Below are 72,089 nucleotides of genomic sequence, written 5' to 3' on the forward strand. Positions count from 1 at the left end.
TATTCCAATGACATTCATGAGTATTATTTGGCTTAGAGATAGTAGAATTCCATGACAATGTTGAGACACTTCTAGGAATGATTGTGTGCCAATTTTTAACCATCAATGTTTCGGATCATACTCCATGATCCATCATCAGGATGAAAGAGTGTACAAGGATGCAAAAGATCATGGATCATGATGATCCATCTACACTATTTTGCTTTGCTTGGAAAATTTACCATTTTTTCTATTAGTTTTCCTAAAGTTTGTGTACATTAGAAAATAATGCACAATCTTAGGCTGCTGATGACAATACTCATGGGGGGTGGGTTTCATGATCAATTACCATGCCCTTTTGTCCATGAAATATTGGTCTCATAGATTTCTTTGTTTTTCCCAATATTGTTGATTCTCCTTTTGTTTCTATATGTTTCAACTATGGTTACTTAGACTTTAAGGTAGTGACCACTCCTTTGCAGATGGTTTGCATGCTTCTTGACAAACTGCCTAGATAGTGTCATCTTTTTATAGTTACCTCATTTCAAAATATGAATCTAAATAGTCCATAAGTATCTCAAGTAACAAATCATGCCAAACATAATTTTATTAACCTAAGCATTGACCTAAAAGAACAACAATACTTGCTCACCTTCAAGAGTACAAACTCCAAATACCCTTCAGGTAGTTTGTCAAACAATATTAATGATTTTACATTTTCTTAATATTCACAAGTACCCTTTGGCTTAGAGATAGTAGATTATGTTGGAATATTGAAATATGGAAAGAGTACTTATGAGAGGGGGGGGGGTGAATCATAAGTATCATACTTTAGCCAATAAAACTTTTAACTGAAAGTAAATTGCATGCATGTAAGTATATCAAATAATCATGAAACCAGACACATGCATCAATAATACTTAACACTGGAATTTGGTAACCCAGAAACCCTCCAGGAATAAGAAGGTAAAATTGGGGTGGGGATGATACCCACAAAAATTACTGCAGCAATATTGTTCAACCACTTCTGATGGATTGCCCTGTTAAAGGCTTTACACTGTGTCAATAGTGACCTGGTTAGAGGCTTTCAAACACTTAACATGAAGTGTTACCCCGTTAAAGGATTTTATCACCTAGTTAAAGGATTTATTGAAATAGCTGTTAAGCTAACCTATCATCATAGGATTTTTGTTCTAATACAATTGCTAGAAAGTATTAGGTACAATAAACCTGACTGATTACAATCCTTGATTGTTGATTGTAGGCACTTGTTCTGCTTTCTCAGATCTAGATCCTTTTGTGATCTGATAATCCTCACTTTTGAAAATAGACTTCCTTGCGAACCCTTGTATATCTTCTCATACCTCTTATCTCTCTTACATTTTACAATGAAGTTTTGTCTTCCTATATAGAAGCCTGATTTTCCTTTACCGCTCAATTCTCCCTCTTCAATTTTAGGGTTTCAAAATTGATTAAGTAGGATACAATGTATCTACCCCATATCTTGTTTTCTTCTTGAAACTTTGCCAGTTGTATCTTAAAAATGTTCTACATGGTGTTCTATGCCACCAACTCATCATTCTTATCTTCCTTTTGATTCACAAATTTTTAGATAACAACCTTGTCGGCTTAGATCTGGCGAATCTTTGATTTCCTAAATAATGTAGCAACTCAGCATTATTGAGTTACTGGTGCTCGGCACCTCTGTGTTACTTGGCACCTATACCAGCTTGGCACTTGAACTTACTCGACACTTGAACTTACTCGGTATCTGAACTTACTTGGCACTTGAAGTTTACTCGGTATCTGAAATTCACTCGGCATCTGAACTTCACTCGGCATGCATGATGTACTCGGCATCCAATGTGGAATATGATTAAGTGTGTTGGCACTCAAGTGTCAAAAACATTATGATGTTAACAATCTCCCCCTTTGACATGAGTGACAAAAACACTTAATTGACCTTTTAAGTACATTTACTAGTCTGATTGTTATGTACATATTGAAAACTTTGATCAAAATTTATGTCTTACAATCTTACAATATATACCTCAAAAATTTTGTAACTCCCCCTGAGTTGATTGTGCCTTATCTGCATATTATTTGTATATCAATGCCCCCTTTGTATCTGTTCTCCCCTTATTAATCTATATAACTCCCTTATTAATCTGTATAACTCCCCCTTTACAATCTATATCTCCCCCTTTTTGACACTTATGTCAAAGAGTGTTTAAGGGTTAAGACCATATTTGGCCAAGAATGTGCTATTTACCTCCATAATCATTCTAAGAGTTGCATCCCAATTATTCAAAGCAATTTCTAGTGACTTATGCTGGATGGCAGTCTCGGCAGCAAGATGAACAAGTCCATCTAATGTAGAAAGATTTGGATCTTTCTTGAGTACATTTTCAGCATATACTTGCTCTTTATGGAGTATCTCTAAATGTGGGGTAATGGAGGACTGGAGTTGTATTACTTTGGCCTTGATATTGGCCTCATCTGCTGTTAATACAGCTATTTCTTTGTTTGTGCGAAGCGATTGGGCAAAATGCTTCTCACTTTGAGCTGGATCACTTGGTAGTTGCATGCTTGAAATGTTTAAGTTTCTTTCCAAGCTCAGTATCTTTTGGCTTGTTTCTTGTGTGAAATATGAAAAATCACACAAATTTTTGTATAGTGAGAATATATTCTCAAGTACCTTCTTCACCTTATCAATGAGCTTTGCCAATTCTACTTGTGAAAGTGCGATTTGTCTTGATATTTTCTCGTTCACTTTCCCTTGAAATTTCTTTTCTAACCATTCCATAAGTTTTGCACTGGTTTCTAGGTCTTCATTTATCACCTGGTCAACAATATATGTTAATTGCTCTGTGATATGCTTTGACTCATCTGGTGAGTGCAAACTGAAGGCATCCATAAAGATGTCCTTGATCTCATAAAGTGTTTGCTTATTTTTATACTCTTTCCTGAGTATTTCCTATCTTTTCCTTCTATTTAGTGCATCCTGCACTTCATTGATTTGATCAATGGTTATTGATTTTGAGTCATAACTTGGTATGACTATCTCTTCATCTAATTCAGGGTCTCCATAATGAAGTACCCTTGCAATTCTGGTAGTGCTGGATGATGGTACTGAAATTTGTAATGGCTTGCGTGAAGGAGTCCCCGAGGTAGGCAAATTTATTAGTGTTTGTATTGCCACCTGTTCTTTAGGGGTTTTTACTATTTCCTCCTCTTTCTGTTTATCATGATCAATTATTGTTATCTGTGGAAGTGCACCTTGTATTTGTGTTGTATGATCAGATGTAATGGTCTGTCCTGTTTGTTCTTTTCCTTGTTCTACAACTGCACTTTGCTTTTGTCTTGCAGCATTAATTATACTAGTTGGTATTTCAAATTGACTACTAGTAGTTGTGATAGAAGGTGGCTCTTATGTATTCACCTTATCTTTAACTATACTTTCTACTAGTTTCTGTAACTCATCTATACTTACCAATACTGGTTCTGTACATAATATTGCTTGTTGTGATGACTGGTCAAGAATTCTTTTCAGATCTTCTGCAGTTAATGGATTGACATTCTGACCAGAAGTATCAGGAACATCAGTAATTGTTATAGTATTTGCAGGTGGAATGGATTCTTGTGGAGGGCTAGGGGGTGGCAATTGTGTGTCTTGCACACTCTAATCTAGTTGCTCCTCTTGTTCAGTTGTTGCCATTGTATCCTGTTTTTGTGTCTTTTCCTCCTTTCCATCTATCTTTTCTTCTTCTCTCTTCTCTTCTTCTCTTCTCTTTTCTTCTTCTTCTTTCCTCTCTTTCCTCTCTTCTATTGGTATGGCTGCTTCTTCCTTGTATTCTTCCTCAAGAAAATCTTCAATCTTTTTATACAAATTCTTCCACGATTTTATTGTTCTTTGAACAATCTCTTCCATTCTATTTTGAAGTATAAAGAATGCCCTGTATTTGGGTGTGAACCTGTTATTATGCCTTTTGACTACTTTGCTAATTTGTTCTCTATTCAAATCCGGCAATACACTGGCTAGGGTTGATTCCCTCATCTCCTTCTCCATTTTTAAGCAAAAATGCCATCTGTCTTCTATAATTTTTAAGAGCTCCTTTGGCAATTGACCATCTAGTTCAAGTAGGGTGTACTTGAACTGTGCCATCATTCCATACACTGTTTCTTCTATCTTATTTTGTTCTTCTTTATTAAATTTACTAAGATCAACTTTATTTAAATTATTCAAGTCGCCACTTGCAATCCTTTTACATAGGGTATCAACTGATGAATTGCTTACCTCTTCTGGTTGTTCTTCGTCATCAGTGTCAGGTTGAGCCACATACTTTCTTCTTTTCCTCAGCTCTTCTTGAGATTCCTTGACTTGTTTTTTCTTGGCAACTTCCTCTTTAGCCTTTTGAGTAGAGGCTCTTGTTGATGCTCGTGTTGTTGGCTTTTGAGGTGATGGAGTGGCAACTTTCTTCGTTCTGGGCTTTGTTGAAGTCTGTTTTGTTGCCTTTCTCTTCTTTGGCTCAGCTTCAGTTGGTGCTTCCTTGGCTTCTTCTTCCTCTGCACCTTCCTCCTTGTCTTCTCCAAGACCTTGGGTTAGTTCTATTGGCCCTCGTTCCTACTCATCTTCATCCTCACTGTCATCTTCTTCTTCTTCTGCCTCAGCCTCAATTTCTTTGCCAAACTTCTTCTTGATCTTCTTGACTAATTTATCTTTCTTCTTCAATGTAGAAGGAATTTTTAATTCCATGTTTATTTTTGATCTTACCACATCATAAGTGCCAAAATGTGGTGCATTTTTATCTGCTTCCTCTGCCAATAATGCAATTATTGCTGTTGATGCCTCATCAATATTGATTTCATATCCAAATGGCCTTAGCCATCTTACCCTTGGAATTACTGCTTGGATGTAAGTAAAATCTATGTCAACTAAGAAACATATGTCATTTGTATGCTTTTCTACTAATGAAGCTGGTATCCTTGACCTTTGCTTCATGGATTTCTTGAAATCCTCAAAATAACCTGTCATTTGGGCATCAAAACTTTCACCCATTTGTTCAATGTATCCATTAATTTTTTCAACAATTGTTTTATCTGGATTCCATTTTACTTTCCCTATAAAAGGAAATTCTTTCATCAGATAGAAGAACATACACATCAAAACTGATCCAAATTTGCATTGAGCTCCTTGCTTTTCCTTATGGCTCCCAGATTTTCATTAATCTGTTGAAACATGAGCTCTGCCAGATCATAAGTGTGATCTCTTTTGATTATCTTGTATGCAACATCAACTGCTATACAAGGTACACTGTTCAACCTGCTTGATTGATAGAATTTGTGTGAAATAATTCTCACAGCAAAATCTAGTAGGGGATCTGTGACTGTGTCAATAGTCATTCCTTTATTGTTCCATTTGGCACCTGTATTTTTCTCTATTATTTCCCTTTTGTCACTTCGTAGGGTCTTTGGCTGATCTAGGGTTGGAATACCAGTAACCCTATGAACAGTTTTCTTGGTAAATTTTATTGGCCCTGACTCTAACCAAAAAGCTCCATCATGTATTCGGCTCAAAATTATCCGCACCCATTATGTTTTAAAAACGGTCGAAAATGCTAGGGTTTTGGTCAATCCTTTTCTTTCTACTATTGAAAACTCATTTTTCAGTACTTTGTTTTCACACAGTTTATCATATGCATTATGAATTTCTAAGTCTCCTATGGCACCAATTTTGCAATTGTAACATTTCCTCACATCTTGAACCATTACAACTTTTGGGGGAATGTAGGAGAGAGCTCCGGCTGGGTCGTTTTTGTAGGCAACTTCAGGAATAGGGCGGAAATCAGGTTGCTTCACTTCATTTGAAACTAACTGGACTTCAAATGACTCTTTTTCTTAGGTTTTCTTTGAACTTGATGCCATTATTGCGAACTAGGGTTTATACAACAAATGGGTATAAAACTGCATAGCTCGACACAAACGAAAATACCTTTAGATCGATGAAAAATGTGTTGAATGAGTTTGCAATCTATTTGAAATACTGGATTCTTGCTATGAAGTCGCTCAGCTCTCTTTCTTCTCCTTTGCTTCTTGATCACGATGCGAAAAAATGATTGAAATCGCGATAATATACCCTAATTTTATCGCATTGAATGCTCAACTGCCAACTCGGCTTCTAAAGAAATTTTGACCTATCTCGGCTTCCATTATTTCCAATTTACTCAGCTTCTATTGGAGTTATCCAACTCGGTATCAATTTTCAGCTCGGTCACTGTTGGGAGCTCGGCATCCAAAGGCAGTTCGGCATCAACATTTAGTTTTATCTTAACATCTTGTTTCATGTGGATTTATACTTTGCTTAACTTCCTTTTCTTGGGACTAATGTATGATATGGCTTTGTATATCAGTCCTGTGTACTTTTTGTGCTTAGTTTGATGAAGTATGATCACTTAACCCATTGGGTGAGGTGATCCCTCCACTTGATGTGTTGCACCCTTCTTTCTTTTTCCAAGTCTTATTCATTTGCCCTCTTATCTTTTCAACATCAATTATTTGTTTCCCTTTGCAATCTTTAGTCTTGGGTGCCTTTGATCTTGTAGGACGGTTTCTGCTGATATGACCAATTTCAAACAACTGAAACATGTAGTTTGATTCAACCATCTTTTGTAGTTTCCTCTGAAATGTGTTCTTATACAGTTTTGTGGTATATGTCCATATTCTTGACAATAATGACAACTGTACCTGGTGTTGTAATCCCAATGATAATGACTTTCATTTCTTTCTATTTTTGCTGGTTCATTTAATGTCCACATAGGTTTTGATCTGCATTCAAATGCCCTATGTCCATACTTTTTTCAATTATAACAATGTCCATCAAATCTTTGAGTCCTTGTGACATTGGATCTGCAATTTTGTGTCATATGTCCTTGCATGTTGCACTTGTGACATAAACTTTTGGGTATGTTTGATTGATTAAATCTTCTACTCTTGCACACATTAGCTGTATGTCCCTTCTTATTACAGAAATGACAAGTGGGTTTTGAATTCTTACCTTTATCACTTCTTTGTTCAGCACTCTTTGATGATTCTCCAACTTCAGTGCTGTTGTATCCTAGTCCTGATGTATCATGGGCAGATTTTGGTGATTTCAGCAACTGTTCAAAATATTTGATTGCTTCACTTGATTTGTTGAGATTCTCTGCTACCTCTTTTTCTCTGTTCAATTCATTTTGCATTTGTTCATTTTGCATCTTCAAGGTAGAGATCTCAATATCCTTTACATTGAGTTCATGATGAAGATTCATCATTTGGGAAAGTGTATCCATCTACATGTTTGAGATCCTTGTTAGTTCAGTACATTTTTCTTCAAGTCTGTTTGCAAGATTCCTTTTGTCATTTTCCATCATGACCTTATCATCAACTGCTCTTTTCTTTTGTTCAGTAATTTCACATATCATTATAGCCTGTGATTCATGTTCCATCTTGAGAGTTCTTATCTCTTTTGCTTGAATTTTATTTTTCTCCATCAGTTCTGCTATTGCTGCATCAAACTCTTTAGTGTCTCCACTGGAAAATATGTTGGTGGTATCAATCTCCTCGTAGTGTATATCATTTTCAGCTATGGCTAGATCCTTCCTCTTTTTTAATGAGTTTCTCAACTTGTTTCTGAATTCCTCCAAGCTATGCAAAGCAAGTTGCACATCTATCACCTGATTTTCAATGATCTTTCCAAGTTTGAAGGCTTCCATCTTTAGATCTTTTCTTCCAAGCTGTTAGGCTTTTCCTTAAGAGAACCTAGACTAAGCTCTAATACCAATTGTTGGAATATTCAAATATGGAAAGAGTACTTATGAGAGGGGGGGGTGAATCATAAGTATCATACTTTAGCCAATAAAACTTTTAACTGAAAGTAAATTGCATGCATGTAAGTATATCAAATAATCATGAAACCAGACACATGCATCAATAACACTTAACACTGGAATTTGGTAACCCAGAAACCCTCCAGGAATAAGAAGGTAAAACTAGGGTGGGGATGATACCCACAAAAATTACTGCAGCAATATTGTTCAACCACTTCTGATGGATTGCCCTGTTAAAGGCTTTACACTGTGTCAATAGTGACTTGGTTAGAGGCTTTCAAACACTTAACATGAAGTGTTACCCTGTTAAAGGATTTTATCACCTAGTTAAAGGATTTATCGAAATAGCTGTTAAGCTAACCTATCATCATAGGATTTTTGTTCTAATACAATTGCTAGAAAGTATTAGGTACAATAAACCTGACTGATTACAATCCTTGATTGCTGATTGTAGGCACTTGTTCTGCTTTCTCCAATCTGGATCCTTTTGTGATCTGATAATCCTCACTTCTGAAAATAGACTTCCTTGCGAACTCTTGTATATCTTCTCATACCTCTTATCTCTCTTACATTTTACAATGAAGTTTTGTCTTCCTATATAGAAGTCTGATTTGCCTTTACCGCTCAATTCTCCCTCTTCAATTTTAGGGTTTCAAAATTGATTAGGTAGGATACAATGTATCTACCCCATATCTTGTTTTCTTCTTGAAACTTCACCAGTTGTATCTTAAAAACATTCTACATGGTGTTCTGTGCCACCAACTCATCATTCTTATCTTCCTTTTGATTCACAGATTTTTAGATAACAACCTTGTCGGCTTAGATCTGGCGAATCTTTGATTTCCTAAATAATGCAGCAACTCGGCATTATTGAGTTACTAGTGCTCGACACCTTTTTGTTACTCAACACCTATACTAGCTCGGCACTTGAACTTACTCGGCACTTGAACTTACTCGGCACTTGAACTTACTCGGTATCTGAACTTACTCGGCACTTGAAGTTTACTCGGTATTTGAAATTCACTCGGCATCTGAACTTCGCTCGGCATGCATGATATACTCGGCATCCAATGTGGAATATGATTAAGTGTGTTGGCACTCAAGTGTCAAAAACATTATGATGTTAACAGATTACACAACCCATGACAATGTAGAGAACTTTATTTCTCATTATATGGAATACAAAGTAAAAAATGAGATTTGCACTAGAAATTACTTGTAGTCTTCTTTGTACTTTGGCATCCCCATTAGCTTTAATTCCATCTACCTTTACCAATTGTCTCATGAGGAGCTTAGTAAGTCCTATTATATCATTTTCTACTACTTTCTTTCCATTGTTCACTACTCCTTTGAGGACAGACACCTGCAAATCTCCTCAATGAAAAGTATCATGCAATCATAATCTATCAATAAAGCATTAGAATGGGTAATGATCTTTCAATTACTCTTTGTTAAGGTCTCAGAAGCCGACAATGCTTGGTCATAATTCTTCTTCCTAACTAGATCTAGGTTAGCTACGTAGATAAAATGTTTTATTGGGAATATTATATCCACCTTTATACATATGGAGAGCTTTCCTCGCATGAAGGGTTCCATTATAGATTTACCAACCTAAGTTTGTATAATGGGTTAGCTTCAACTTCCAACTTAAAAGTGTATTGGATAATGTTCCAATTATAATCCTAGAGCTCCATGTATGATGCAAGAGCACCATAGGCCTACAAACTGAATTGCATCAAACAAAATATTGAAATTTTTTTATTATGAGATTTGGCAATTCTTAGTTGTTTTGCAATTATTTTGGCTTGTCAAAATTGAATTATCTTGGAGCAATTATTTTGGCTCACACATGAAACAATCATTGAATTATTTAGGCTGTACAAGGAGGGAAAATTTATTCGAGCATAGTTTGCAAACTTTGCGAGTACTCTAATTTTTTTGCTAGGCAATTTTTCACAAATTTAACTCTTGAATTTTTATATATGCAAAAAATAGTGGGTAAAAATGTCAACACAAATAATTCTGGTTAAAATACAATTGTCACATGTTGATTTTGCTATAGAGTAAGCCTTTTCTCTTTCAAAATGTCATTTATTTATTTTACACATTCAGTAATTGAACTTTACAAAAAAAATTGTTACTTTTAGAGATTTTAATTTTTAGTATTTTGAATTTTCTAAATTGTAGAGCTTTTGTTGAGTGTTTGCCAAGCTAAAAATTTTGGGCTCTTTGAGAAGCCTCCAAGTCTGAGTCTACAAACTATACACTTGAGGAAGAATAGAGTAGGGCAAAAAAGGATTTGAAGACTCAATTTCAACAGCTCAGAGTAGAGGCTACGATTGCAAGATCAGCCCCAAGAAACCAGTGTTTGGAGCCACACATAAGTAAAGTGCTTGATTTGTGTTTTAATCAAATATTGGTGCCTATTCTGATAGTAAGCCTTAATGAAAAAATCTCTAATCTCTTGATGAATTCCTCTTGTGGAGGATTAATATATTAATTTTCAGTCAATCGTCATCTAATTGTATTGATAGTTGAGTTCCATTCTGCATTCATGGTGCCTGAATGTGTCTAGGCTGCATGCTTGGATATTGCTTCATTAGACCATTCATGACGACTAGTCTCACACCTGAGACAATCTGATCCCATCCTCCATTGTACAACTAATAGCCTAGGGTTCGCTTCGATAACAACTCCTAAAGATGTTCTTTCAAAATGGTCCTTAGCAAAATGGAAGTCCATGTATTTCATCAATGGTGTAAGAACATTCTTGTAAGTTGATGTCCCACTTGTTCACCTAGTTGTTTTGCTTCATCCAAGTTTTCTTCCTATGGTCTAGAGCCTCATCCACAACCATTTTGGGCTAATGATGGTTATCCATGTTATGAATCTTTTTTAAACATCTTACCACCGGGTCCAACACCTATAATGGGAAAGTCATAGCTTTAGCCAAAAGAATTGCATATGGAATTGCTTCAAAAGAACACTTTAAGGAAATGAGGTTGTTAAACAAGGATCGAGATGAACACCAGGTATAAAAAGTACCTGAAAATCTCCTAGAGTAGAAAAAGGCAGAAAATTGTTCTTCTCAAGGAGCCTATTACTAACACTCAAAGAATGTACATAACTTGGTATGGTTCCCCATGATATTCTCAAGTGGCAGGCATGAAATATGTATAGAATATAGAAAAGAACTTAAGAATTACAGTTAGTAGATGCAATAATATAGAGTTGTAGTAATGGTAAACAAAAATGACTTTATTCGGCAATTTTTGGATATAAAATAGTAGGTAGTAATATGTCAGATTTAAGTGGAAGCAAATAGAATACAATAAGCAATTGATCATAAGCAGTATCCAAGTTAAAGTCTCGGTCTATATGAAATGTTACAAGTTGAAGTAGGAAAATTCCCTTTGGAGACAAGGGTCAGATTCTAATAACATATTATCTATATAAAAAGGTTAAAATAGAGACATTTTGATGCCCTCAGATGATGTTAGGGAAAGAAAAATAAGAAAAAATAAGAAATAATGGAACAAAACAATTAATGAAAGATTAAAAAACTATTAAGAAATAATGAGATTTGAGAGGTAAAAACTCAAACAAGCAATGTGGACAATTCAGCTTAGACGAAAGATAAAAAGTACAATATCCATAGGCTCAACCTAATATTTGAGAAGGCGGGAAGAAATAAAATGGTATGCTTAAGACCAAAAGATATAGGTAAAAAAATAAGTCTTTCCTCCTAGTATAATATTCTAGAGAAGGTAGAGGAAACAAACCTCATTGTCATCGTGAGGGGAGAGAGTTCCTACTAAGAAAGTTGTGGTCTGTGAATCCGTAGTGACATTGGCAATGCACTTGCCTGCACCCCAGTGTATCACAATATTCATTGTAAAGTAACAGTCAAAATAGCTACCCATTGATACCAACCAATGGCCATACTTGATACTTGAGACCATACGCCAAGCCGTAAGAAAGCTAGGGTAGAACCAGGGCATCGAGTCTTTTTTTTGGTGATGGCACATCAAGTTTCCAACTCCGACAAAATGCAAAGGATCCTGTGCACGTGAAAAACAACAAACAAAAATGTTTTTTATTTTTTACATCTAAGCCCTGTGTTGGTCAAAATTTCAACCAACACATTTTTACCTACATGTGTTGGTCAAAATTTCGACCAACACGGGGCTTAGATGTAAAAAAAATAAATTTTTGCCTTCTACATTCCGACCAACCTAAACTTTTTTAGTTGATGGTCAAAAATTTTGGTGGAAAAATGAGGTCAAATGTAGTAGTGAATTCTACAATTTCCTCAACTCCATTTTATAGTACATAATTCCTCTTCAAGGTCCCTATTAGACCCATTAATTTGCACCCACCTTTCTAATACATTAAGTTTTCTCTAAAGCTCATCTTCAGCTTTACATCTATCCTTGGCCTTATTTTCTCCAACTGATTGGAACATTTTCCTCCACATTTTAGTCGAGGAATTTCATTGTTCTCTTGGACCTCAACCCTTATTACAAAATCTGGAAAGACCACTAGCCATTATGATGGCACCAAGAGTATCATTATCTTGGAGGAGGATGGTCTTAAGCACAAACATTTATTTTTTATTTTTTGTTCTATGAATGCTAGACATATCCATTTCAATTTTGATGGATGTTGAGATAGGGGTGTTAGAAAGTAAGTCCCACCAATACAACTGGAGGGGGATGGGTGAATCAATTGTGCACTTAAAAAACTTAAATAAACTCTATCAAATATGAAACATATAACTAATAGATGCAACAAGCACAAGATAACAACCATGCACAATAACACAATATTTGTTAACTAGGGATACCCTTGATCAGAGGGAAAATCCCGGTGGGAATGATGTCCACAAGATGATGTCCTAATATAAAAGCTCATTGTGTAAGGATAACACTCTGTTAGGAGCCAATTGCATACAATCAATACATTTAGTCCCTGTTAGAGCTTCTTCAACCCTATTAGAAGCTGATAAGAAGTCAATTGAAACTATTGTCTGAATTACTTTAGAACTGTCTTCACTAAATAATTCTCAAGATACCATATCCTAGGGTGAAATGATTGATACAACAACTTATCTTTCCAATATAGTTCTTTTGAAGGTCTCAACACATAATCAACACCATCCTCCACTATGATCTCATCAAATTCACATCCTTATCTCACATACAATGATCATACATTATATTGCATATGATGATTACAACTAAGGAAAAAATATCTCCTTGATACCAAGCCCTAAAACAACTAATTGAGTTAGTCTTGAGGCTTCCCCAATAAGATATTACATACATGTTACATTACAATTATACATCCAAAACAAATTCCAACTCTCAATCAACTTGATAGTGAACATATGACACATTACACTTCAACGATCATCACATAATGATCAACATGTTTTCCTACCTCAAACATATCACCATGAACATGTCTCTAATCAAAATCCAAACCCATCGAACAAGCTTCAACCTCACCAAAAATATACAAATCAAATACTAGTACTTTGTTTCTTGCACACTAGTCTGCAACCAATCGTCAACAAATCTTCCATAACTTACTCGAATCTTTGAATTACTTTCCATGAACATAAATGCATCATCAAGACATATCCAATGACATGATACTAACCCCACGAAACACAAATCTCCATCCTCTAATCATGATGACCGAAAATCTCTTTGCAAGTCTAACAATTCCATCCAGTAAGTATACATGTTGAAATCAATGATAAACCAAGTCATGAATGCAACACATAAGCACTCAATCATCTCTCTAACATGCCAACAGACTCCCCCAAAGGAATACTATCAACTTTCATGCTAACAATCTCCCCCTTTGTCATTGATGGCAACATATGATGAAAAACCACAAGTACCAAAAATACCAAACTGAAATGCCTCCCCTATTGACATCAATAAGCTTTTTTGACATCAACAGATACATAACAATCTCTCAAAATACTATTATTCCAAAAATACTCTCCCCCATACAAAAATGATACTCTCCCCCATAGATGTATAAGGTTTTTCATATATTAGTGTCCCCCATTGTCATCAATGACAAAGGTGTCATTATGCCAATTCTCAAAGTTTAGTCATCTCCACAACAATTTGAAAAAACTACTAAGTACCAAAAGATACTATAACGCAATACATTGCCAAAGAGTTCTTAATAAGTCTAGCCAAAAGTGACAACACCTTGAAGGAAGTAAACCAAATGTGCAACCCAAATATAATAATAAGCTATGAATATATTGGACTGATACAATCATTCATCAACTACTCTGAAGGAGGTTGGGGCATAACCCCAAGCATGCCTCTAAGATACTCAAAAGTGTCCTTAGCCAAAGGTTTAGTAAATATGTCTTCTATTTGTTCCTTTGTGCTAATATACTCTGATATGATTTTCTTATATGCTACCTTCTCTCTCAAAAAGTGATACTATATTGCAATGTGCTTAGTCTTTGAATGTAATACTAGATTCTTTGACATATTGACTGTACTTATGTTATCACAATGAATGATAATAGGTTCTGGAAGCTCAATACCTATGTCTTTCAACATCTTTTTCACCCAAATAATTTGATTACAATTATTTGTTGTTGTAACATACTCTACTTGTACTCTAGATTGTGATATGTAATCTATTTCTTGCTTAGCCAAGAAAACAATCTTCCTCCCAAGAGGAATGGTCCACTACTTGTACTCTTTCTATCATCTATATTTCCTACTCAATATGCATTAGTGTATGCACATAAGGTAAAATCATGTGATCTATCATACTATAACCCATGATATGATGCTCCCTTCAAATATTTGAATATCCTCTTTACTGTTGCTAAGTGTGTCACTTTAGGATCTTCTTGGAATCTTGTCACAATTCCAACCACATTAGCTATATCTGGTCTTGTATGTGTCAAATACTACAATCCTCCTATCATAGATATGCATCTTGTTTTATTTGCACTAGAAGACTCATCCTTGCTTGACAATTTGCATCTTGTAACCATAGCTTTTCCAACTAGGTTACAGTTTTCTAAATCTAATGTTGTCAAGAAATCCTTAAGATATTTAGTTTGTGATATAAAATGCCATCTTTATTCTGAGGTATTTGCAATCCCAAGAAGCATTTCATCTCACCAATCATGCTCATTTCAAGTTCATTTTTTATTTCTTTTGAAACTTTCTCACTAGCTTCATCATTTCCTCCAAAGATAATATCATCAACAATTACTACAATAATCACTAATGCTTCTACATTTACCCTTAAGTGCTTGTTATTTCTTGCATTACCTTTCTTGAATGCAAAATTTTGTAGATGTTTGTTCAGTATTGCATACCAAGCTCTAGGTGCTTGCTTTGATCCACAGAAAGATTTTCTTAATCTACAAACTATATCTTTATCTTCAGTCAATGGAAAACCATCAGGTTGTTCAATGTAAATCTCTTCTCCAAGTTCACCATTTAGAAAAGATGACATCCATCTGATATGTACCTTGAAATTCTTGTTAGATGCATAAGCCAAAAACATTCTTACTACTTCAAGTCTAGCAACATAATAAAATGTTTCCTCAAGATCAATTCCTTCTTATTGCGAATAACCTTTGCATACTAACCTTGCTTTGTTTTTGGTCATTCATCTTGTTTTTGAATACCCACTTATTGCCAATAATTTTTTTGTCTTTAGGTCTAGGGACCAATTCCCATGTCTTGTTCTTTTCAATCTTCTCAAGTTCCTCTTTCATAACCTTTATCCAAAATTTATCTTTACAAGTTGCATTTGCAATTTTAGATTTAACTTGTGATATCAAACATAATTCTTCACTTGCCTTGTTCCTTGTCATCACTCCCTTTTTTCACTTCCAATGATATAATTCACAAAGTGATTCCTTGCAACATATCTTGGCATTCCTTGTTCTATTATGACTTCCACAATGACTTCTACTCTTGGTTCTGTTCTAGGTTTTGTTATTGGTTCTTCTACCTACAAATACATTTTCATTGTTTGGCCTTTGATTAAAATTTGCATTATCATTATAATTCTAATCAATTATCATTTCCTAACTTCCGAACCTTTCATCAACCTTCACATTAGTGCTTTGAACAATAGTTCACAATCTATGATTAAAACATCTATATGCCTTTCTTTTCAACGAATATCCAAGAAATATACCTTCATCACTTCTAGGATCAAACTTTCCTATATCATTTTCTCTTTTGACATAACATTTTCTTCCAAAGATTCTAAAGTATTTCATAGTAGGTGTCTATCAAAAGCAAAGTTCATAAAGTGTCTTACCAATACCTTGTTTGATTTTTACTCTGTTCATAGTATATACTACAATGTTCAATGCTTCTCTCCAATAGATATGTGATTCATTACCTTCAAGTATCATAGTACTAGGCACCTCACTAACTACTCTATTCATCCTTTCCGCTATTCCATTATGTTGTGGTGTCTTAGGAGCTGAAAGGTGTCTCTTTATTTCATTATCCTTACAAAAGCTTTTAACCTCATTTGAAATTAATTCTCCTCCTCTATATGATCTTAAGCATTTTATTTTCAAACCTAAGCAGGTGGAAAATATTTTAGAATCTTCCACACAATATCGTCTTTAATAACAACTCCATCACAACTCTTAATTCCTGTAACAATCTCAGTTATCCTAGAAAAATATCCCCTTATTGATTCATTTTCATGCATTTTAGCACTATCAAAAATATCTTTCCAATTCAAAAGTTTAGATTTCCTTGCACATACATCACCTTCAAAAAAAGACCTTGTAATTTAGTCCAAATTTCATGTGCAAGTTGTACAATTTTTATCTCAACATATTTTGATTCTAGAAGAACTATTAGCAATGCTTCTCTGGCATACATGTTGTACATGAATAGATCTATCTCTTCTTGTGTACATGAATCCATCTTTGTTTCATCTATTACTACCTTGCTTTCCCTTATTATCATCCAATAGTCAACTCCCATGAATAGAAAATAATTTTTCATTTTCTCCTTCCAATTGTCATAGTTTTGTCCATCAAATTTTGGACTTTCTTTCTTAAATGTAGCCACAAATCTCCTTAAGCTTTTAAACTTCCTGATCAAAGACTTGATCCATTGATACCAATTGTTAGAAAGTAAAGCCCAACAATACAACTGAGAGGAGGGGGGATCAATTGTGTACTTAGATTGACTTTTTCGAATCTGAAACATATAGCCATTAGATGCAACAACCATGTACACTAAAAAAATATTTATTAACTAGGGAACCCTTGATTAGAGGGAAAACCCCGCTAGAAATGATGTCCACAAGATGATGTACTAATATGAAAGTTCCTTGTGAAAGGGCAAGCCCCTATTAGGAGTCAATTACATACAATCAATACATGCAGTCCATGTTAGGACACTTTGAATCCCGACTAGAAGATTCCAACCTTGTTAGGAGTTGATAGAAAGTCAACTGTACCCACTATCCAAATTGCTTCACAATTGTCTTCACTAAACAATTCTCAAGATAACATATCCAAGGGTGAACTGCCTGATACAACAACTTTCCTTTCAATATAGTTCCTTTGAAGTTCTCAAGACATCATCAACATCATCATTTACTTTGATATCATCAAATTCACATCCAAAGCTCGTATACACAATGTTTATATCAATACAATGCATATGACACTTATAACCAAGGAAAATATGTTTCATTTATACCAAGTCCTAAAACAACTAATTGAGTCAGTCTTGAGGCTTCCCTAATGTACAATGAATAATTTAGGACCTTAATAAGATAATATAATACACATTATATTACAATTACAACTTCAAAAAAAATCTCAATGCTTAGTTGTCCTAATAGTGAACATATGATACATTACACTTCAACAACCATCACAAAATCAACACTAACATTAACTACCTCAAACATATCACCACAAACACATCTTCAACCAAAATCCAAACCTGCTAAACCAAAGTTCACTTCACTGAATAGATACAACTCAACTATCTGTAAACTGTTCTCTGCACACTGCCCTGCAACCAGTCTTCAACAAATCTGCCATAACTAACACAAACCTTTGAATTACTTTCCATGAACATAGATACATCATCAAGACATATCCAACAACATGTTGGTAACCCCGTAGAATGCGAATCCACAACCATTGATTGTACTAACCAAACCTCTCTTTGCAACTCTGATTGTGCTAACTAGAAAGCATATATGTTGGTCAACATTAATGACAAACTAAGTCATGAATGCAACACATTAGCACTCAGTCATCTCTCCAAACATGCAAAAAACACCCCCTTCAATATTCATGCTAACAAAGATTACTAAGCAAACATAAGTGTCTGGAGAAACTATCCCCTCAATATTCAATGAAACATTTTTAGGTGTAACCCCCTTTGAATTTAGCGCAATCAAGATTCTTGCATTTAAATGAGAGAGAGTAGCCCTAAACTCTTCCATTGAAGAACATTACCCAACAATTTCAAAATTTGTGACAAAGAATCCAAAATTTAAGTGATTAGAATTTGAGAGCTTTTTGGAAGTTGATTAGAGTTGGGAATTTTCTTATCACAACTTCAAGCTACAGAGGATTGTATTGCAGGTTTCAGAGATTGCATTACATTTGGAGTTTTTTAATAAATTGGTCACTCAATAGAGATAGAATTAAAGACATAGGTCATTTCGGCAAACTCTCTTATCAAGTTTCTTGTATTCTCTTCTATCTCTAGCCCTCTATTCTATCATATTATTTTTGTTGCTCTAATTCTATAACTTCTTTTTAGAGAACTTTAAACAAAGTTGAGGGCTTATAATTTTGTTTACATTTAAGAGAATTGACTTAAAAAAAAAAATGTCATTGGCCCAACATCAAATCACCCAACCAATTGGGGGAAGATCTAGCAACCACTTTTTTTAGGTCTCCCATAGGCGACCATGAAAAGGCATGAAAGAAAGATTGACCCGAATTCTAGAAACCTTTCTTAAGGACCTTTTCTTGCATGTTAAGTGTACTAAGAAACATCACAAATGAACCTTTATGCATCATGTGAGATAAATTATCATATATTCCTAATTTTTTTCTATAACCATTACTCAACCAATCATAAAAAATTTCCAAGGTGGCAAAGAATTGAAATCCATGCATAAAATAGCCACATTTCTTGATCTGAACTCTTTAGATTTAATAATGTTAAGCATGTCTTCATTTAGAGTTAATGAGAGGAACTTTAGGCTAGGAAGGGGAGACACCTTGTTTTCCCCCCTCTAGGGTCTCCATTATCAAGGACACCTCCATCTTGTAGTCTATATCCATAGACTCTCTTGGTTCCATTCTAGAGTGCTCCATGATTCTTCCATGAAAAACAACTGTTAGAGGGAAAACCGTAGCAATATTATTAGTGGCAACTACTTTGAATGTCAGTTTTGGGGGCTCCTCTACATAGTTAATACCTTAATTTATTGTCTTGCCATCTTGATTTTAATAAGGCATGTTTGTACACCATTAATATTTTCCTTCTGACCTTAGATGAAACAAATGCAGTACTACGGTTCAAGGCGTTAAACCCCACGACAAATGGTGGGAAGGATGAGGCTCACACATGCAAGACTGGAAAGAGAGGACAAAAAAGCAACAAACCAATAATAAGAACTAGATACAAAAAGAACAATACAAGAGCCATACAAACAAAAGATCACCCCTAGAGAAAACAAACCAACCTGACACAAGGAAACAAAGGAAATCAAGGACATACCAATTATATAAAATGTTTAGTATTTGAAGAAGATAAAGTGGGCCATTCACCAAATCAAAATTTTCTTTAGAAAAAATATCCTGATAAATTATAAAAATGAACCTAATTGTATAACCTATGGGGAAAATGAAAAGTTAAAAAAAATGAATATAAAAAACACCACATTCAATTTCTATATTTTCCTTCTATCAATAGAAATTACATTTTAGTTGGCTATTTAGCCACTATCGCTAGTGCCAATAGAAACGGTATAGGTTAATCTCTCACAAAAAAGTACTAAAGACAAAATAAAATCAAACTTTTTTTCTTTTCCAATTCACGAAAACATAGTGATTTTTTTTCCAAATCTCTTGTTGTTTTTGACTACAAACTATGCAGATCATGAAGATCAAACACTGGATTTTTGAAAAAAATCCATGATGTTTTCGACCTATTGAAAATTACGCTGAATTTTTGAAAAAAATCCATGATGCTTTCGACCTATTGAAAATTACGCTGAATTTTTGAAAAAAATCCATGATGCTTTCGACCTATTGAAAATTGATCAATTGTACATGTTTGTGGGAGGATAACAGCCTCCAATACCAACATGGAAACATGCCCTAGCTTCAAATTAAATTTGAAGCCGGAGAGCAAGGGCAACGGGAAAGTACACATTGCCCGCGAGATATGATTTCTGTCCACCCGCATTACCGTACCAACCAAAGAATATTCGACTCCGTTAACTTAACATAATAATAATAATAGTAGAAGAAGTGATGCAATTAATCAGATTAATTATTCGTCTAGAAAATATAGAGAAACAGGATTAAAGTAAGCTAGGATATTTTCATTTCACGAGAAAAGCTATATATGTCTTGTCAGCAGACCAATAAAATTCTGATTTACCGCTGACGCATCATGACAAAAGACAAAAACATTATAGCCTACGTGGGTTTTTGGTTTGCCCTTTTTCCTTGTCGATAAGCTCCGTTTCAGCAATTCACGTCTTCGGGTTAAAAGAAATTGCGACGAAGTGAGATTTAGTGCCAAGGAGAGTAAAAATGGTAACATTTGATGCTAAGGTTTGTCTCGCTTCCCTCCATTGCATTTTGCTACTGCAACGTTTTGCATTATCCGTCAATCGATTCAAATACTAACATTCGATTGGCTATGAGGCCTGTTGCTTCGAATTCCCTTGGATATTCAGGCTTCCTGGAATTTGTCTTGGACTAAGAAGCTTCATCATTTTCTGCATGTTCTGTATCCGCGTTCAGCCATGGCGGGGTATTGGCTTCGGCTTGGGGTTTTGAGTTGTTTAATTCAATTTTGCTGCGGGAATTCGAATTTTAACGGTGTTGAATTTTGGCGGAACTTTGGGTTTTGACAGGGGACAAGGTTTTGCCGGAGAGATAGGGGGAACTATTTTCAAGGTATTTGAAATTTCTGACTTTTGTCTTTTCTTCGTTGTGAAATTTTGAATTGTTCTTGAATTAAATGTCGGGGTTGAACTTACGCAGCTTTCCTGGATTTTGACTTAATTTATGTGGATATGGAGTCATACGAAACGTCGGTGTCGATGGATATTTGCTGCAATATTTATGGAGATGCCTGAAATTCAGGTGTGAAAGTTGGATTGAATTATGCGCAATTAAAAATAGTGCGTTTTGTTTCTTTTAGCAAGATTTATTATGGCTATATTGAAGAGAGAATCAAGGGTTCGGAGGGTTAGTAGAGAGGGCAGCTCATTGAGCGACGTGGACAGTGGTGAGCATAATGTTGAGGCAGATTCATTAGACTCATCTGAAGAGTCCGACGTTGGAGAGGTAGGTAGCGAGTTGTGCAGAGTTGGAAAACAGAATTGTAATATACCTTACGAGCTTTTCGACCTGCCAGACTTGAAGCCTATATTGTCTCTGGATACGTGGAATTATTGCCTCACTGATGAAGAGCGCTTCATTCTTTCGGTCCATCTTCCCGATATGGATCAGGACACTTTTACACATACTTTAAGGCAGCTATTAGCAGGGGAAAATTTATATTTTGGCAGCCCGCTGTCAGAACTTTTTGAAATGTTGAAAGGTGGCCTCTGTCAGCCAGCTGTATCTCGCTACCGGCAAGGTTTGGAGTACTTGCAGAGAAAAGAACACTACCACTTTCTGAGAAAATATCAGAACAATATGGTTGAGAATCTGATGCAGATGAAAGAAACTTGGCAAAATTGCACCAACCTAGGCATTGAGGAGAGGCTTCGCAGGTGGAATTCACGGAAGAATTTAAAGGCACTGGCTTTGTCACAAGCTGAGTCACAGTCTCTGTTGCGCAAGCATTCAAAGAAAAGGTTGGAGCTTATGCAGAAGGGAAGACCAGGAAAATCGTCAGCCTGGTCGATCAAAAGTTCAAATTTTGATAAAGATGGCAACATATCGGAGGGCGATCTTTCTATGCTCAAACGAAAGGGACTGGCTTCTGAATATGATGGCCAATGTTCATTGGCAAGAACGTTAACTCTCAAAAGTCAATTGCACAGCAATTCGCTAGAGGGGATTGGAAAAATGGGTAAACTAGCCTCAAAAGGAGTTCTGAAAATGGCACCAAAATATAGAGTGAGGGAGAATGGGCAAACTGAAAAGCATCTTGAAAGTGATCAGAGGACACTATTTTCTGAAACACAGGATTCTAAGACAGATTGTAAATTCTCATCTGCATTCTCACGTATCAGCAAATGGGAAGTGGATGATCCTGTTGAAGAGGCACCATATACCACACGGAAGACTAGAAGCAGGACAATAGTCAATGGCTTAGAAACATCTTTCAATAAAACAAAAGAACTTCAGTCTTTGGATTTATTGAATGCAAATTCAGGTCTAATGGAAGGTGCTTTAGAGCATTGTAGAAATTTTGGAAGGTTAAAGAAGAAAGAAATATCAGACAGCAAGGATATGCAAGAGACGCCAACTTTTGATGGAAATGTTGGACATTACAAGAGAGAAAATGGTCTTGCAGGAGGAAACAAGAGTTTGCAAAATCCAGAAAAAAGTACGCAGAGGGTAAATATATCATCCAAGCTCCAGAGAGCACAGCAGCAAGAATTGCCAAGGGAAAGAACAAGTTTATTAACTTCTAGAGATATAAGTAATCATCCTCAAATCTTTGATGTTTCTTTGTATGGCGAGGGGCAGGTACAAAAATCGGACAAAAAGAAGAGAAATCCTTTTGATTGTCATAAAAAAACAATCAAGCAGTACCAGGGGTCATTTGATCAGGACACTAGTTTAACTGAGCAAGAGGTATTGCCTTTCGGGCATGAAATGATCCTTGATGATAAAGAGCTAGGTAATAAAGAACCACACGTATATGAAGATAAGAGAGGCAGAAAAGAATGTAATAAAATGTTGGAGAAAACGAGGAAAAATCAATCATTAAAAGGCTTCCTCAGTTTTACATTAAAGCAAAAGATTCTCCCAGAGGGTCACAAGCCGGAACATCAGCCAGAGTGCCGTGGAGGTCGGTCAGAACTTGTTGAGATTCAAAGAAATGCATCAGAAACTTCTCTGTCTCTTGATAACTCAAGAAAATCCCAGGAAGGGAAGAAAAAGAAAAGAAAGAAAAGACAACTTGATGATGTAATGACCTTTGATCTAGAGAAGATACACGAACAATCTGGAAGTTTTGATAACCCCAAAGAAGGCACACAGACTTTTAAAGGATATGAATGTGCAGTCAAGGGCACAAAAAATTGTGAGACAAAAGAAATGTTTTCACCCCAGAGGGAAGAATCTGAGGATAGCTTTTCTGGTGGTACTGATGCAAAACCTGTCTCAAACTCACTTCGTGTTGCACTTACAAGCCCATGCCACCAATCAGGTAAAGGTACAACACTGCAGATTAAAACTAAGAAAAATACAAAAGATGATATTAATGTTGTGGATGCTGGAGTGTCAGATAGGTCACATGGTGATGCTCTATCTATATTGGGAAAGCAAGTAGAAGAAGAGCCAGTGATGAGCGTGGCTATTAGGACTTCAAAGGAAGATGCTGACCTTCTTAGGGTCACAAAATCAAATGGGATGTGCAATTCTAATCTCCTTCAACACCAGCAAGTGGGTAGACTGAAGCCCTTGAAGAAAGGGGCTAAGAAGAAGTTGGAGGATTCCAAAATCCTTCATGTGATGGCCAAGTCCAATAAAAGTCAGGTTAGTCCTCAGTCCACCGTGGGCACGGATTTAGAAGAATATAAAACTGGGAATAGAAAAGCTAAGAAAGTTGAGGACAATCCTGAAGCTCTTGATGGAGTGCTGGAAACAACTATACTGCAGCGTAGTGATTCTCCCAGTTTGTACCAGCCATCAGATGATGACAAATCTGAGGACAAACAAATTTGTAAGAAGATGGATAAAACTACTGGATCCTTAATGTCCTTATGTTCAAAGCAAGCTAGCATAGCTGGTAATATATCATCAGATGCAAAGGCCATAAAGAAGTCCTCTCCCCTTGTTATGCCTCCTATTGTTTCTAGTTTCTCATTCTCTATCTTACATTTCCTTTCCGCAGTTAGAACAGCTATGGTTAGACCCATGGCAGAAGATATTTCAGAGGTGGTATATCAATCTGAAAAAAGTGACGGGGAGAGAGAGAGCTCAGATCAGGAGGGACAGTTTATGGTATCACGTGATGTGAAGGTTGAACAAAATTCTGTGATACCAAACCACTCCCTTGATGGTCACCCTGAAAAGTGTGTGAGAGGTTTGGTGTCCAGTATTGTAGAATGTGAAAGACAAGCTACTCCATGTTCTATTCCTTTCCGAGAAATCGTAAAGCGAGTTCAAATGAATCCAGGGGATCATTGTGTTCTTGAAATTCAAGAGCCACTACAGGATCTGGTTCGTGGAGTCTTGAAAATTTTTGCTTCAAAGACAGCACCTCAAGGAGTTAAAGGTTGGAAGCCACTTGCAGTCTATGATAAATTGACAAGGAGTTGGTCATGGCTTGGTCCTGTAAATTCTAGTTTGCCAGGACATGAGTCTCTTGGAGTCCAAACTTCTTCTGAAGCATGGGGTGTTTCTCAGAAGATGCTTTTAAAATTGGTTGAGGCATTTGCAAATTGGCTGAAGAATGGACAAGAAACTCTTCGGCAAATTGTCCTTCTACCTTCTCCACCACCACCATCAATGTTGACTTGTCTAGATGAGAAGGAAAGATTTCAGGACTTGAGAGCTCAGAAGAGCTTAATTACTATCACCCCGAGCTCTCCAGACATGAGAACCTATTTCCGTAGAGAGGAAGTTCTACGATATTCAGTCCCAGATAGGGCCTTTTCTTACACTGCTGCAGATGGAAGGAAAGCAGTTGTTGCTCCATTGAGGAGATGTGGTGGTAAGCCGGCATCAAAGGCTCGAGACCATTTTATGCTTAAGCCTGATAGGCCGCCTCATGTGACAATACTATGTCTTGTCAGAGATGCGGCTGCTAGATTGCCTGGGAGCATTGGCACAAGGGCAGATGTTTGTACACTCATTCGGGATTCTCAATATATTGTAGAAGGTGTATCGAATGCACAGGTTAACCAGGTTGTTAGTGGAGCTTTGGATCGTTTACATTATGAGCGTGATCCTTGTGTGCAATTTGATGGGGAAAGAAAATTGTGGGTTTATTTACACACTGAAAGGGATGAAGAAGATTTTGAAGATGATGGGACATCATCAACAAAGAGATGGAAAAGGCAAAAGAAGGAAAATACTGATAATTCCGATCTTGTGCCTTGTAATGATAGCATTTATCAGTGCAGGGATGAACAGGATGCTTGTGGTTCAGGTCTTGGTTTTGATATTTGTTCTTCTAATTATAATGGAGAATCTTCGTCTATATATTCTGGTGGCAAGGCAGAGTTAGTGTACAGTAGGAATGGCTCTCTAACTAGTCCCCATGTTCTTAGGAGTTTCAATGAATCAAATATAGAAGAGGGTATGGTACCATTTATAGAGCTTCCTCCATCCATACACTCAATCCCTGGTTGTATGCGTGAAAGTCATCCAATGGGGTGGGAGGTGCTTGAACTAACTCCATTGAATTATGGATCAAATATTAAAACTCACGAGCGCATATCCAATGGAGATTTTGACAATGACACCTTTAGCAGACAGAGAGCCACTGACTTTCTAAGTACCAGCTTGCTATGAAGATCCCAATGATATTTTCCAAAGTTTTAGAACTCAGAAACATATCTGGGAATTCTCAAGGTATATTAGCTTCTGTTGCTTCCACATTATAAGATTCTTCATGATTGCTTTTTTTTTTTTGCAAATTTTTTTTGGCATTGTCAAGTGATGGTAAATTCACGCTCATATGGCTCACTTATGAACTCCTAAATGTTTGTGTATATCTGTGAGAAAGGATATTATGAAATTGAATCAAATAAATGCTCATCTCACCTTGAAGTTGGACAAGGATAATTTCTGAAGCTATTCCTTGAGGTGTTCTTTTTTAGTTGTTATAATGAGTATGTAAGACACATACTATACAGTCAAGAAACCAAGGTCTTAAGTGCTTTATCATCTTAAAGAATCAGGAGATTCAGGACAATAGGACTTCTTTGGATAAGTATGAGCACATAGTCAAAAATCACAACAGAAAATAAATGTGCTTATACAAACATCACATGGAGTTTGATTTGAAAAGTCGCCAGTAGAATAATTATACTGTGTGAGATTTAATTGTAATGTCCCCTTTTTAGCATTTCTAGCATGATGTTGTTGTTAGCCTATTTCCCCACGGTCCCGTAGGCTAACTAGGACGTTAAAGGGACTTAGAGGCCATTTGGCTTAGATAGTTTCAGCTACAGGTCTTTCTGTGGGGTTTTGAGGCAACTTTGGGCATACTTACTATTTATAGTAAGTCATCTTGGATATGGTCGGACATCCAGTGGCAGTGGTATGTCGATGGTAATTGTTTAAAATCGACAAGAAGACTTGTTTATCATTGATAAGATTTGTTATGCATTGATAAAGCTATTTTATAAAGTTAAATTTAAATATTTAACTTTATTAATGCATAGACTATAGTTTGTGGGAAATATTTAAACTAAAAGAGTCCCTTTTATTTTATAACAAATTGGAAACATAAGTTACATAAAGGGAGTTATGTTTTATCCCACATTGAGAAAACGAAGGATTGAGCTCTTGTGAGAACACTATAAAAGAAAGCGAAGAGCTTCTTTTTAGTATGGTTGGAAATATCAAAGAAATTGGGAAATTTTCTGGTGATTATGTCTCAATAGTTTGAAAGACGAAATCCCTTCAAGCTCAAAATTTTGACACCATTGAAAGATATGGTCTTGAGATTCAAAAGGGTAGCATTCTGAAAAAGCAGATACGAAAAAGCAGTCCGAAAAAGCGGAACCGAAAAAGCAGGCCGAAAAAGCAGTTCAAAAAAAGCAAATCGGAAAAGCAAAGCAGAAGGGGCAGCATTGAAGAAAATGATTACAGCCATCTACAACCAGATTTGAGGAGGGTCATTACAGTGGTATCAGAGCCATAAGTTCTGCCATCCTGTGGAGGTCTTATTTGGAATAGTCGGATAGAGAGAAAAAAATGTTTGACAACATGTATATCAGTCCGGATCAGGGAAAGGAAAGATTCTTATAGTTATTAGACACCTTGGCACAGGGACAGCGATTAACAGAGCAGAAAGCACAGGAACAGAGTCAGAGATTGGAGCTTATGATGCAGATGATGGCTTGTCAAATGGGGTTGAATGCTAATGTGGGTGGAGGAAATAATCAGAATGGTAATAATCAGGATGGGACACATAATGGAGGTGAACAAGTTGGGAACAATTTTGGTCATGCACCCCAACAAGCTAGGACAGTGAGTTCGAGGCCCATGATTTCCACATTTCCTCCTAGAGCTCCAGAGCAGCCCGTACCAGAGCCCCAGATCATTGATATACAGGACCAACTGAGGAGAGATTGGGAAGCCGGAGGTCCAGATTTTACTGCTGCAATTACCTTTAGGGAGTATATAGATGTGCGGATGAAGCATATGCCTCGTGGACATGACAAGAACCGGAGCTATGAGCTACGGAAGAAAGTAGGGAAACTTCAATTACCATATTATGATGGCTCGGGGAAGTCTACAACAAGAGCTTGGGTTCAAAGGCTTGACACATACTTTCAAATGAACCCTATGCCTGAGGAAGAAGCTATTAAGTATGCAACAATTCACCTAGATGGTTTAGCACACGAGTGGTGCCATGATGGTATGGTCACTATGGGTCATGCACACATTACCTCATATGTGGAGTTTAAGGAGAGACTGATTGAACGTTTTGATAGGCCTAAGGATCGTACCTTCCCTATGACAGGCAGAAACTTGTATGAGGAGTTTAATAGACATGCTGATTCGATACAGGGAGACATTAGCATATCTCCATGTAATGGTTTATCTGCATCATCTTCGCAGGTAGAAGGGGTTACAGACGTTGTGCAGGTTGAGCCAAAAGGTGATATCACAGGCACACCAGATTGTGCGATTGACACAGATAGTGATTCCAGTACAGTTGGGCTGGATGAAGTTAAAGCAGCTGAGGATACTGTCATGTTTGAGGATAGTACAGTTGATCAGAAAGTGAGCATTCAGGACTTTGCAGAAAGTGAGTATCAGGCACAGTTGGATGCTTCTTCACATGAGATAGAGGCTAGTAGCTCTTTACTTGGTTTGGCACGCTAGTTGAAGACAAGGGACAAGAATATTGTCACGGCTTTATCTCATCATGATAGGATACATGGATTGATTGAGAATCACATTTGGATGATTCAACTGCAGGAGAGACAGAAAGGAGTCACAACAGCTTTTTCTTGTGACAACTTACAGTAGATCAAGGAAGGCATGGAGGCAATGAAGTTGGCTCTCCAAGATTCTGAGAGACATGTGGACGAGTGTTGTCTTGAGGTGAGTTCAGTTTGGGAGTTAGCGCATATAGCAGGGACTCAGTTTCCTTTTACAGTCGGGTCACATATTGATGATGATATGAGTACGTCTAGCATTCACACTCCGGATTCAGAGACTGTAGACAGGTGCGTGAAGTCAGTTGGTATTGTTCACATTACTCAGGTGAGAAGTTTACTTGAATTGCTAGTTGGTTTCCGTTCATGGATTAGATGTTGGGATCCTTTTCTTAGTACTTGGGATCGTTTTGACCGGAGATATTTATCATTCTTTGGTAGTAGTATCTGTTGCACCATCATGGACTTGATTAGTAGCTTGCTAGGTGTAGTTCTCATCCATGCCAGCAGCTTGTTTGATGCTGGAATTAGTTTTTACACACTTTTGTTGGGCATTGTTCATGTATCCAGTCGACCCGTTCTTGTTGGAATGGGTTGATGATCTCTCAAATATGACAAAGTTTACAGAAGAGTCCCAGGATCTGATTATTACAGATGACACCCAGGGGGATGTTGTGGACAGTTTTGAGGACTTAGTCTCCTCAACAGTGTCCTTTGATACAGAGGTTTATGTTGATGCCTCAGTCACACCGTTTGATGATACAAGTTCAGCAGTTGGACTACAAAATTTGGATGGCAGTATTACAGATGATAGCCATTCTGAGGTTACTCCTTTGGACAGTGTACCAGGGGTAGAGTATAGGAGTTTGACCAGTCAGCACAATCATGTGTCTAGTCAGCTGAGAGTTTGCGAACGAGACATTTCTATCGCTTGTGAGCATTTCGATGTTGCTCGTCAGTTGTTAGCAGTTTATGGATGGGGTTCTCCTGCTAGTGATGAGCAGGGAGGCAGTTATCTTTCCTTGACAGAGATCCACTCTTTATGGGAGGCTATCCGAATTTTGAGACAGAATTATATGCAGTTGGTAGCCGATAGAAATTATCTTATGGAGTGGGCAGTACAGCATATGACACATTATTGGTCAAGGAAGATGAGGTGAGTAAGCTTACTCAGCAGCTTGAGGTGACTTCTGAGTTTCTTGAGAGTACATAGTTGGCTTTCGAGGAGTCACAGTTTCATTTAGCTGAGGTGACCGTGGAGTTGGAACGACTTCAGTCTTTACCAGATTCTGTACAGTCACTGACCGTGGTGTCTGGTGATCCGAGGATGTCCATGGTCGAGGTTGATAGAGGCAGTGGAGATGAGGATATATCTATCCATGACACTAGTATTGGCATATTTGGTCCGTTTCCATTGGAGGCAGGTTCAGCTAAGTTGGGCGCTGCAGCTGAGCACTGTGATATGTTTGACTTGGAGGGCACAGAGACTAGTGATGTTGTGGTTGATTCTGCACTCTTGGCTATATCATCCTCTGACTTAGCTGATGATCAGTCACAGTTGGTTGTATCACGTCTGCAGGATGAGTCTTTGATTGGGATTGGTTCTTTTTATTGGCATTATACTGTAGGATATATTCATCGGTTTACTTTTGATCCATGTGTTGAGGAGTTGATGGTAGACATGTTTGGTCTGGGCTCTCGTTTTTGCTATCTACCGTGTAATGACTATTCACCATCAGCAGTGGATGGGTGTTATGGTTATGAGACAGTGATCGGTGATTTGCAAAGTTGTGTTAATTGCAGTAGGTGTGCAGTGTGTGGATTCTCTGTATTTGGAGTAGTTTCATGCGGTAGTATTCATCGTTGTTGCAGAATTGTATTGTACATTCCACATAGGCTAGTGGGATGTGTTGATGGTATTTACTATGTTGGCAGTTTGGGTTATCTACTCTACTTGGGTTCTGATATTTCTAGAGCTTGTTTCTCATGGGTTCCTGACTTTGGAGTTTGGGTGAGTTGTATTCGCCAATTTGATTATGGATTCCTCTTGGTTAATTTTCAGAGGTTGTTGCAAGAGCATATGTTGACTGACAGCAGTATAGTTCATGACTACATTTGGGATCCAGGTGGATTGATCGGGTTGTTGTTCGACAATTGCTTGGGGACAAGCAATTTTGGGAAGGGCGGACTGTAATGTCCCCTTTTTAGCATTTCTAGCATGATGTTGTTGTTAGCCTATTTCCCCACGGTCCCGTAGGCTAACTAGGACATTAAAGGGACTTAGAGGCCATTTGGCCTAGATAGTTTCAGCTACAGGTCTTTCTATGGGGTTTTGAGGCAACTTTGGGCATACTTACTATTTATAGTAAGTCATCTTGGATATGGTCGGACATCCAGTGGCAGCGGTATGTTGATGGTAATTGTTTAAAATCGACAAGAAGACTTGTTTATCATTGATAAGATTTGTTATGCATTGATAAAGCTATTTTATAAAGTTAAATTTAAATATTTAACTTTATTAATGCATAGACTATAGTTTGTGGGAAATATTTAAATTAAAAGAGTCCCCTTTATTTTATAACAAATTGGAAACATAAGTTACATAAAGGGAGTTATGTTTTATCCCACATTGAGAAAACGAAGGATTGAGCTCTTGTGAGAACACTATAAAAGAAAGCGAAGAGCTTCTTTTTAGTATGGTTGGAAATATCAAAAAAATTGGGAAATTTTCTGGTGATTATGTCTCAATAGTTTGAAGGACGAAATCCCTTCAAGTTGGAAATCTTGACGCCATTGAAAGATATGGTCTTGAGATTCAAAAAGGTAGCATTTTGAAAAAGCAGATACGAAAAAGCAGTCTGAAAAAGCGGAACCGAAAAGCAGGCCGAAAAAGCAGTCCGAAAAATCAGTTCGAAAAAAGCAAATCGGAAAAGCAAAGCAGAAGGGGCAGCATTGAAGAAAATTATTACAGCCATCTACGACCAAATTTGAGGAGGGTCATTACATTAATAGTGAAATCTCATTGGTTGATTATAACGAGTCACTAGAGAAACTTTTTTTTTTATGGATATAATTTTTTAAATGAGTATAGTTGAGTGTCTACGTCTTCTTCAAGAAAAATATTATTTGTTGTCTTTCAATACGATGCGGATGTGAGTTTGACTGCAATGTGCATTGTACTAGGTTCAAATTTCACCCATTCTTTCATCTTAGAATGAGAATTATCAATCTTTTCCTCCAAATATGGAGGTTCATAAAGCTATGTTACCAGTTTTGGTAAAGGTCCATTGATTCAGTTCATGGATCCAACAAAGGTATTTTGGGGTTTGGGTTCGACTTAGGTTCGTTCATACAAAAAAAATGCATATATAAAATATAATAAAATAAATTATTAATTAATATTTTAATTTTTTTTATATAATATGTAAATATAAACAATATACTATTATTATATACAAATATTACAAGATAAATATTAAATTAATAATAATATTAATAATTTAATATACATCTAATAATAGTATAATACTCAAAATATAACATTATTATGTGAAAAGCTTGCCAAAACCAAAAGCTTGCCAAGGTGGGAAAAAAACTTGATGAAAACTTGGCAAAAACTCGACAACTTAAAAATATGCTTAAATTTAATTAGAAATTCATTGTGATATTGCTATTAGGACAATTGTCTAGTTTTTGTTGAGTCAAACTCATTGACCTATATTACCCGTATTTCATGAGTAGTGACATGAACCCATCTCTCATGAGAATAAATGGAACATTTAGCACTCATTTGCTTCTAGGTGATGCTCACATAGGTGAAGCACCAAGACTTCCCGAGAGATCACCCATCCTAGTACTCCTCCATCTTGAGCGCGCATAACTACAAAGTTTCCTCCATGGTTAAACCTAGTTTGCTTGCAACCCCATTTGCAAAGTCTTTAGCGATTGTTGTGCCTTCTGAACCATTCATTAGAAAGCCCCTTGAGCTTGAGTAGTACATTTGCCCCTCTTTGACTAATGTGTGATCGATCTGGGAACACATGACGTCAAAGAATACAAAAGCCAAGTAGGCATCAATAGATAGGGAAATTTGATTCCGAAGAACAAAATGCAGAAAGAGATAGCAAGTCCTGAATGTACAACTTGATAGCGATAGTACTAAACACTATGAAATCAGACAATTTGAAATTGCTCAAAGATAGAGATAGAGCCATCATGTTTGCAGGTGATAAAGAGGAGGTCGATGAGCTTTGTCTTCAATTGAGTTTGATAAAATACTCATTGTACGAGGCTGAAAAATATTCTTCAATGGCAGACACTCACAAGGAAGGTGGTCTTATTTCAAAACCAAGGATATCATGCAGATTGTTGAAGAATCAACACCATTTGTGAAGATGAAAGTGAGCATAACATTTCCACTTTTCCCCATTTAAATAAGACACATTATGCTGAAGAAGGCCAAAAGGACCAGAAAGACGTCAAACACAAGAGTTTTGATGAATTATGTATGTATGAGACATATGCAACAATGAAAAAGTTGATATAACAGGTTTCATGGGCAGATTTCAAGGTAGTTTCAGCCAAGAGATTAAGATGATCACAAGTCTTCTAAGGTTAGAAGATGTTGTGCTTAAGAAGGATGAACTTATGACAAAAGAAAACCACAAGATTTCTGATTTTTAGTACAAAAGTGATATGCCTTCACTATGCCATGGGGATAAAGAGGAACCAAGTGATTAGTTCAGAAATTCCACTTGACGGTGATCTTTTTCATTGGTGGAGGTGAAGATTTGATTGATAACACTTGTTGTGATTTAGAAATTTCAGAGTTGTCTGTAATGTGTACCAAGGGCTACTACAATCCATCTAGAGGGTTGTCACCAAGTTTCTATGATGTGGCAGCTATTCTTTTATTGGTTGGTGATGTTATCTTTATACCTTCTTCAGTTATTAGTGGCTACCTTGCTTGGTCTACCATTACATTTTAGTGAGTGGCAGGTAGATTCGCGAAGACATCTCATCTAGTGGTACATACCTTATGAGATGATTATCTTTCTAGTATAGGGGCACAAGGACAACATTGGTGCCATTCATATTGCTGACCCAGATTATGACAATGATATTTGGGGTCTGATGAGTTGATTTCTATGCATATTGGAGTTGTCTTTCACAGCCTTATGGTGATCTACTTGTATGGTTAATACAGGAAGATAATAGAGTAATGGACACTTTTTCCCACACCCAGGATCATGTTGATTGGCTGATTTGGGATCCGGGAGTCGATAGGATGTATGCTTTGCATTTTGTGGATTATGACGAGTTGCTATGCAGTTTGAGGCTTGGTGTAATTATGTTTAGAATAACACAACAGGCAGATGCAACATTGTCTCTCAGGGATACTAGTATGAGCTCTAGAGTGGCTTGCAAATTGATATGGGATCCTGGTATTGATTTACAGATTCATGATTGCTTGAGGGCAAGCAATCTCAAGGAAGGAGGACTGTAAGGTTCCTTTTTAGGGACATTAGGAAATTGTAAACCAAATTAATAGAAATATTAAAAGTGACTTAAATGGGAGTTGAATTCAAACTGTTAAAAAGTCCTTTTAATATTAAAAAGAAGAAAAGGTGACGAAAGATAGAAAGGGGGAAGCTGAAGAGATATTGCTTGGGCATTAAAAGAAGAAGACTCGAGTCATTTCAGCATGCTTGGATATGTTTGATTTTTGATTTCTCTTGGAGAGAAGCTTTGAGCTTTCATTTTTGAATCTTGAGGACAGAAATCCAGTTCATCTTCAAAGTGTATTCTGGACAGAGCTCACATTGTATTGCAGGTTCATTTGTTGTTATCCAATCTGACTGTAGTTTCTATTTTTAAGATTGGATTATGTTATTCTACAACTGAACATCGAATGCAATAACATCTCTAAGTATATCATATTTGAGAATTTACTAGAATTCCGCTGGTTAATCTGTAGTTGTTGCATTAATTGATTTGTTTATAATTCTAAAAATTATTTGTGTGAAATTAGAGAAAAAAATCCATTGGGGACATTACACTTTTTTTTTCATGGTATGAAATGCTCTTTGAAGCCCTCTACACTACTACCATTTTGAATCCTTTCCTCTCTATGTCCTTCATTGTTCTAATACAATGTCCACACTTATGTCTACCCATGGCTTTTGCAGCATCGATAAAGGCTGGTATAGTCCAATATTCCAACTATTTCCTTTGGGACCTTGATGTGTCCTACAACCTTGAATGGATTACCTCAAACCCTTATGTATTTGTGGCAAAAATAGTTATCGTTCACTCAGTCAATTTTCTTCTCTATCCCAAAATGTTTAGCCATACCTCTGCAATATTTCTCTCTAACCATATTCTCTCTCATAGAGCTTCTTGCTATACACGATTGGCTTCCTTTGAAAAACATCTTCTATTGATCTTAGTGTCTCTTTACATGCCTTCCATGCCTTTGCAAAATCGGGACCAGTATAATATAAATGTGTTGGCTCTTTAAGACCAAGTACTTTTATCCTCATTTCTATTAGAAAATTTTATCTTCTACTTGTTGATGTCAGTTTTGTACCACTACATAACATATAGGAATTGAATACTTGATATGGAATATCAAACACTCAACCCTCTCTTGAAAAGTGAATACTCATGAAGACATGAGAAAAACTCCAATGTTCCTTACACCTGTGGATACTAACTTAGCTATATTAATGTGATTTGCTAGTGAATCACGTAGGCGGCCTTATGTTGTTCATTCAAGGATTGTCAAACTCTCGCTATGATGATGATGATGATGTCTGGCTTTGTAAAAGTAGATGAGCGCCAAATAACGTTGATGGTGATGGTGGAGGGTGCATGTTCAAATGACTTATGATGCCTTCCTAACTTTCTTCTCGATTGAACTCCAAGTACTACACTACTTGCTGCCTTACTCCTACTCCTTTGAATGGAAAGATTAGCAAATGGACGGGGATCAAATTTGATGAAAGCTTACTAGCGGCTCTACCTCCATAGATGCAATGATTCAAGGGAAAAAAGATTAGATTATCACGCAAGGCTTTTTAACCAGCCGCTAGGATGCTAGTGGCCTAGTTTATAGATCCCTATCAAACATCCACTAATATCACCACACAACTATCCATCTACTCTTACTCTTAACAACTTTCTTGAAATAAAATCTACTTTAACAACTTCAATGAAATTTAACTCTAACTATTGGAAGTGGAAACCATGCAATAACACCAAGTGTTCTTAATCACCGTGCAAGTCACAACAATGATAAAGAGAAGCAATTTTGGTATTATCTTAAGCAACAATTTTCTTCAACCCTTGGAAGTAGAAACCATGCAATAACATCAATTGTTCTTAATCACCATGCAAGACACAACAATGATAAAGAAGCAATTTTGGTATTATCTAAGCAACAATTTTCTTCAACCCTTTACACATGAGAGCAAATGGCCTTATATAGGGGCTGACATTACAACCAACGGTAGAGATTAAGAGGCAAAATCAACGATCCAGGTCGAATCCCAGAAACCCTAATTGGGGTTGCCACTTCATCGGTTAATGAGAAGATGCCACCTCATCAATGGACCAATGAAAAAAAAGAAAAAGTGGCAACCAATGAGAAGACACCAAAATGGTAGCCAGTTAGAATCATACACTTGTCCTACCCAAGAAGAAAGAGAATTTGCCACTTGGGCTTACATCAAATGATCTTCTAATATAATTCTACCGTTTTCTTTCATCTTCTTAGCCAAAGCAATGAACTTGGCTAGCCTGTCATTGACTTCCTTCATGGGAGGGCAAGGCGCGTGCTTCATCTTGAGCTCAGCTGAATTCATCATGTTGCTTGCTACTTGCAATGCCTTCTCATGATCCTTCTCATACTTTATGTCATCCGCGATTCTTCCCAAGTTATGCTCTACTATCTCATACTCTTGGGCTACAATCTCATCCACTACCTTGCTCACCTTTAGCATAGCAATTTGAATTTTTCGGTGACCCTCATCATCACTCCTGATTATCTTTGTCACCGTTTTTGCAATTTGTTTCTATTTTTTGCTATCATCCTTTTCCACTAACCCTTGAATATCTTCAACTATTCGGATAGTCACCACCTTGCCTCTTGGCATAAGCATTTGCCTTAAATAGTGGTGCAGTGCATGTGACGCTCGCCAAGGGATCCAAAAGAATTAACCTAAAGTTTTGCTAAGTGTGCCAAACTTTTTTTTTTTGTGAAACAAGAAAGATAAATCATATACATCAAACACATAGTAGTGGAAGCAATAACATACAATCAACTATAAGCATACATAACAGGTTACATTCTTTAAGGATCCCAAGACGTTGAATCACATTTAAATATATTTAATACTAAGTCCAACAATTTTTCACATCCACATGAAAGAATAATTAAAAGTCCAAAGTCCATTTAAACAATATACATTTGTTCCGAATGCCTCTTGGCAAATGAAATTCGGAATGCTCAATCATCCACTGTACATGTCACAGGGTATGAAAGGCTTAAAAGAATATACATATGTGAAAATAGAATTACATCATCCTCCTCGGATCCAAGATACAAAGTACAATACGATAAATGAAAGCATCCACCATAAAAGGATATAAACCATCCATCATAAAATATAACCATCCATCATAATAATTCATAGATAGAATGAAAGGAAGTGCAGATAAGGAAGCTTCAGCCATGGTGACTATGGACGGATCTCAATGGTAAGAGTAAAAAGCACTACCACCCGACTGCGTGGAACCTAAATGGCCCACTCCCACCGCACTGAGGAGATAGTCTCAAGTCCCAAACATGATAACAAACCACATATCAAAAGTACTCTCTAAGTCCAGGAAATCCTAAAAGTATTCTAACTCAAGGGTCCTATGATAAATCGACTACTATTCCCAGAGGTACACAAGACACGTAGGAAACTTACTATGTAAGCGGGCAAGTGTCATCGCACGAATCACGCTAGAGTTACCCTGGGAATCTCTTAGGAGCCCAGTCCCCTAGTGATCCCTATGCGGCCACTAGTATCCTCTCATACTGACAAGGCATACTACGGATGCAAGGTCGCAACCAAGCGTTCTCTCTACTCCCATCCTAGTCTGTACTAGCACTGGAGGCATGGGCGAGAACATACAAAGACTCTTATTAGGTTCATTTTATTCCCATTTAGTGTGGTGTTTTCACTTATTAAACAACTTACAATGGGTTACCCCTAGGAACCACTTAGGGCCCCGACCCCCATTGCAAGTCACTTCTCGACATTACATATAGATAACCTACCCTAGGCTCATAAAAACACAAATCAAATAATCATATAAAATCACCTCAGTCCTATACAAGTGACTGGAAAGCATCAAAATATAATTCATAATAACACATCAGTTCTTTATGAGCAACTGGAAAGCATCCCAAAAATACTGATCGAAGATTTAAAATGGTCAAACATGACATCACCAAGAACAAAGCAAACAAACACCTCAGTCCTATCAAAGTGATTGGAAAGCAATTCAAATATAACTGATCGAGGACTCAAAAATGGTTAGATCAAGAATGTCATACATTCACTTCAGTGTCACACAAAAACATTGGAAAGCAATAACGAACAATAAATACAAACATATCATAGAGCATACCATCACATTACCATGGTTGGGTTAAAAGATCGAGATCAAAACATCAACATGACATCACAAACACATAACCCCCGAGCCTCTAGTAACATCCTAAGACTGGTCAAAGCTAGGTCAATCCAAAAATCCCAACATATAGACAACACACATAAAACAGAGTAGTCTTATAAATTGGTTTGCTTTGAAATCACATGGTTGAGTTAAAGGTAAGGGTTTCAGTTTTCTTTTCAGAATATGTTGTTCAAATACATAGGATTCTCAATTTACCTTACCAAGTATCTCCTTCATTTATTTAATTAAGATATAAGATTACCCCATTTATATATTAAGTCATTTCTCTTAAATTGCTCTAAATATAGTTTATATATTTTATTTTAGAAATTATTAAAATGATCCTCATTGTTCTTTCAATAAAATAATTGTAAATTAATAAGGATGAACTTAAAAATCTCCACCTTATTATCTAACCTTTATTATTTAATAAATTAAATTAAATTAAATTATATATATATATATATATATATATATATATAATGTTAAACTAATTAATAATTAAATACTTGAAATAACTTTATTTTAATTAATTATTAAAAAGTTAAAACAGTTAATAGAGTTTTTTAATTAATAGTAATATTTTCTAAAAAAATAAATATTAAATAGTCACATAACACATCTTAAATAAAAATCAAATTAAAAAAAAAACTTAATAAAATTTATAATCCCATGCGATTTTTAATTATCGTAGGCGGTCACAGTGCTTGTGGCAGCAGTGGTTGCTAACACTTAAATGAAAAAGGGTGGGGGTATGGGGTTATTCCCTCCCTACCCTAACTTATATATATATTTTAAATTATTTTTTCCCTATTAAACGTTTTAGCATTATATTACAATTTATTTAAATAAATTTATGTTATAGGATTTGTATCACAAAATTGAATGAGACGAATTTATTTAAATTCCTTTTTTTTTCTTTTTCTTTTTTAAATACCAAAACCCTAGTATTGATCTGATAGAGGTAACACAACCAATCGGTCGAATTCACAAATGAAATCTTCGGATTTATTACCAAACCCTCCCCATTCAATTCCAATTTAAAATCTATTGAAGGAAAGATTATATTGATCAATTAAAAAATGTCCATGTACAGAAGAATTAACAAACGTACCAAAAACTCATAACATGATACATGCGTCACAGGAATTATCCAAACAACCATTAACAGACATGATGAAGATAGGAAAGAGAAAGAGCGTATTAAAATATGTGAAAATCACAAGCGTCTACCTGGACACTGATGCTAATCGCCACGCCCCAAAAAACTGTAGAGAAAATTTCTCATCTTAAAACTTTCTTCTTTCTGAAAATTTCTTCCTTCTCCAAAATTTGCGGTCCTTCCCAAAACTTTGGTCCCTCGAAAAATAAACTTTCAAGTTGTGATATGGAGTTCTTTCCTAAAATTAGGGCACTAATTGTGTGTTCACTCGAGAGAGCTCTCTGCTCACCAAACTTTATCCTCTTATTAACTTTTCTTAGTCTTTCCTTAATTTTTTCTTTTTCTATTCCCATGCACATTTATTGAATTATTAAAATAACTTTATTTAATTTTTACTTGACTTCTTTTTAGTTAGTTTATTAAATTTAATCTCATGTGCACTTTATGCAATTAAAATATTTTTATTAAATTCACTTATTTTATCTTTTTAACTGTTTTCTTATATTTTAATCTCATGCATACATCTACAATCTAAAAACTTTTAATAAATTAATTTCTTTTCCCACTTCTTAAATTATTTTCGAAACTTAATTGATAATTTTTTTAAACTAAAATAATATTATTTAGCATTTATTTAAAAATGAACTCCAAATATATTATTATTAAATTAAATAAATATTATCACGTTCTAAATTTATTCTTATAACTTTCATCATCAAATTTATTATTTAATTCTTTTTATTTAATTAATTTTTAATAAATTAAATATTAAAATATCATAATAAATTTTCATTAAATTAAATCATTAATTTAATCTTTTAATTAGATTTAATTAATAGGAAATTCACCAAAGACTCATAAAACAAAATACAAAAACCCATCATAGCAAAACACATAGAAAATCAAACTCAAGGATTATAATCACGAATTAATATCATTCGATACATTCAGAGGGTACTCAACTCGGATACTTGTTCTAATTTTCTAGGACAAATGGCGTAAAGGTTTAGGATTTGGACTCAAAAATTTATCTCCCTTCTCTTACCATTGAGATAATGCAATAGGGTACACTCATCTTGGCAATTTAGGGAAGTCGATATCCAGTACCTGCAACCTGCATAAAATCCATGCATGTACAAACACAATATTCTAAGCTAAACAAACAATGGCAGGAAGTGGTGTATTGTGTAGGTCCCGACTAGCAAGTGACTACGACTCTTTTAACCACATAAAAAATGCCATACATAAAGAAAACAAACACACGCACCATACACATGCAGTATGGGGTAAGTATCCATAAGAAAACACATATGATAATCCATCTAACTAAACATCATCAATAACTAAAAACATTGTAATAATCATCATGCATACATGAAGTATAGAGTATCAAGTAATCTTATCATATATCAACTGAATCTGAAACAATATCTGATAATCTCAAAACAATACTACTAATAATCAAGCATAAAAATGGCCTAAAAGAGTTCGGCAATGAAAGCAAAAATGCAAACTAGGGCAGGCACTACAGTGCATCTCCCCAAATTTGGATTCGGTTCGATTAGCAAAGCATCACCAATGGCCTCACGTGCCTGGCTTAATTTCTCAATGTCAATGGGCCTATCCTCTTCTTCACTAGTGATTGTCACATCATCTCCATGTTGGTTCTTCGAGAGAGGAGAGTATTCGGTACTGTCATTGTAACCGCTTGATTCCAAATCAGAGCTCGCCTCTACTGAGACCCTTTGTCCACTTGTATTATCCTCTTGGCTCTCGGCCTCAATTATGCTCTCCCTTGATGGTGCTGCATTCTATCTCTTTGTTGGAGGCTCCTGATGTTCTTTACTTTTCTCAACCTCTAAATTTCTCTTTTTGCCCTTAACTGCTCTTTGTTGCTGGCTACTGCCCCCACCTTTCTGTCCGACTGACGCTGTTGGACCTTCCTTCTCCAGTTTCATCTTCTCATAAATAAGGCGTACCTTTTGACTTCGTAATTGCCTTAACTTTCCATTGTACCATGACTCTGTGTGTAGATCAACTGTCCTTCTAACTGTCTCTAAGGAAGGATCCTGACGATCATCCCAATCCATTGGACCCAATTTTGTTCCATCCACTGTATCATAATCTTCCCTTAGCACATTTTTATCATCTTCTAGTTGATCAGGAATATTAAGGCCTCTCCATCTGATTGCCCTCATCATGCCCACTGACAATCTTGAGAAAACTAGCTTTCTCACATGAAAGTCATCCTGTGCATTGGCCCAAAAATCTTCTATAGTAGGAATATGTTTGAATTTGTTTTCATGAGATGCCTTGATAAGACCATTAGGATCAAATCCTATCTTGCTCTATACCATCCTAGATGATATCGCTCTAACTCCTCCATAGCTGCAAAGGCAACAGGATTGGGGCAAGTATCATTGTTTATTCCAAATGAGAAGGTAATCCCTGTCTCACCTCTAAGTTTCATCATCTTGTCATAATGCTCAAGTTGCCCAGCCAACTCCATCAAAACTATCTTGTCGGGTGGGTACCTTGGAAGTCTCTTGGGACAAACTGTAACTCTAATGTATGTAAATTACGGAAATTGGATGAACCAACCCCCATACTTCTTAACTTTTGCTTCTGCTTCCGATGAGAGCCTCTCAGCAGGTGTCCTTGTAATACCCTCACTGTCTTCATGGAAAAGGTGTCATAAAACATCTTATAATCTTTGGTGTTGTGCAAATGAAGCCGTGGATAGCACTCATGCACCAAACATTGTCCCGATCCATTGCCAATCTCTCGTAAGGCTTTTAAGTCCAGGATTTTCATATAGTATTGCAATCAGATAGAAAAGATAGGATCCCATCTAGAATTGCTTTTGATTTTGCAGTGTCCTAAGTTGAAACTCTAGATTTTCACTTATAATTCTAGCCCAATCAATTTTTCTCTTTCCATTTTCAATTTCATCAATAAAGTAGTACATCTAGTTCTCAAATTGTATACCTTGAGCCATGCCTATGATCCGGCTGAGAAGCACAATTAGATCGCCGTACTTTGGTTTGAAATCTGACCTAGTGAGATTTGAGGACTTGGTGACTCCCTTCTTGCCTTCGTGTAACCAATTTTGCTTTAGATAAATGAAGTAGGCCTCCTGGTTACCCTGAAAGAACTTGGTTGTTCGATTCATTGTTACCACTGTCATGCCTCTATGCTGGAGGATATTGAATACTTCTTTGACCACTTGTCTGCTAATGTTAGCCAACACTCACTTCCCTTCATCAAAAATGATGGACTTGGTAACAATATCAAACCGGGATGTACACTCCATTACCAATTCTGGGCAAGACAAGATAGGAGGGAAAGCCACCACGTGTACAATCTTGCTCTTGTAGATCTTCTTCGCCATGGGGGATTGTCCTTCCTTCAATCTGTTCTTCAATTGTACCATATTCACCGTGCCGATATTGGTATCACTTATTCGCCTCATTTTCAAGAAGAAGGTGGTCTTAGGCATCATATCTTCCTTGTTTTTTTGGTATTCGTTCCTTTTGGGTTCTTTCTTGCACTAACATCTACCATCCTAAACACTTATTTTTGCCCCTTCGTTCTTAATGATATGGACTACACTTATCAATCTCCAAACTTTTTTCTATCGATGAAATCTAGCTTATTTTTGCCTCTCCAAGTCCTATCTCTACACTTATCAATCTCCAAACTTTTTTCCTAGGGATGGGACTACCATTTATTTCTGCCTCTTCGTTACCTTAGGATGCACTACACTTATCAATCTCCAAACTTTAATCCTAGGGTGGTCTAGCTTATTTTCGCCTCTCCAAGTGTCCTATCATGAAATCTACATTTATATCTCCCAACTTTAGCCTATCAATAGAAATGATGAAGTGGTGGATGAATAGTACAAGAAGAAGATAAGGGAAACGAACCAAGCAAGAATAAGGAATAAAATCTGCCTTTAAAATCAATATTCATCTCACTTAAATCTGCCTTTACCAATAATCGGGTCTCTTCACATTCAGATCAGATCTCAGAAATTTCAATCCTCTTCCAAAATATGATGCCCTAGCAAATGAATTGCTTGCAAAAATCGGCCCTAAATCAGTATTTTGACTTTCCAAAAACTGCCCACACTTGCCAAAAATCAAACCTTAAATCACATTGCCTCTTCACCAAATAAAATCACCAAAGCCAAAGAAGAAAATCGCAGCCCTTGGGAGGAAAAATCAGACTTCAAAATTGTTGCCAATCTCACAAAAATCAGGCCTCTTCACCACAAATTTGACTTGGGGCAGAAATCGCCCAACTTGAAGGGAAAAATCGCTGCCAATCAATGGAAAAAATCTGACTTCAAAATTGCCTTAGCTGGAAATTCACCCAACTTGAAGAAGAAATTTTCACATCCAAGGAGGAGGAGAAAAATTGAATGAGGAAATAAGAGAAGGGGAAGCCCCTCTTATGCCAAACTTTTTGCCTCCAGGATGGGCCGACCTACCTAGAGGGAACCAAAATTAAGTTAGTCCCCCAATTAATGGCCCAAATTTAAATGCAACATTAAAATTACTTAGCTCTATAGTGAAAGTAGCCCATTTAATTGCCAGTTTGATCCGAAATCGCAAAATAGAAACAAGGTAAGCCTAGGAGATGTCAAAAATTTTCATTTAACAACGCTTTGGCAATTAAAATATCATTAAAATCAAATCTAGCAAGCCATAATCGATTTTCAATTTCAAATTACCAATTTCCTTTAACATTTTTCTAAAATACTCTAGGCAAAATTTTAACCAGATAAATGCGATTTTGCCATTTAATTCAATTCCAATCTTGCAATGCAATTTCAATTTTTTAACAAAATAAATCCTTTTCCAGGCAGTCAAAATTCAAACTCCAATTTCAATTTCACTATCAAAAAATTTCCTTTTCACCAAAAAAAGTCAAGGTTTACCAAAACGACTAAATCTAAAAATTTCATTTTGAAAATGCTCAAGTTTATACAATTATTTCAAAATTTTAAAATTCATCTAAGTCCAAAATTTGCAAATTTGTCTTGCTAGATATTATTCTAACCATCAAAAAATGTTGTTATTGAATTCTGTTTGGCCTAAGGATAAAATTACATGTTCCGGAAAATCAAGTTTCGCATTGGGTGAAAACAAACCAAACCCTTCCTGGCCCAAAGGTGGTGTCCAGGTGTAAATTTACCAATTCGGAAATCTCTGGACAACTCCAAATTTACTAAGGCAAATGAAAAAAAGGGGGTCCTCAAAATTTTTGGGGCGATGGTGTGAAAACCTCAAAACACTACTTAATACATGTAACACCTTTATTAACTTTCTACTTCAATGTTTTAGCACATATGTGTAAGCTTGTATGAGTTCTACCCACCACGTCTTTGGTTATTTTGCTCTGATTATTTAAGCATTGTAATGCCTAATGATTAGTATAGGGTGTAAATTTCCTTCTTTTAAATAGGATTTAATATTAAATAATAATAATAAAATAAAACACAATATATTATTAATTTTTATTATTGAAGTTTAATGAAGGGTCAAAAGAGAGTCGTGAATCTCTCAAACATGGGGTATGAAAGAGATAAGAGTTCATTTGAAAGGGGATATGGAGGAAGGAAGAAAGGATGAAGCATGGGAATTGAGGAAGGATTAATGGAAGAGGAAAGGATTGCAAAGAAAACAAGGAAGTTACTCTTTCAAAGGGAACAAATGCTGAAGGGTGGTTACTTTTTTATGGTTGTAATTGTGAAAGGTTGTGACTCTTTTAAAGGGTAGAAATGATAAAGGGTTGTACTCTTTCAAAGGGTGATAATTGTGGAAGGTTGTGATCTTTGCAAAGGGAAGACATAATGAAGATTTTTGACACACTCACATTGGAAGATCTAAAGGGGAGAAAGCTTGAGGACATCCAAGGGAGATCCATTTGAAATTTATTTTACTATTCTCAAAAGGAAGCAATAGAGGGTGGTGACTTGATCCTTATGAAAGGTAGTGACCCTTTCACCAATGAAGTATAAAGCATAAATAATTCCAAGCATTCAAGGATCACTTATCAAACATCACTCATGAATCCACAAAATCAATCATCAATTACTAGATCAAACAAATAATCAATCAACAAGCCATCCTTTCAAATCAGCATTCATTCAATCATCATTGACCAATATATCAAACCAACGTTCATTATATCCTCGTTTATCAATCATGTAATCTACACCACTTAATCATCATCCACTAATACATGAAATCTAAGTTACCACTCCTGGAAGGTGGAATTCAAAATTTAGTTTGCTGCAAGTTACATTTGGTTCAAATTTGCTCAAAATTTTGCCACGATCAGGTAAATTTGTTTAAAATTCTCTCAAAAGGACCTTGTCAGAATTTTGGAAGAATTTGAAAGACTTTTGATTTGGACGGAGGAACCTAAAATGAATTTGGGGTGAATTTGACTGAAAGTGTCATTTTTATTGACTTTTCTTGTAATGACCCTACTGACTCACTCTTGACCATGTTGTAGAAGTAATACTGTTTTCCTTGCTTTTTTGAAAATTCGTGATTTTTTAATCTTTTTTGGATTAAATTTTGAGAAGAAATAAAAACAATGCATAGAAATAATTGGCAATCCACACTCATTTAAAATTTTGCAAATATATACAATGAATTACAACTATAGGAAATGCACATTTATTAAATATCTAAATGCAAGGAACCTGGTATACATGTTGGGTTTCAGAAAGAGATGGTATTGATCAAGAATAAATCCCAATATTTATGTGGGCCTCTAGGAATGTAATCAAAGACCTGCGAAAGTGTAATGCTGGCCAAACTTGCACTAGCAACGTCTCAAAAACAAATTGCAGCCATGGAAATCTAAATGTTGTTCCTCTATGTAAAAATGCATCCCTTGATGCCTGACACCAATCACTTGTGCTGCCCCAGCAAACACTATTTCTGCCTTTGAATTACCAAAAACACTAGCCGTTCCAACCTCCTTTGAGTAGAATTGATCTTCAACACACTATTGACTCCCAACAACAGATTTAAATATTTTCTATGCTCAAAACTTCAACAGTAATACCAAATTGATTGAGTAATGGAATAACTAGACCTGACATAGAATGTCTCAAAGTGCATGCAAAGACATGACGTCCAACCATGAAATTTCTTCAAAACCCTCGTAACCAACTTCTCCACAAAATGCAAACGAAAGATATCCAAGAACGATTTCATTTGCAACAAGCCATTGCTTTTATAATAATTAAACAAATCTTCCTGATCACTCCAATAGTAAGCTTCAGGAAGACCCTTTTCACTTAAATGCCCTTTGCTTTGTACTTAGGTACATATTTGAATAATATAATTTATTAACTCCTTTTGGCTTCAAAAATGACCTTTTCATCAATATCATGATATTTTGACACACAAGGTCATTATTTCCTGTGCCCAAAACTTATAAATTTTCAACCTAGTTCTAATGAGCTATGATAGAAAAGTGATTAATATACAATACTGAAAAAATAACAACCTTAGCGTATTTAATTAAATAATAATCACAATTCATCCGTCTTGCGAAAATGATTGAAGACGCATCATTATCAAAATCTGATAGCAGATGAGTGATCCTGACGAAGAAAGATGATGCATGAACGTGACGAGGTGACTTACAAAAAATAGATGCTTCCTCCAATATTATTGGAGCTCAAACTAGAAGCCAAAAATAAAAATTGAGAGCATCATTCAACTCCTCTAACTCATTTGAGCTCATCAGAACCATTGATTGACTTACTACAAATAGTAAGTGCCACCAAACAAAGTCATAATCCTCAATAGGGTCCCCTAATCACTAGCATTAGCCTACAAGGACTCAATAATAGGCTAAACCCACCCACTATCATGGTCATGCTAAAAAGGGGCATTACATTTTCAGAAACATTTTTTGTCGACTCTATTCTAATTGACCATCCAACCCAAAAGTGACCACTAAAAAGGCAAAAAGGGTTGTTTTATGTGTCATTTGTGCATTTGTGAATGAAAAGAAAAACTTCTTGCCTCCATTTGTGTATCAACTTATTTGTTTTGCATATATATATATATATATATATATATATATATATATATATATATATATATATATATATATATATATGTCATAGTTGCATTGGGATGGGGGTACGGGTACATAAAGTGTTTTACTATAATTTTAATATTTTATAGAAAAGCTTAAAAATATGAGTCCTGATATTTAGAGTTTTCAAGAATAGTGATATGTTTGCAGATGTGTAAGTTTTCATTGTTTCAGTTTCAAATTTGCAATATGTTTGAAAGAACATATATGCTATTTATGAAAATAAAAAAATCGGAAATTCTATATGTTTTGAATCTCAATACATAACATACAAGGAAGTTTTTAAATATGAATAAGAAGATCATAAATCATTTAACAAAATATTGCAAATGATAAATTTTAAACTTTTAACCTAGATAGTGATAAAGTTTAACAGTTTATTGTTTAGCGTTAATCAATTGACAATATTGTATCAAATTTTCAAACTGATTACATATAAGATAATGGTTCGTAAACAACAAACTATTACATAAACAAAAATCCAACATGGACTTTTTTTATTGTTTTGTCTCCAAAAAAATTAACAAGTGCTGATGTGGCGTTTCCCCTCCAGGGTATGTACCCCCGGGGAGTACTCGGTATGGGAAATGTGTCCTAGTACCCTGTACTTGTCCCAGGGGTCTGGGTACACCTTGTTGGAAAGAGAGGTCAAGGGGGTTGAGGATGCATTTAAGACCATAAGGGATTCATGGATTGAGATAGGGGTATTCATTGTTTTAGTCTTTAGATGGGTGGAAAGATTCAAGAAATTTTCTTGAACAATGTCAAACGGGTGTCCAGTTAAGGGGAACTGTTTTTGAAATCCATGGGGCAAGTAAAGGATAGAAAATTTATTGCTGATATTCTCATCTTTTCCATTGAGACAGTAGGACCTAGAAACATTGTTCAAACCATAACAAACATTACAAAGAATTGTAGAGTTGCTGCTTTGTTGGTTGAAGAGTGATATTGACATATCTTTTGGACACCTTGTGTGGTCCACTCACTCAATCTTATGCTACAAAAAATTGGGAACAAAAGTCGGTGGATGAGGTGTACGTAGAGGATGAGGGCATCCAGATGTTCATCATAAACCACCACATGTCTCAAGGAATTTTCGGATTATTCTCAAATTTGGATCTATTAAAGGTAAGTGAACACGAAGTAGTAATTTATTAAAATTTAATTGTATTTTCTGATTTTCATAATTTGATTGTGTAATGTGTATTCCTTCTTAAAGTTTGCCTCTATTTAATTGTACTTTTTTGTGTTGATTTATACTACAACTTATTTTGCATCTAACTTAATTATCTTGGGACAACTTGTGAAAGTGAAAGTGGCTCTTTGCAATATGGTGATCAGAATCAATTGGTTTATATTGAGCCAAAGCAACATTGAGAGGGCAACAAAAACTAAGCAAAGGATATTGGATGAGTCATGGTTGAAATGTGTGGAGTATCTCCTTAAGTTCACTGAGCCCATTATGGGCTTGCTTAGTTGCACTAATAACATGGATAGGCCTTGAATTGGTGAGGTGTATGATATTATTGACTCGATGCTTGAGAAGATGCAAAAATCATAAATGAAAAAGAGAAAGACCTTGAGGAGAGCTTCTTCAAACAGTTGCAAGCAATTGTTGTAAAATAATGGAACAAGATGACCACTCTACATCTTTCTTGTGCATTGACACCAAAATATTGTAGCAAACAATGTCTTGGTATGCCGGGACTCTTTCTTGATAATGATATGCAAGATTTGAGTACACATGAGCTCGTAGAGTTTGTGAATGCAAGGGGTGTAAGTATTGATGTTGTTAGCCATTAGTTTAATAAGGATGCTCATAGTTGGTGGTACCTCCATGACTGATAATTCCAATTGTTGTAGCCCCTCACAATTGATATAATATCACAAGGAAGTTTTATTTATAATTTTAAGTCAATTTGTCTTTATAGGTTGTTAGTAATTTTATAACTTTAATAATTTAGTTCTAATTGTTCAATTTGTCTTGCCTTCAAAGGTTGCTAGCTCATTTGCATTAGAAAGAAATTGGAGCACATATTCTTTTATCCACTCACTGAAGTGCAATAGGTTGCAATAAAAAAGAGTGGGTAATTTAGTATATGTGCATTCAACTTAAGTTTCCTTTCACAAGCAGAATAAATACAAAGGAGAGTCGAAGATGTGGGATATGCATTCATAGCATATGGATGTGGATGCTTCCACTTCTCAGCTTCCAATTGCTGCATTGGAGGACTTGGACATTGAGAATGTTATTGGTGCAGCTAATCCTATTGGCATTGGTACCATTTGTAAATCAACTAATGTCATTGAAGCAGAAGATTTAGATAATGAATAATCCATTAGATGATTGAAACTTAATATAAAGTTCCAATTTTTGCAAGTTGAAACAATGATACTTGAACTTAATATTATTATTTTAATATTTTGATATTAAAATTGGAGTATATGATGCTATGATGGTATGATCATGATGCTATATATACAAGTTTACGATGGTTTTGTTGTTTATATGATATATGACATCCTAATCATAATTCATGCTTACAAGCCACATATATATTACATGTTTTTTTTACTAATCAACACAAACAAGCACAAGGCCCATTTCAAAATTTTTCCATATTGCGAAATGGTTCTTTGAACTTGAACTTCTAACAGCAGCTGAAAATTGATTAGTAAATTGTCGTGCAAGGTCTTTTCATTATCATTTTATCCCCATTATAGGGGACCCATGTTGTATAACATGTCAATTTAGGGACCTTAGCTAGGGTTACCTTAAGAGAGTAGAACCCTTTACCATTAGTACTATCGGATTTCCTCCTCTTTTAAATGAGCAAGTGTTTCTCATATTCATGAAAAACACCTCTATTTTACCCAACTTTCTCTTATATAGGTTTGAAGCTCTCTCTACATCTTGTTTGTACACTATTTAATGAAATCACATCTATTTCTTTTGTAACAATCTGCCAGGGAACCATTCCGCTTCTTTGCTTTGTTCGTGGGCTGCACCTCCATTTTCATTTGTAATGCTTTAAGCTACTGCCATACATATGGTTGACTTTTACTATTTTTAAGTCAAATGCTATACGCTTTCCAATATTTCATAATCTCTCCTAACTCAAGTATATAATTTACCTCTAAGACCTGCTCTGAACATTCTTCTTGTTCCAACATAATTGAGATTAAGTTCTTAATAACATCATTGCATTAAATGATTTATGCTTTGTAGTGGAAACATCTTGGAGCAAATATCAAGTCTCTTTCATTTTCATTCTAGATTATTTAAGATATCCTATATTGCCTAGAATGTATTTGTTTTCACATAGAAAGATAATAATAATATAATTTGTTAATTTACATTTCATTTCTTTTGTTTAAACTGGAGTTCCCTGACTCACTGTGAGTTTGGCGAGTTAGTTGAGTCATACTTGACAAGTTGGGTGAACTTTGACTTGGACTTGGCCAGTCAAACACCTGACTTGGTTGACTCGTTGAGTTAGCGAGTCACGTGGATGACTTGTCGAGTCCCAACCTATTGACTCAACCATCGAGAACTAATGTTGAAAAAGAAAAAAATGATGTTTTATTAACTTACCTCTTGCCTCCAACCCTAAAAGGTGTCTTATTTGGTATTATCAATATTGTTTTTGGCATCTTAAAAATTCTAGAAATGATGCACGCTATGGAGCTTTATGTGGTTGTCAAGGTGCTAATTTGGTCTTGGCGATGGGTGCCCTGCCCATTGACCCTTCCCTAAACCTCAAGCTCTTTATGAGGGGCGTTGCCTCTAGACCCTTGCAAGGGGCTTTGCCCCTTGACCTAGTTGGGGGCGTTGCCCTTGTCTATCTCCCACTAGGGGCATTGCATCTAGAACCCTGCAAGGGGTGTTGCTCCTTGACCTCATTGGGGTTGTTTCTCCCAAACCCCCATTATTTTTTTGAGTATCTTAACAACTTTGAGTTTGCACAATACAAGGTTGTATCCTAAAATCTACACTCTTGTCATCAGTCTTCTTGGGTATTACTTCATGTTTACATTTTGTCTAGAAGATGACTTTTCTTTTGGGGCAAAGGATGAGTAGGTATAAAATGCCTATGTTATGTTTGATAATATTGGTTATATGTTAGTGTATTAATTGTCATCAATGTATAAATTTGCATTTATATTTATTTGATCGATGTATATTTATGTATTTGATCAAATCAGCTTGTATTTGATGTTATTGTGTCTTTAAGCTTTATTCAATAATGGGTGCATGAAACAAATTTTAAATCCTTAAAAAATTCTAAAGTTCAAATTTTTTTTCACTTTGCCGAGTCACGAGTTGAGTCAGCCTTATCAAGTCCAAGCTCAGTCCAAGCCTAGAAACTATGGTTTAAACTATCACACATTTATGGGATTTTCGATTCTTGCATTAGAAACAATTCCTTAATTATTAGAGATGTTAACAACTCAAACATACACTCGTACAACAACATAATTCTATATTAGCGTATACATATGACTAACAATTTCCTAATAGAATGTTCTTCACAATTTCCATGAAATGTGGGTGACTTCAATTTTTGACCATTGGAGGCTTTTTGAGTTTCCATTGTTTGCATCTGCACTATTCTTCTTGATTGAAATTCTCTACTCTTATGAATGTTTTGTGAGGTGCTTATTTCAAAATCCCTTGGTCAAGAACATATTGTCAATGGTCTAGTCTCATTCCAATGAATATGGTTGATGATCTTTGGTGCTCTTGTGTTTTGCACTTGATATTTTGTTACTTAATACTAAAAGACGATCTTCTTTTCATGCTGTCTCAATTTTTGTGCTATGCGTTTTATTTTGGTTTCTTTTTTACTTGGATCTCTCAGTGGTATACAATTTTCCAATTCTGGGGAGGACTAAGAGAGTCATGGTAGGGGGAATCTCTTTTTGAAATTAGTGAAGAGTGATTGCCAATGCTCAGACATCTTGTGGCAAGTTATCATTTCTCTATTTACATCATCAACTTTGGACAAGTGTACACTTTGCTTACCTAGTTTGGAAACCAAGCACATTCTAGTTTTCCTATTAGCTTCTTGCATATTCTTTCATGCCTGTGCAAACAAGATATCAGATGTAGAGGTGATTGCCAAGGCTACTGGGTTATCCTCTGAAGGTAGAAAATTGTAAAAGACCTATCTGGTGGTGGACAATGACAACCTTAATAATTTTTTCAAAGTGGTGAATATCTGATTAACATGTAGGGAGGATATGAAAGGGGACAATTGCCACCACCTTGGAACTAGGTTTGTTTTATGATTTTGAAGTATTTCACTTTAGAAGGGTGTTTCAAAGTTGCTATTATTATCGCATGCCTCTTCTCCACCATTTTAGAAATCATGATATCATTTCCTTCTTGTTTTTTTTGCTCAATTCTCTTGAAAATTCAATTTTGGAAGCAAAGGAGAATGCTCAAACCCAGCACAAGGCTTTATACTTTTCATCCAGTCCTTTGTCCCACTAAACATATTATGGTGTATGAGGCCCCCCAACCTGCACTCAGTCTCGCTTCCTAATATTATTGATGCTCTAGGGCCTAGCAAGACAAAGTGTATATGCCACCCAAGTGCCTTTAAGATTATCTCTAGACTTGGGATCCTTGAAACTCCCAATCCTAATGGCTCCCTTGCCAAACCTAGTGGAATGAAAAGAAAAGCATCCAAATTTCTCATTGCTACCATAAGAAAAGAGAAAAAAAACCCTCCCCTCCTCTAAGAAATCCAAAATTTCTGTCTACGAGGTGATTAATAAGGAAGATGTTGTCGTCAAAGAACATAGTAATCCTTGTAGATCTAATAGGTTGACACACCGGTCAATGAAGAAGGGTAAAAAATTGCTGGTTGACTTTGATTCCAAGGAAGATGGTGGTGACTGGGGGAGTGGGAAGATTGAAGATAAAGAAGAGAAGGGGAAGATAGTTGAGGGTAATGGCACTGAAAATGAAACTCTTGGCAACTCAAATAAATCAACAACTAATAGCTCCACTCATATCTCTGACAAGGTGAAAGAGGAGCTGATAGACCTGACCGGGGATATGATGCTTGAAGAAGTAAATGTCAACCATATTGCTGGTCATTCCAGCTATACTAACTTCCTACCCTAGAACTGGAAAATCTGAAGACCGAGGTAAGGAAATTGAAAACCAAAATGATTGATATGGAAAGGATAATGGGGGTTGTCTCCAGGTTCAACCTCTGGACTTTGCGGACTTCTCTACGTTTGATGCAGCAAAAGGTTCTCGGTGAGGATAGAGAAGACAAAGATAATTACAAGGACTTATTCAAGTTCCTCAAGGATGACTGGAGCCATGTGCTTTACCAGTTGGGTTGTCACATCGAGTCTCCTTGTCATGTTTAATTCTTGGCTGAATCTGGTTCTTAACACTTTTTACTGCTGTGGGGCTCCTAGAAAAACTTCCTTTTTGATGTGCTACTCTAATCTAGACTTATGCTCTAGAAGGAACTTCATTTTTAATCTAAACTTATGCTCTAGAAGGTATTAAGATAATATCTTATACTTTCTATAATGGTCAACTACTTGTCTATAGTCCGTCTTTCAGTCTAGATAGGAATGTTTCCTATCCAGTCTCTTTTGTCTTCAGTCCAGATAGGAATGTTTCCTATCTTGTCTCTAGTTTTGTTTCTAATTCCGTCTTCAGTCTACGTTGTTTAGAAACAACGTCCTTGTAATTCTTTATAAGGAACACATTTGTTCCTTTGTTAATCAATCAATCATCCGGAAATTCGTTAATCTGCCAACTCTTGTCGAATCTTGTAACATGGTATTAGAGCTATTACTTAAATTTTTTCAAAAAAATTTATAATTTCTTCGTGAAATTATTTGTTTAAATTTTTTCAAAATTTTTTTTGTTGAATTTCTCTAAAACCCGTTTAGGATTTTTGGCCTAGAGAAAATCCTGAACTCGGGTCTGCCTGTGTTTGTTCAGCACACTCTAGCCCCATTCGTCCATGCACATCAATCCTTGAAGAAAAATCTGCCATTTTTTATCAAGAAATTTGAAGTTTTTTCAAGCTTTTTTCAGCTAGGGCCGTTTTTTTTCGAAACCCTAATTTTTGGGGTCGAAAGAATATTTTGTTTGCAGATTCTTGGTGGGTTTTTCGAGAACTCAACTGGGTTGTCGTCCATTTTTTCTGGGTGCCTCGATTTTTGTGCCTCAATTTTCGAGCCAGCGGATCCAGAAAACGACGGCAGATTCTTTTTGGGTTTTTCGAGCTCTCTTCTGGGTCATTCTCTGATTCTTCTGGGTCTTTTGTATTTTTGCCTCGAAGAACGTGCCTTCACAGATTTTCACAGTTTTTTATTGAAAAATGTACCATGGCATCTCTAACAAATATTCTGCTCGAACATAATTCCAAATTCAATGGTCGCAATTATGGAACCTGGAAGCGACGCATCATCGCAATCTTCGAATATCAAAACACCGATCAACTTGTTCTGGGTGTTACGCAGCGTCCGACTTCTCCGGGGCGTGATCAAGATACATGGGATCTGAACAATCGAGAGGCAGTAATGCTTCTCAAACTATCCGTAGCTGATGACCAGCTTTCTCAGATTCCATCCAGCAAGACAGCTGCCGAAATCTGGACACATCTAAAAGGTCTTCATGAGACTTCCGACAAGAGCAGAGCCTTCTTTCTGAAAAACACTTTGTTTTCTATTGTCATGGATGAGCGCACCTCGCTCCAGGCACACTTGAATCGGATTCAGGAAATCCGTGATCAGTTACTTGCCATCGGTCGCAAGATGGAGGAAGAGGATATTGTGGTAATCACTCTTCGAAGTTTACCAAAATCCTATGAGCATTTTATCGAGACTCTTAACATCACATCTACTGGTGTTGATCTAAAATTCACTGATCTCTACACCGTGCTGCTTCAGCAAGATCGGTGGAAACAACAATTTGGTAGCAGCTTCAGTTCCACCTCCACTGAGCAAGCCTTTGCTACAAAATCCTTTCAATAGAACATTGGCAACCATCAGTCTTCTCAGCCTTCCCAGCATCAACCTTCTGCTCAATCCTTGGATGGCTCTACGAAGCAAAATGTACAGTGTAATTACTGTCACAAGTTCGGCCATATGAAATTCGAATGCCGGAAACGTTTGGCTGCCCAAGCAAGGCAAAATGCTTCCCAGCCAACAACACAAGTTGTCGAGCTTCCTGATCAAGGTGAAGTTGCATTTTTCGCCTTCTGAATTTGTTTCTGTTTTTTTGGGTTTGTTGATTTTCTCCTCAAAAATCATTTCAAGTTGTCTGTAATACGCAAGGTTGCGTGAGGTTTTGGGTTTTACCGTTTTTTCCACAAAAACGAAGTTTTGTAATTGCAACTTATTTTGAGTCATAGCACTCTTCTGGCAAAGCTTCTTGGTTTCAGCATTCTGTAGATCTAGGGAGGGTCTCAGTTATCACAGAATGTTCCGACATCTGTATGTTGACCATTAAGGGAGGGTATTAAGATAATATCTTATACTTTCTACAATAGTCAACTACTTGTCTATAGTCCGTCTTTCAGTCTAGATAGGAATGTTTCCTATCCAGTCTCTTTTGTCTTCAGTCCAGATAGGAATGTTTCCTATCCTGTCTCTAGTTTTGTTTCTAATTCCGTCTTCAGTCTACGTTGTTTCTAAAAAGAAACAACGTCCTTGTAATTCTTTATAAGGAACACATTTGTTCCTCTGTTAATCAATCAATCATCCGAAAATCCGTTAATCTGCCAACTCTTGTTGAATCTTGTAACAGAAGGAACTTCATTTTGTTGATAGATGTTTGTACTGTTGATAGTTTTAGGTTTTATATGAACTCTATAATAATGTGCAATATGCTGATAATCTGGTTGTGCATATACTGGCCAACCACACTGTTAGTGGTAGTATGTAATTGGTTGTTCCTCTTGGCTGTTTTTGATCTTCTTCTGCTGTTAGTGCGATGTTTGTTTTTACCAGTGAAACTTGGGTACTCGCATCCCCCAAAAAGCCCTTGAAGTACTTGTCCCTAAGATGTCCCTACACCGGGTACTTGAAGTACCCAAGTACCCTCACCTCCACCATTCTACAACCATGCCACTGTCGGGAAGGGTACTTGAATTTCTATTTCAATTTTGATTTTTGAATGTTACTATTGTATATGTACTATGTTAGTATGTTGATTGTTCAATGGTTCTAGTTCATATCGCAATTTTTCTATATTCAAGTATTTCAATTTGGTATGTTATATTGAAACATCATTTCATAACTAGAATTTCAAGTTCCATACATATAGCATAGGATACCCCTCTTGCCCTCCCACCCCTCTGCCACCTCCCCCCACTCTCCTCCTGTTGTCCCAAAATTGAGGCCTTTGATCCCCCATCCCAGAAACAAGTCCCGGCGTACCGACGTATCCCAACACCAGTGTTACACTGGTTTTTACACCCTTGGGCAGTGGTTCTGTAAGGGTCACCACCCTTGTTTTGCTGCTTATTAATTAAAAAACATGTAAGCTAGACATTGCAGCCAATGACTCTTTTAGAAATTGTACAGTGATGACAACCAAATAAAACAATACAATGAATGGACTAGCATTCTAGTTTGGAAATTCAGGTAGTCAATAATGGCTTCAATACCAAATCACTTGGGATTCAAGGCACTGAATACACACAGGTATAGGGTCTATTTTATATATATCCAAATGTTGTGCAAAAAAACAAGTTAGAAACTTCAAAATTATATATATCTGTAGCAGTGATCATTATAGATATTGCAAGTTTAAAATGATTCTAACATATCTATGCCAGTTCTGTGGTCTTTTCTTTTAATAAATGATATTAGATCTTTTTTAAATAACTATGTTGACTGCATAGGAAGAAAACAAAATTCCCCCAGAAATTTTAGGAAGAGCAGTAGGGACATCATAGACTATTTAATAACAATTTTAAATGTCTCATTCTACACCTAGTTGTAATATTTAGTGTAAGCTTTTAAACCAAAAGCCACTAATAAATAACCAAGAACCCAATGTGTATTGGGTATATCTGGAATGTAACCGTCTTTCTTTGGAAGCAAAGGATGGAGCACACAGTGCTGAAGGTTAGCTTAGCGAATTTCTCTGCTGCTATTTTTAACGACTTTCTCACTTCCTTATCTGATCAATCAACTACATGTTCCTCTGTAGACAAATGGGTGACATCTGGCATGTGAGTTGTTACCTGTAGAGTTTAATGCACAATTTGTTATGCTCATGTATGTATGTATTTGAAACAAACAAACACACACACACACACACACAAGAGCTTTGCAATTAGCACATACCTTTTGCTCGGAGAATGGGTCAAAGTTCAAACTAAAGTCAAGGAGAGGAAGAATATTTGTGCTCTTAGGCATCGACCATGATTTTTCTGGGGTCTTCTATGAGCCCAAATATAATTTTCTTTAAGCCATAGGTTTCAATTATTTTATCTGAATTGAAGACTAAAATTCCAAATGTTTACTCAGAGAAAATATATTTTTTCTTTTCTGATGACTGAAAAAGTGCAGAAATTACAATGTGAATGAAGTATCAAAGTTGTGTAGACATGGAAACAGGAAACAAATATGCATTGTTATTGAAATATTAGTTCTGTAAGTTCATAGTAGTTTCCTGAGAATGGGCCAAGAAAGCTTCCAGTCACAAAATGGTGACTATACTTTGGCCAAGACACATTCTCAATATATTATAATATCATTAAGTAATGCGCTGAGTTAGTTTGGATATTTATGTGGGTCCTGGTAAATTTTGATTCTATTGCTTTTCTTTTCTGTTAGTCAATAAATTTGATGTCAGTTGTATTTTTTGTTATTTCAAAGATTTTATGTCTGTCAGACAGTTTCTGTGGATGGTTATTGTCGGATTCTTCTTTTTCCAAGAAGTCAAAGATAAGAAAAGAATGGGTTCTATAGACATCACGTGCTAAATGAAGGTGGTAAAAATGGAAGTTACACTGAAGAAGCATAACCTCAAGTGGCATGAAGAACTTTATGTTTTCTCATAATCTTCATTAAGTGAGACAACTTAGTTTCCCTTGTTACTTGATCTTGTTCTCAATTTGCACTCTCTGCTATACGCCTACAACCTATATTCATCCTACATATGATTGAATTATTCACTCAATGGCCATTCATCATATGTCAAGTTATAATCTTATTTCTCTGCTCGCTGTCATTGTTAACATTGAAAAAATGACAACTCTTGATGATCATTATTCTTAGTTTTTTTAAGGGATAAACAATGCTTGAACTTTGGGTAAATACTAAATAGGGCATAGTTCTAAAAAGTTTTCAACATTCTTGTCCTGTTGTAAAATCTTGTGTTCACCTGTCAAATCATAAATACATGGGAAATTCTCAGCATTTTCATGAGATAGAGTTGTAACTTGAGACTTGCAAGACAAGTCAATCATTAACACTAGCAAAGTTTGTGATGCGACAATTTATAAATTCGGTAGCTTTGGACCTTTGCCTTCTTCTTTTGACTTAGTTTGCATGCCCAATTCCTCTACTTTTTTTTCCAGGTTGAGTCAGGAACATATTGGATGATGAGTTGAACTCACCCTGTGAGTTGAGTGACCAACTCGAGTTGAGTGACCAACTCCAGTACCACAACCCTTTATTGAAGCATGTTTTCTGAATCTTGAAATTCTTTTTAAGTTGAAGAAACCTGTTCTTTATAGACGTCTATTTCCTCCTTTATTCCCTTGCCTTATATGTGAAATGCAAAGGATGATGTTGGTGTTAAATACATCTTTATGTCAAGCTTTGGTTCCTCATCTTTATATTTAGGACATGTGCAACTTAAAATGGTAATTAACATGTATCAATGTATTTTGTATACAGCTACTGTTGCACTTCTAGATTCACCTTTCAACTGCTCGCATTTAATGTACCTCACATCTCATATTATTATATAAATAAAATAATGATAGCCATTTTAAGCAATTGAGATTTGAGACAATAGTTGAAAAACTTGAAAGAGTTTGAGTGCCACAATAGGCCACCTTCAGTGTATCATGGTTATGTTAATATTATGTACATGTTTAAGTGCTTGATGCTCAGCATCTTCTATGATGAGAACTTGCATTCATATGGTATAATTTAAGAAATGCTATTAAATTGTTTGATACTGGAAGTCACTGATAATTATTCTTCTGAGAAACAAATGATTAATAATAAGCTTTAAATAGTTTGATTCAGTGAATTAGGTCTTCCATTAAACTAATAATTTCTGATCTTTGTTCTGTGTAAATATGAAATGTCTATCTTTTATGGCATACTCTAGGAAATTGATTAAAAGAACTAGTGATATAGCATCTCTTGGAAAAGGAAGGATTGGAATAAAAGTTTAAAAGTAGGCGACGCTAAAGTTTTTAGCAAAACTTTAAATAATAAGCAGAGATTGACTTTGACTGGTCAGTTGTATTGATCCTACTGTATGACGATAGAGGTGATGCTATGTAATGCTGTAGATTCAAGTTTCACTTGTCTCTCAGGAAAGTTTCTGATCTTCTTCTTCATGTTTTTGCAGGTTTTCCTCTATTGATTATATTATTTGTTGACGGATCTTGAAAATATGCCAGCTTTTGTTCCGATTGGGATATTTGTATATAAGTTATTATGGTTTCTTCAGCAGCGAGTGCGCCTTGCTGATTTTGTTGTATAATCTTGTTCTTCACTGTACATAAAAAACAAGTTATCTTTCAATTGAGGTTTTAGAGAAAATATTAACCAGGAGGACATATTGCATGCCTGTTAAGTTTCTGTGGCATGCTCGTTTCAATAAGACTAAAAAATCAAACAAGTAAAAAATAAGAGGTAGACGATTGAAATAGAATCAGTCTTACCAGGCCAGCTGTGAATTGTATTTATAAGAAGCTCATATTGTCATTGATATGTTTATATTACGACTTGCATAATTTTTCAGTATGATAGTCTAAAAGTTGCAAATCTTCATGTTTATGCACTTTCTTGAATGAAAATTTTCTTGTGCTCTTTGATTTGAGGACTAGTTTGGTCTTTGATTAAATATAATAATTCTTACATACGTAGAGTGTTTTTGCATCTTATAAATGATAAATTTCTTGGTCTAGTTATACAAAAATGCATCTTGCAATTATTATATGCCATATGCAGTTGAATGACAGGAAAATTGATTTTTTTTTAATGACACGCACAGTAGACTATTATTAAGAGGAACTCTATAGACTTTATCTTGCACTTTATACTTAGGAACCAGAAAATCTGCTTTTTCGGATCTTTTATTGTTCACATACTCTGCTTATTAGATCCATTACTAACAGTGGCCAAACATTATCCTTATATAGTTCATTTGCAATGCTCCCTTTCTAGATGAGAGGAGTAGAGTGGCAGGTTGGCCTATTTCCGAGATTCCATAGCCCAAGAGGATGGTTAGAAACTCATCAAATGGTTCACAGAGAATAGCAGGGGCTCTTGGAGCCAAATTTGAGGATTGGACTAAATTTTATTAATTAATAAAGAAATAATTGAATACTGCCTAAGTGACTTTTGAATAAACTATCTTGATTGAATATTAAATTCGCTTAATTAAATAATCATAATAAGTGAACAATTTCAATTCACTTTAATGGATAAATCATTATGAGGGCCATGGGCTCATCCCCTAGCTCACAACTTATTAAATAAAGGCCTCCAAATTTAACAAGATTAACAAATAAATAAAGACCAAAATTTGAATAAGTAAATAACATGGTTATGGGGAGACCCATCTCCCCTCTAAAAGACACGTCTCAGAGACTTTTCATGTTTCCATAGACCTCAAAAAAGGTAGTAGACTTAATAATGAAGTCTCCTGAAGTCTCCACTCTCCTAATCCAACAAGTGAAGTCTCCCCAAAGTCTTTTGATAAAAAATAAATGTAAAATATAATATTAAATTATTTTATGTATTTTAGTCCTCATTTTAGTGTTTTTAGTGCAAAAATTGATACCAATGATGACAATTTAAATGATTAAATCATAACCTTGTGGAGTAGATGATAGTACCATCCAAGCTTGAAATTTGACGGTCACCCTTGCTTGTCATATGATTTTTTAATGATGGTTGGGTCATTTTAGTGCTTTTCATTTTACATTTTAAGAAAAATATTGATTGTCAAATTTTTATATATGAACAATTTAATATTTAAAAAATAAACAAATTAAAATAAAATTTCAATAAAATTTATAATATATTAAAAATAAAAAATATACTCAAAACTAAACATCTAATAAAAACATATCATTTGAAATTGGGATACAAAACATAGACTAATAAAAACAAATTAATGAAAGGTCAAGATGAGATAAGATAAGATAAGATAAATTTATGAATGCCCAACAAGAGACCACAAGGGTCTATGGGATTGAAAATCGTACAAGATAAAAGACCGCTAGCTGCAAGAACACCAAATGGTGCCAAGGAAAGAAAGCAGACATCAAAGATGCCTTGATAATAGAAAGAAGAGGAATCTGATAATCTCTTTTGTTGAGCTATGCTTAGAGTTGAGTCGATCCCGTTGTTCATCATGTTCAACAAAGATTCAGGCATCTACAACAGCCAAGACGTAGGATGAGAATAGTAGTTTGAGTTTTCCTAGTGTTCAGTCTTTGGATATAGGTTTAGTCTCAGTTGTTGATGGATGCACTACTCTCAAGAGTATTTTTTTGAGTTGCCACTTATGTCTTTACAAAAACTTCACTTAGAAAGTGATCTAAAAATAAGATAAAGAGAAGTAATACTCAAAAAATAAGAGAGAAGGAACATGGCCTAACTAGACTACTAAGGTTTGACTTACTATAGTTCATGTAAAAAGAGAATGATCATTGTAAAATATTGAATTTAGAGTCCAGCATGTTTTGTTATGCTAGTCAACCCATTAAAAATGACAACTAAGAAAATAATATCTTAGAAGGAAATTTTCCATAAGAGGATTAGGCCTAAAGAAAGCATCATGTCCAAAGGAATTCGCTAAATAACTGATGTAATCATGACTAGAGTGACTGCAATAAGATTTATCCAAGAATGTAACAAGAGTTAACACAATGAAAACACAAGAAGGAATAGAGAGAACAACACTACCACCTTTATTCAGTTGGAAATCAAATTACATTCTGTTGGCAACACACATGTTGGGCTACAAAAAGCCTTCTTGATTACAATTTGGTTAGAGACATTAGATCTAGTTGAAATGATACTTATCCTTAATCTAAAAACTATTGCCTCAAGGATACATTACATTACAATATATAAGAATCACAACACATAGGTCAACCTCAAGATCAATAATATTTCCCAAGCACAAGAGATGTAACCAAGATCAACTCTAACAAAACTGAAACATGTAACTAAGAGATATAACAACCGTAAGATGATAACCATGCAAAATGACACAAGATATGTTAACTAGGGAAAACCTTGGTAGAAATGATTCCCACAAAATGATGCACTAATATAAAAGTTCCTTGTGAAAGGATGTGACCTTGTTAGGAGTCAAATAAATACAATCAATTCATATGAGTCCCTATTAGAAGACTTTGAATTGCTGTTAGAAGATTCCAACCCATTTAGGGGTTGATAAGAAGTCAACTGAACCCATTGTCCAAATTGCTTTAAAATTTTTTGAACTAAACAATCTAGGATAACCTATCCAAGAAGGTGAATTGACTAAAACAACAACTTATCTTGCCAATACAATTCCTTTGAAGTTTCACAACATCACCAACATCAATCTCTTTTCTAACCTTAGCCAAATTCACATCCAACTTCGCATAACATCACATTACATTATATATGACCACATATGATGATTTCCAAATAAGAAAACATCTTTCATTTATACCAAGTCCTAATAGCTCATTAAGTCATCCTTGAGGCTTCCCTAATGTACAATGAAGTTCCACATGCTATAGTACACTTTATATCAATAATATAACACATGTGGTCTCCAAGGAATAATTTGCACATTATCCTTCACAAGTCTTCATAAACTGAAAATCAAATTCCACCATCTCAAACATATTTCTAACCAAAATCCAAGTTCACTCAATAAAATTTAACTACATAAAAAAGATACAACATAAACAACAACATGCAATTTCATGTACATTGGCCTACAACTTGTCCTATAAAAAAACTTTAGTAACTCATGCAAAACTCCATGACTCTTTCTGTGAACATAGAAATAGCATCTATAAACATCCAAGAACTTACTTCTAACCCTACTAAATTTAACTATGCAACCATGACCCTGCTGAACAAAACTATCTATACAATTCTGCTTGATTTGTCTAGAGAGTTGATATGTTGACATTATTGCCAAACCAAGCTATGAATGCAACACATAAGAAATCAATCACCTCCCAAAGCATACTTACAATCTCCATAAGACATTCATCCCAAAAATCTCCCCCTTTGGCATTATTGGCAGCATATGATGAAAAACATCAGAGTTCCAAAAATACCAAAACATATTTCTTCCTCATCTTCTCAACTCAACCAACAATACATGATGAGATCCATTTATGTCCCATTTTTATGCCATATTTTAATCTATTCCATGTAACTTCACACTCACTTCCATATTTTATTTCCATTCCATTTCAATCCATTTTACCATTTATTTTGCATGTGATTTAATATATATAAGTTGTATCTAATATAGATTTGGGATTAAATTATGGGATTATTTATAGATTAGTTTTACTAATCAAAATTACTTTATGTCATGATATATATGGCTTGCAACGTTTTGATTTGTGGGTGCATAATTTCCTATCATAATTTGGAATTCTGCAGAACTTCTTGTCGTTGTTTATACTTTTGCATAACTTCCTGTCACAATCTAGAGTTCTGTAGAACTTCCTATTGCAGTCTGGATAGAAATTTCTATACGTGAATGGTTGACTGGTAAATCATTTATATCAACTATTTTTCCATTACCACATCAGAAAAGATTACAAGATTTATGGATAACAACCACATAATTAATTATTATATACACATAATAAATTATGGTTGAAAATAGTTTTCAGCCACACGAGGAAAATGGTGGATAATTGGTCATTACATACTTCAGCTGTTGTTATAAAACCACATTTTTAATATGTGGTCAGCTATATAAAGAAAAACACACATCCTTTCAAATCTGCATCTTTGGATTATGCTATTATATACAGATTCTTCATTTTTGCATGACTATTCTAATTCTATACTTGTCTCCCAATCAATAAACATATGAAATATATCTCCAATCAACTCTCAATGAGGAAGACCACATGGATGATATATTACAAGATTTTTATTGTAAAAAAAACTATTTCAATCTATTGATCACTATTTGTTTATCTACTGTTACAACAAGACATATTACACTTGGCAACTAAGGGCCTATAATTATTGATCTATTATTTCAATTACTGGTAGATTTAGGTGGTCTAAATATGGGTCTATGTGAATTATTTCCTCACCATTTTCTTTCCACGTGAAGCAGTTAAACTATTTTATGATTACTTATTTGAGAATGAACTCTATATATATAGGGGTCAAATATAATAGAAGATATATGAGATTTATGGTTGATTTATATATCATTAAAATACTTCTGCACACAGATCTTTTTGTAGTAGAATTTTGTATAAGTTCTAAATTGTTTATTGCTCACTAAAATATCACTATTCTAATAACGAAAGGGTGGAAAGTTGTCTGTGTTTCATCCCCATGCACACTAGGGAGGTGTGATCCACTTCTTGGCATGACTGGTGATTTAGTTTAGATTGTTTGTGTATTTTTATTTTATATTTGTTATTATTTTCATTTGATTTTATACATAGAATTAGTGTTTAGTTTATATACTCTAATTTATGTGATGATATTGGTGATTTATTTTAGATAGATGTGTGTTTTATTTTCCATGTATTATTATTTTAATTTGATTTTGTGCATATAAATATTATATTAGTTTATTCATTTTAATTTATGTAAATATAAATAGTTATCTATAATTCACGTTTTCTTTACATTTAATTATAAATTCTGATTTGCGTGGTTTTTTTTTTTATTGCTTGCAATAGTAAATTGTAGATTAAATCTTCATGCTTTCAAATTCTTAGAATAGTTTTTCTTTCAAGAGTTTCAGTTTAGTTCTTGTTGCTAGGAAGTGACAGTTCCTACTGTCAGTTTTGGTTTGGTTTGTTGTAAGTTTCCTTCTGCATGTTCTAGCTACATTCATCCTCACTTGGCATGCTATCTTCATCCCTTGAGCAGACATCCACTATACCTTTCACGAGTTTATGGCCCTAGATTGACATTTAAATGCAAGATAAACAAGCTCATAAACTTTATCATTTATTATCAATAATAGAACTATTGTTTGTCCCTACATTTTTGGTGCCATTTCATGGGAAAGGTATTAAAGGTGTGAAATCATAGTAAGCGAAGTTATGAACAATGCGCCTGTGGGAGTGTCTAATCAAGTGTCGAGCTTGCCAGGTTCGGTACCTTAGGTATGCATTGTAGTAAATCATTTAGATGCATTGTTTTAGAGTTTGCAAGTAGGTTTTAGAAGTTTGATCAATTATTTATTTTATCATTAGTTGTTGTGAGTAATTGGTGAAGGACGGGAAATTTGAAGAAAAATGTTTAAAATGATACATTTCCAAGGTGGTCCAAACACATCAAATTTGAAAACAAAAATTGATGGAGGAATTACATTGATCGAAGGTGATGTTTTCATACAATCTCTACCTATTGAATTCATCTTAAATGATCTTGATCTGTTATTGTCACATGTATGTCCAATTGTTATTTCTATTTTTAAACAAGATGATAAAATTGATGAATTTTTAGAACAGTGTGATTTCATTAAGGACAATTTAACCCTTTGCTGTTCTACTTGTTATAGGCTTGGTGATAAATGCATATTCCCAACTAATGAAGAACACATGGTGAATGTGGTACAAACCACTTCTGAGCCCTTCTATGATAAGGGTAGAAATAGACAAGAGTTTCTTGAAACAAATTAACAATACCAAACGCCAAATAAAGAGGATCAAGGTATGGGTTATGATGTTGATATGACTCATCACTCTATTGCATTGGAAAGACAAAGCTTTTCTTCAAAACATAATTTTTCACCTAGTATACAAAATGAATGTAATCATGAATTCTCACAATAGCCTATATATCCATCTTATATTCCACTATCTCCATTGTTCCCATTCTACTCATATTCATCTACTTTATATCTGATACAACAATTTTCATTATCCTTATTCCATTCATTTAACCCACTATCCACCCCAACATATCCGCCAATGGAAATTATAACTCCTCATGACACATTACATGATAAGGCAAATCAAATTGTATATAATGATGAAATTTCACTAATCCTCTTAAATTCTCTTAAAATGCATGAAATTGGTGATATGGATAAAGAATGTGATCTAAAAAAAAAAGAATTAGAGGAATATATTGATCAATTCAACAACCATCAATTTAGTTCTTCTTATCTACTTCTTAAATCACAAAATTTTGAGATATTTCACAAGCATAAGGACAAACCATTATGATTTCATGATTGAAAAGATATCTATGTGTGTTGGAATTAATCATACACTAAAAGATGATCTATTGCATACCTTAATCATCCAAGTGTTGTGTGTGATACCAAATGATATCTTACAAGATCTATTCTTTAAAAATGTTTTAATAGTCAAACATTAAGATCTTGGAATGCCTATGACAAAAATGCATATTCCTCACACACTTATTGATTTGGGTCCAATTGATTAAAGGGAACTAGAAGGATTTGGATGCATTAATGACCAAATAAAATATGTTACATATGGATGATTCACTCATTTAACAAGAATCATTGTATTAATATCTATATTTATCATTCTTGGTTCTTGTACATCTTAAGATGACCATTCATTGATAACATGTGCTAGACCAATTTCTTGATTCCTTGGATGATTTGAATGCATGTGCTTTTGTAATGTGAGATTAAGGAGAAATCCATAGAATTATTGACATTGACTAAAACTTAAGAAATTCTTAAATTTCCTCACTTTATTTCATTCTTTAGTTATCCTAATGTTCTCATGACCTTGTAGCATGATGTTAAGTTGGGGGGAAATCCCTCTAATTTTGTGGTTCTTGGCTGATTTACAATAAAACTCCATCAATTGTTTCATTGGACCTTTTACTAAACCTCCACATGTGCGGTCTCAACCATTCAAGGTATGTGTTCTTGTCTTGATCATCATTGATATTATATATAAACAAGAATTTATTCATTCATTTTATTATTATCAATGTTTATAACTCTTCCAATCATTCAAAAACTAAATAGTAGATTTATGGAATGAATAGTATTTCTTTACTATACTTGATATGCTTGGTCCTGAGAATATGGTTATAGGTCTTTTCTTGTGGTAATGTTTACTTGTGTGAGCATTAACACTCCACCTTAGCTTATCCAAGCTATTTGGAGCATGGTGGTCTGTAACTTGGTCTATGAGATTTAAGAATCTTTTAGTGCTATTTTATAGAGCTACACACCTAGAGACAACTTGAAGACATACATAAGGATCTTGAGCATATTCTGGATCATCACATTCCTTTCAAGAGATGTATCTCCATTTGCCACATGTTTTATGGAAACATTGGAGACTATAGTTGGTATTTCACTCCACCACCTTGTCCTTGATAATGAAGGTGTTTATTTCATGCAATGAATATCTTCAAAAGGATTTTGATAGCACAACTTCATGCTAGGTGATTACGTGGTTTCATTATAGAGAAATATGTTTTTTGAGGATTGTCATTATTATGAGTATTTCTTCTAGCCAGGTGTACTAGTCTATTTTCCAAAGTTCTATAAAAAGCTTCTAGATTCAGTGGCATGAGATAATTGGACCAAGATTGGTTATGTGGGAAAGTGGTTATCCTACTTAGGTTATTCTTGGTCATCATTTTGAGTTCATTCTACAATCTAGTTTCAATGGTGCATTTTGTCAGGACATGGAAATAACTTAGGTTTTTGATGATATCACTCTTCATTATCCATCTAAGGATTTGTATTTGTTTGGTCATACTATGAAGTTATTCAAAAATAGGAAAAAAAAAAAAAATGAAAAGCAAAAAAATAAAAATAAAGACCCAACAATGAAAAACTTTGGGTGTTTTTGGCTAGTTGATATTTGAAAACTAGTTTCTAGTGGACATTAACTGCAAAATAAATTCTTAATGGTGATTTTTTTTTTATAGCACCATTAAGCAATGAGTGGTTGAAAAATGGCTTTCCATTGGTCACTTGCTGTTATAATTTTTTTTTAAAAAAAATGAACAAATGAAAAAAAAGGAAAAAAAAAAAGGAAAAAAAATACAATAATTGGGTTGTGCGAACCATTTTTGATGCAGTGCAAGGGAGGAAAATCCCCAAAGAATATTTCCTAACCCCTAACAAATAACCACACATTAGAAACACAACAATAATGCAAAAATTGATACCAAATCACAACTCTTTATTCATAAAATAACTAATTACATGTAATGTGTCAGGTTGTAAGGCCTTCCTAGTTATAGTCAAATACAACAATAATTACAATAATAGTTCTGCAAGATCCCTCAAGATCCAATCCAAACACTACTCCCAGCTAGTCTAGATCTTCACTCTAGAAGAAAACTCCAAGGAAATCTCAACTTGTGCTCACAAGCTCACCAAGAAATCTCTTGGTTTACCAAGCTACAGCTACTAGCTTTCTCAAAATCTCTCCTACACTTCATTCTCTTCTCCAAGCTAGATGACAATGACTGATCCACTTCTCCAAATGAATGAATTCCTAAAGAATCCACAAGACACTTTACTTATACCCAACTGAGCCACAAGTTGGCCCAATTAATTACAAATTAAACTAAATCATAACATTAAATATATGTTGAGCCACAAGTCGACCTCCAATAGATATTAAATGCCAAAATGCCATAAAAGGATTACAACACAAATTAAATGCACATAGGACAGACAACCAAGATCCAATAGGCCCACACAAACTCCCAGATCGATCCACATCACGATCACATGCTACATGCATTAAATGCACAAAATTGAACAAGAAAATTTGCAAGAACTCCAATCAGCACCAACACATTGTCGAGTATCAGCAAAATCCCAAGCACTGCCGAGTAATCAACATTTGCTGAGTAGCCAATATGTGCCGAGCAACCAATACATGTTGAGCACACAAAAGATATGGAGCAACAGAAGATGTTGAGCTCCAACAATGACTGAGCCCCTTCAATGACCAAGATCCTCAACCACAACTATGCCCATTAGTGATCGAGCACCACTGTTTAGTGACAGAGTCCACAAAAACCCCTAGGATGCTCCTACATTAGACACCTTAGGTTCAAAAAGATGTTCTTAATAACTAAAAGAACATCTTCTAGGATTCAACACATAAATCCCAAAATGGTTCTTTACATACATGTCCTCCAAGTCCTCAACTTGTACACTCTTTCCCTTGATCTTCTTTTTCCTCCTCACGTCCATCCTAGGTGTGCTATAGGTCTGCTTTCCATGTTGATCTCCAAACTTCTTAGAATCTTCCAAATCAACTCGACTGCCAATACTTAGGTTCCTTCTACTAAGCTCTTCATTCTAAAAAGGACTCAGGGAATGCTTCTTGCCACTTTTGTCAATAGTAAACACATTCTTGACACAATCATGCACATTCTTGCAATCATACTGCCAAGGTCTACCAAGAAACACATGGCAATTGTTTATGTTTACAATGTCACACAACACTTGATCCTTATACTGTCCAATTTGGAAATCAATAAGGCATTGCTCCCTCACCTCCAAAGAATGCTCACCTTGCAGCCAACCAATCCTATAAGGATAAGGATGTCTCACCCTCTTCAAATGAAGTTTCTGAACCATCTCCTCAACAACAATGTTATCAGTACTACCACCATCCACAATCACATCGTAAACTTTACCATTAGACTTAAAATGAGTCCTAACAAAATTATCCCTTTGACAAGATTCCATTGTCCTCTCACCAATTAGCACTCGCTAAGCTAGAAAACTCTCTCCTTGCTTAGGTTGATTGTCTTGGACTTTAACCTCATTCACAACAACAACTCTTCTCTCACCAGCCTTAGGAAATTCATAAAACCTATGTCCTGCATCTCCACATTTGTAGCAAGTACCTTCAAAATCACCTATACATGTCATCCTCTTCTCATCAACAGGTTTTGGTTCATCTTCTACACTCTATTTAGCCTTTTCTGAGTAATCCTACTTCTCCTTTCCTCTAGCATTACCTTGAATTTTTCTCTTCAACTTATCTTTTTCCTTTAGGGCATATTGATAAGAATCCTCAACCAAAGAAATATTCATCATACCAACCTCATCCTAAATATTTAATCTCAAACCATTACTATACCTAGCCACCTTGTCCTTAGACAATTCTCTATGCCTAGACTGAATAGTCAACTTGTAGAACTCCTCGGTATAATCTTTCACAATCATATCCTTTTGCTTTAGATTCTACAACCATTTAAACAACTCAAGTTCATAATCAATAGGAATTAACTTTTCCTTCAACTTAATCTCCATCTAGTGATCTTCATTTCCCTTGCTCCTCTCTGTCTCTTTGTAGTTCTTTCCACCAAAGAGAAACATGTCCTTTTAGTTTAGTTTGTGCCAACCTTACACTGAGCAGATCCCCAATATCCTTAAGCTCAAAGTAGTCTTCCAATTTACCAATCCAATCAATCAAGTCTTCAAGAGTCACTAAGAAATTAGAAACCTCCATCTTATGCTTCGGCCTCAACTGAGATCCAGGTCTAACAAACTGACCAACCCTAGTTCCAATAGGTCTCTCCACATGATTAGTTCTGTCCTCATCAATTGATCCAAAAATTTCAAAGTCCTCAACAAATAATTCCTCATAACCATCTTTAGTACCCACATGCCTAGGTACACCACCTAAAACACTCACAATTTCAACAATTATGTCACTTTTCATCAATGCCATCTCAGATCTAAAACTGGCTTTAACCTCCCACTTCTCTATTGCGTGATTGTGCTTTAGTTTTTGGTGATCACCATGATTTTGATCACTTATAGTACATTCTACACATCTAGTTGAGGTGATATGGAGATTGGATCAGATCCCTTTGGTGTGATTTAGGTTACCACCTCCAGATGGTGAACTTCTATGCAATGATCCTTTTTGTTTGTGCTTCATAGTTGTTGAGATTATTTGGATTGCAACATTGGCCTTTCTAGACATGCATTAATTTGGTAAAATAATCAATTTTATTTTTCCATTGTTTTATCCCTTAACTTTATTAATATTACTTATTATATTGATTATTATGAAACACCCTAGTCTCTCCTTGTTTCTTGAGGATGCTCAACCATTTAAGTTGGGGGGAGGTACACCATGCTTATTACATATTTTTATATATATCTTTTATCCTTGCTCATTCTATCTTAAAACACATTATTTCCTACTTCATATTTTCTATTCCATCCTTCATGAACCCTATTATTTCCCCCTTACTAACCA

At 35.4% G+C, this 72,089-nt stretch overlaps 1 protein-coding gene across 6 annotated transcripts; it reads left to right on the forward strand.

Moving 5' to 3' along the window:
* The first annotated feature begins 20,554 nt into the window (after nt 1-20,554).
* Nucleotides 20,555-60,411, forward strand: LOC149542845 (nuclear factor kappa-B-binding-like protein). Of its 6 annotated transcripts, XR_016355532.1 has the most exons (5): nt 20,606-20,706; nt 20,832-20,908; nt 21,012-21,054; nt 21,142-25,860; nt 60,014-60,411. XR_016355532.1 is itself a non-coding variant. In XM_089797733.1 (2 exons), the coding sequence occupies exon 2, from the start codon at nt 21,313-21,315 to the stop codon at nt 25,798-25,800; it is 4,488 nt and encodes a 1,495-aa protein (XP_089653859.1). In that variant the 5' UTR covers nt 20,601-21,054; nt 21,142-21,312; the 3' UTR covers nt 25,801-25,863. The 6 variants fall into 6 exon arrangements, 1 of the variants encoding a protein (XP_089653859.1); XR_016355530.1 differs by having other exon boundaries at nt 20,555-20,908; XR_016355529.1 differs by having other exon boundaries at nt 20,832-21,054.
* Nucleotides 60,412-72,089: the final 11,678 nt, after the last annotated feature.

Source organism: Cupressus sempervirens, chromosome 8 (genome assembly GCF_028749045.1).
Source record: "Cupressus sempervirens isolate cs-2001-9-10 chromosome 8, ASM2874904v1, whole genome shotgun sequence".
Taxonomy (NCBI): domain Eukaryota; kingdom Viridiplantae; phylum Streptophyta; class Pinopsida; order Cupressales; family Cupressaceae; genus Cupressus; species Cupressus sempervirens.

Coding starts and splice junctions, on each gene's coding strand:
- LOC149542845 (XM_089797733.1), top strand. CDS start 21,313: ATGGCTATATTGAAGAGAGAATCAAGGGTTCGGAGGGTTAGTAGAGAG.